General features: G+C 29.9%; 2 protein-coding genes and 1 pseudogene across 4 annotated transcripts; 2 read left to right on the top strand and 1 right to left on the bottom strand.

Annotated features, from left to right (window-relative positions):
- Nucleotides 1–4,562: 4,562 nt before the first annotated feature.
- On the top strand, nt 4,563–12,564 carry LOC135961273 (putative nuclease HARBI1; annotated as a pseudogene).
- A 4,734-nt stretch (nt 12,565–17,298) lies between these two features.
- LOC135961691 (uncharacterized) lies at nt 17,299–19,354 on the bottom strand. 2 transcript variants are annotated; one of them, XM_065513231.1, is made up of 6 exons: nt 19,132–19,354; nt 18,737–19,059; nt 18,497–18,584; nt 18,380–18,430; nt 17,828–18,312; nt 17,299–17,762 (listed from the first exon to the last, which is right to left on the bottom strand). In XM_065513231.1, the coding sequence occupies exons 1-6, from the start codon at nt 19,262–19,264 to the stop codon at nt 17,601–17,603; spliced, it is 1,242 nt and encodes a 413-aa protein (XP_065369303.1). In that variant the 5' UTR covers nt 19,265–19,354; the 3' UTR covers nt 17,299–17,600. The 2 variants fall into 2 exon arrangements, with proteins under 2 accessions (XP_065369303.1, XP_065369304.1); XM_065513232.1 differs by having other exon boundaries at nt 17,834–18,312; nt 19,132–19,353.
- A 1,171-nt stretch (nt 19,355–20,525) lies between these two features.
- On the top strand, nt 20,526–66,712 carry vimar (visceral mesodermal armadillo-repeats). 2 transcript variants are annotated; one of them, XM_065511786.1, is made up of 4 exons: nt 20,526–21,127; nt 46,862–47,831; nt 48,070–48,233; nt 48,301–48,638. In XM_065511786.1, exons 1-4 carry the CDS (start codon nt 21,121–21,123, stop codon nt 48,426–48,428), a joined length of 1,269 nt encoding a protein of 422 aa, XP_065367858.1. In that variant the 5' UTR covers nt 20,526–21,120; the 3' UTR covers nt 48,429–48,638. The 2 variants fall into 2 exon arrangements, with proteins under 2 accessions (XP_065367858.1, XP_065367857.1); XM_065511785.1 differs by lacking the exons at nt 46,862–47,831; nt 48,070–48,233; nt 48,301–48,638 and adding exons at nt 64,392–65,309; nt 65,377–65,763; nt 65,847–66,712 and having other exon boundaries at nt 20,542–21,127.
- The last annotated feature ends 5,377 nt before the right edge of the window (nt 66,713–72,089 follow it).

Raw genomic sequence — 72,089 nt, 5'->3', positions numbered from 1 at the left:
CCGCCAAATAAATTTTGTTAAAATTTTTTACCAAAAAATAGCTTTTTCGAGCACTTTTGTTGAAAAAATATAGGAAGAAAAATTTTTTTTTTTACTTTTTTTAGAATAACTTCCAGGGACTCCTAATTTTTCAATAACAATTGTAGCTACGGTAAAGTTGAACAACTCTTGTGAACATATCAATGCAATCCGAACATATCTAGGCATTCTAAATAGCTGTCAAAAATCACTTTGTAGCATACAAATTTTATTTTTTTTACTATTTTTGACTCTAAAACAAAAATTTTTTATTAAAAATCTATGTTCGAGTGTATACTTCTCTATTGTGCTGGAATAACGAAGAATGGGCAAATCATTATCGGTATGATCCGGGCGCATCACTTTATCCAAAGATATGAAAAAACAGTAAAAAGTGGGCATGGTATGTGAAGCTTCTGAAGAGTAAATATAAGCTTTTTATATAAGTTTTTGATATCGGTGGAAACCTTATGACTTGTAGATTGACATTTTAGTGAAATGAATTAATTTTGTGTTTTTTTCGGACGTATTTTACCTTAAAAACTAACAATATTATAAAATGGTGATTTTCCATCAAGAAAAATAAAAACTTTGAATTAATGTAAAATTTCAACAGTTACAGACATCACAATAAAATTTGGAAATAATATAGATCTAAATGTTCTTAAGTCAATGGCATCACTAATGTTGCCATTCTTTGTTCTCAAACATCGAAATTCCTAAAACGGAGAAAATGTGTTCCAAAAACTGAGTTTTTTTTTAGAAAATAGCCCACTTTGATGTTATTTACAGTATGATAGTAAAAACGCCGAGTAAATAATACAGCACAACATAGAAGTGTGGACTTGATCATACTATTTTAATAAAAAATCTTTGTTTTAGAGTCAAAAAATAGTAAAAACGAAAATTGTTAAGATACAAATTGATCTGTATGTGCTATTTAGAGTGACTAGACACGTTCAGAATGCATTGATATGTTCTCAAGAGTTGTTCAACTTTACCGTAACAACTTTGCTAAATATTGTTAGTGAAAAATTAGGAGACCCTGGAAGTTATTCTAAAAAAAGTAAAAAAAAAAATTTTCTTCCTATATTTTTTCAACATAAGTGCACGAAAAAGCATTTTTTTGGAAAAAAATTTAACAAAATTTATTTTGCGGACTCTTAGCTATATTATTGCCATATAAAGTTAAGCCGTATCACAAAGCCTGAATTAGCTGTTAACCGAAAACTGATGACACCTTTTTAGAGGCCCCACTGATTTACAGAAATTTTGGGGGCCCATACAAAAAAATCGGTCACCAAAATGGACAAACTGAGTACAGGGTTTACTACACTTTGGTAGTAGAGTCGAACCTATATAGTCATGATCTTGTGTTTTTTTCACTGTTGCATTGTGTAATTAGTCATAGCTCCCATATAGGCCCACTTCCGAAAATCCCTTTAACGTGCTTAAATCACTTAAAAATGTTGGTATATACACAAAATTCAACATAAATAACTTTCATATAGACATAAATCACACGACCTAATTTTATGGTGATCGGTCCATAATTGGTCATAGCTCCCATATAAGGCCCACTTCCGAAAATCAGTCACAAATATAAATTATTCATATTTTAAAAGAAAAATATTTTTACTCATTTACTGGTTTTCTGTACATTTGTGTCCAGTTTTTTTTTTGCTTGCTTATTTTGTAATTTGTTAGTGCATATGTAAACATACCCTGTCTATGTATTGTTAAAGTTCTAACGACGTGTTTTTCATTCGTTTTGTGACTTTTATTGAATAAATCTTTTTTCAAAAACGTTGCTTTTGTAAAATACATTTAGAAAATTTACATACATGTTACAAAACACGTGAAAGATCGGTCGTGTGAACGGACCATAAATACTAATAATATTTTCATTCCTCATTAAAATAATTGCATGATTATCTCTATCTGTAAATGCATCAGATATGGAAAATCCAAATCAATCCAACTACTTTTTTATTTAAATATTCTATATTTAACAAAGGAATTAAAAAAGGTATCCAAATTTGGGCCTAATTTAGTAAAGCAACAAATTTGGATGGAAATACTAAAAAGATATATGTACATACCGTCCAAAGGCCGAAATAGAGGCAAACATTATTTCCAAGATAGCATCATAAAACTTTGTGTAGAGACCCCTAGGCTCAACATATCCAACCCCACCCCACAACATATCCATAATTTTTAATTTGTTTTAGTTTTTCGCTAATTTTTTTTAATATCATCGGAAATATTATTTGAAATCTTGCTTTCAACATAGCTATATCTCTCTTCTTGATCCATAACTAAAAAATTTGGACAATTATCACTTTTTCTTTAATGCAATTTTTTTACTTTTTTCAGCTTTAAAAATGTAAACTTTCACAGCTATTTATATATAAACTAGTGGCCAATTGGAAAAAATGTTGGCATTAATGTCGTCGAAGTGTTAGGAATTGAACCGTGAAATTTTTTTTCATAAAGCGAACATTGAAAATTTAAATTTTTGCCGCAGAAATTGGAAATTGGCGCATATGTAGTACAATGATACCTCAAATTCTTCCTCGATATTCACATAGATGTTGTTAAGTTTTTACCTTTTAAAAACGGTGGTTTATTTCCTTTAAATAAACCAGATTCTTTTAAATTTCAAATAAAAGCGCCAAGTAGTTTTAAAATTATAACAATTCTTTATTTATTTTAATTTATACAACAATTTAAATAATCACTCTCCTTTAAATTGTTTATTTTGCAACTTAATTTTTACCTAATACTGTAATACTCGACCCATTTTTTTAATATTCTAAGGTTTCCCATTTTTTATTTAAGGATAAAAACTTTCGATTGTTATTAGTAATTGTTAGTAACTGTTACTAAAAAACTTACTGTTCTCAATAGTGTATAATTAATTATATTGAAAATTCACGTTACCGCGAGTTCACTGTACATGTATGTTGCGAAAAAATCTCTTGTAGGCATTGCTGTTGGGCAAAATAACTTAATATGATGTTAAAAATGTTCACATTCGAAAACATGAACGAATTCGATATGAACTCCTTCGACATTAATTAGTTCTCATTAGCGATTACATATTACTAGCAGTTTCCTATAATTGGATTCCAATAAGTCCAAATCGGGTTTATTCCAAGGCAAATGTTATTATTAAGGCAATTGTACTTAACAACGTTTCCATCCTTGCTATGCATGTATGAATCATTATTTTTCTCATTATTAATTTATGACATCATAAATAATACAATTAGTATCTTGATATTTTTCGAATATCTCTTTAGATGTAGGTACATCAGTATCTACAATATTATATTTTATCTAGCATAGTCTATATCGACATGCCCGCCTGTCCGTCTGTATGGAACATATGGGCAGTTCCATGTCATCGTACGTGACATTTGTAGGCCTTTAGAGTTGAATAGATTTTGCAAAAATAAGAGTATCTGAAAAATAATTTGGTCTTTATGTTCCATTCAGGGGGTACTATATTTGAAAAAAAAAATAAGTACTTCTTTCGAGACACTGTTTGTCCAAAACATCGAGCGATCGTACGAGTATATCGAGCGTGACATAAAACGGAAGTACTTTTGAGGTACATGTAGAAATATGCGAAAATTTGCGAATCGTGAGAGGCTTTAGTTATCTTTTAATTTCTTATACTAAACCAAATATTTTTCCTTTACAATCCGTCATATTTAAATAAAAATAAGTAAGAAAGTATGGTCGGTCAAGCCCGACCATATAATACCCTACACTAAGTAAAAGAACAAAAACATTTTTCTTTTAAAATTTAAATAATTTATATTTTTGAGTGATTTTCGGAAGTGGGCCTTATATGTGAGCTATGACCAATTATGGACCGATCACCATGAAATTTAAGCGATTTATGCACGTCTATATGGGAGCTATGACTAATTATGGACCGATCGTAACAAAATTTGGTGACATGAATTTTGTATATATAAAACTTATTTGGAGCGGAATTTGTGGAGATACATATATAAATTAAACATTTATGACCGATAAAGTCCAATTTCGGAAGGACATTTGTATGGGGGCTAGGTGAAATAATGGACCGATTTCAGCCAGTTTCAATATGCTTGGTCCTTGGGCCCAACAAATAATATGTACCAAATTTGATCGAAATATCTTCAAAATTGCGACATGTACTCTGCGCACAACGTTTTAATCGACTCAAAAAAGTGATTCTAAGTCGATCGTTATAAACATCAGCACAAACGCATTATACCCTCCCCACTATGGTGGTGTAAGGTATAATTAATATTTAGATTTAAGATTTGAACAAATTATTGATAGTTCACATTATTTTGTGAAGATACAATAAATAAAATATGGAAAAAAAATATTAAAACAATATATATTCTGTAGATATACAGTGGTCGACATAAGTCTACGTACGACCACAATTTTTACCATTTTATTAGAGAAAACCCGGTATATAAAAAAATAATAATGCAATTTTGTTTGAAATCTATTTGTATTGCTATGCACCAGAAAAAATGTTGTTGCAATGTAAACTTGCAGTTAAGCATGGTGGTGGCAGTGTGATGGTTTGGGGTACTGTCGCTGCTTCTGGAGTGGGAAAGTTAGTGATTATTGAGGGTAATATGGATGTTAGCAGTACAAATCGATTTTGGAACAAAATTTGAGAGCACCAGTTGATATTTTAACTCTTGGTTAAAGTTGGATAACGATAACGATCCGAAACATACGTCTCAAACTGTCAAAGATTGGCTATCTACCATGCCCCACAACAATTGTACACACCACCTCAAAGCCCAGACTTAAATGTTATTGAGCGCGTGTGGGAAATTCTACAACGGAAGATCCGAAAACATCTTATTACTTGCGAACCAATGTTAAAAAAACGTCCGCAGAACTGGAAAATTTAGTTACTTCGATGCCCAGACGTTTGTAATACAGTGTGCACGTCTTTAGTTTGTATATGCCCGTGGTGGCCCAACGAAATATTGAATTTAATGAAAATTTGTATTCGCTGAAAAATGTTTATTTAGTGTACAGATGTAGAATTTTTTCAACATTTTTTTTAATTTTTGTGAATAATATTTTATATTAATTATAAATTTAGCGATATTTTTTTGTTATATTAATAAATATGCATTTGAAATAAAACTGCATCATTACTTTTACTTATTATGGTTAGGAAGTCCGCGAGTTAAGAAAATAATGGTCGTACAAAAACTTAAAAAAATAAATAGAAAATACATATATCGCTCATTTGCTGCAACAACGTCATAACTCAAAATCCGTGTGTTTTGAACTGAGTAATACAAAATATGCGCCGTTCTTTAGTCTTTCATATAGTTTTATCCGTTTTAAAAAAAGTCAATTATTTTTTGTATAAGAGTGATTTTTCGATGTAAACGTCAAAATGAAAATTCATTGTTTCTCGTATATTTGACAAGTAAAAATTTGGGTTAAATATAGATTAGAAAGATATTAATATCTACTATTGAAATCAGGTTTTATTTCTAAAATCGCATGATTTGTTGAAAATTTATTGAAGAAATAGTAAAATGTCATGAAACATTCAAAGCCGTTTTTCTCGAAACGAATTTTTTTAATTATGACGTTATTGCAGCAAATGAGCGATATGTACATTCAGTTTCAATAACCCCCCTATACCTGATAAATTTTTATCATGATAAACGTCAAAATGTTTGTCAAGATACAAAATTATCAAGTATAGTCTCCATTTATTAGTATTTTTGCTGCATTATGACACAAAGTCTTGACAGCAAACGTCATTAATTGTTATGATAAATATTTAGCAAGTATAGACAGGGGGTAAACAATTCGATAATAGCAAAAAAACAATCATAGTCAAATTCATTTCATTCTACATGCTAATTGGGAGCATAGTTTTCGCCGCAATCTTAGCCTAAAATATACAAAAAAATTAAATGTAATAAGTTCTAAATATGTACTTTCATCTTGAAAAAAAGTTTCAAGGGTTTTTGTTTCTTCAATCGTGGATGTCATTCTCGTGGAATTGCCCACATATATGATTTACATATAATATATACGCTATAGTCCAATTTACCACTCTTACTTGTTTTTTCATAATTTGTAGCTAATTTATTTTTTATTGGTATGCATTAGGGTATTCAATCGATTAACCGTTAATCGGTTATCCGATTAATATGGGACGGTTAACTGTTCGAATAATTTAAAATTGCCGATTTTCAAATAACAAATAAACCGATTAATTAATGTCTATTAACCGATTAACCGAATTTTTTTTTTTGCACTTTAACATATTTTTTTGTATTTATTTTTCCGTTTCTATTCAAATACAAATTTCAAATTAAAATTAGATATTTTTTTTGAACATCCAATAAACATGTATAGTGAGTATAACAACTGACATATTTAATTTACATGTATTTAATGTGCTTTTTTTCGAACTAGAGCTTTGAGTTGACGTTTTACATGTATTTTGTTTTTGTTACAATAACAAAACACTTGTTAAATTTCCACTCAAAGTACTCGTTCGCTATAGAAAAACAGCACATAAAACTTTGCATTTACATGTGAAGAGCTGCAGAACAAAATGTACTTTTCCGCATCTTATCAAAAATTGGATTTTTGGTATTTTTATAATATTTGAGTGAAATCTTAAACAATCAAGTCAGCAACATTTTTTAATTTTTTTTACTAAGTAAAGGGGTTCTAAAACGAAAAAAAAATTTATTTAATTTCAATGTGTAGTTTGTTTATATATTAGATCACGATTAAAAACATTAATTTAAAATATTAATGTTAAAAAACGTACTTTTTAATTTTGTTTTTAACAAAACGTACTTTTTTCTTTATTTTTTAACAAAATGTTCTTTTTCCGATATTAAAATGGTTTTCTATCAAACATCCTTAACATTTAATGTGGTGTCTTATGGCAGTTAGATGTATCTATTGATAAATAAGAAACTTGTTACCATGCTGTTTTTTAAGGGGGCGAAATAAATAAAACTCATTTTCCCAAAAATTTTAAATGTGCGAAAAAGCACCTTTTGTTCTGCGTCTCCTCATGTATAGACTAATTTTTTTTTTTGAAATGAAATGAGTCTTTTGTTATCAGCAGAGATCGAAAATAACTCGTCCATATACCAAAAAACCCAAATTGTGATTTATATTTTTGTGATAAAAATAAATCACTGAAAATAACAGTTATAAAATGATTTTTATTTAAATGGTTTGGTATGACCTTTATTCGTTTTTGTTGTTATACCCTTCAGCTTCGTGAGAAGGGTATATATAAGTTTGTCATTCCGTTTGTAATTTCTACATTTTTCATTTCCGACCCTATAAAGTATATATATTCTGGATCCTTATAGATAGCGGAGTCGATTAAGCCATGTCCGTCTGTCTGTCTGTCTGTCTGTCTGTCTGTCTGTCTGTCTGTCTGTCTGTCTGTCTGTCTGTCTGTCCGTCTGTCTGTCTGTCTGTCTGTCTGTCTGTCTGTTGAAATCAGTTTTCTGAAGACCCCAGATATCTTCGGGATCCAAATCTTCAATAATTCGGTCAGACATGCTTTCGAGAATTTTGCTATTTAAAATCAGCAAAATCGGTCCACAAATGGCTGAGATATGAGGAAAAAACCAAGACAACCTCTATTTTTGACCTATTTTTTACCTATATCTGGATTACTAAGACATTAATATAGACAATATGGATATCTAATGATAGATATTTCAAAGACATTTGCAACGACGTATATAAGAATATAGTAAGTTGGACCTACAATGGGTCAAAATCGGGAAAAAAAATTTTGAACCCGAATTTTTTTTTTTTTTTAAAAAAAAATTAAAAAACAAAAAAAAAATTTTTAAAATTTAAAAAAAAAAAAATTTTTAAATTTAAAAAAAAAAAAATTTTAAATTTAAAAAAAAAAAATAATTAAATTTAAAATAACAATCGAAAAATTTTTTTTTTCAAATAATTCAAAAAACAACTGGAAAAAAAAATTAAATTTTGTTTACCTAAAAATATTTAAAATTTTGAAGTATAATTTGGTGAAGGGTATATAAGATTCGGCACAGCCGAATATAGCACTCTTACTTGTTTTTTAATAGTTTGGTGTGAGATAAACAATTCATTTGTTCTTGTTCTTAATAACTGTTACTTTCTCATTTATTTATATACAATGACATATTATTAGTAATTTTTTAACAAATTATGGAAATAATATGATAAGTATGAAGTAATGCAGTCTGAGTAACAGAAATGAGAAATTTTTTTTAAATTCTTATTAATCTTTTGATAATTTTTATATATTTAAGCGTTAATTTGCATCAAATGCATTTTTGCGATTTATTTTTCATGTTCGCAAATAAAAGTCACAAGTTGACCTTTCGAAAAAAATAAATTATAAATCACTCACCCAGATTATTTGTGTTTGTTTCTTTTCTGTTTCTCTCAACCCCAAACCTAATATGTTCTCGAATAAATCAGTCTCTCAGTGATATATCACAAAAAAATACTTTTAAATAGCTGCGAATGAGAATTTACCACTGGTTATCAGAACTAAACAATTAAAAGTATTCAAAATCTAAAACAATCCAAAAAGGACTCCAATGGTATAACTAAGGATTTTATTCGCCAACATATACAATCAGCGAGAGAGTCTTTTTCCAAGAAAAGTATTATTAAATCTAAAGAAAAAAAATCCTTTAAAAGGAAAACATTTAAATTATATTTTTTATTTAAAAGATTTTTTCAGAAGATCTCACTAAAACCCTAAAAAATACATATCGTTCATTTGCTGCAACAACGTCATAATTCAAAAAAAATTTACTATTTTTTAAATAAATTTTCAAGAAATAATGCGATTTTAGAAATAGTAGATAGTAGATGTTAATATTTTTCTAATTTGTATTTATCCAAAATTTTTACTTGTCAAATATCTCATACAAAAAATAAAAGACTTTTTTGAAAACTGGTAAAACTATATGAAAGATTATAGAACGGCGCATATTTTATATCACTCAGTTCAAAAAACACGGATTTTGAGTTATGACTAGAGTATCCAAAACAGAAACCGAAAACCGCCCAACCGGTTCTTTCATCTATGTAAACTCCACCGGTTTCTGTTTTTTGACAAACCGGTTTTTGTAAGACGGTTAACCGGTTTTAATGAAATATATTTTCTAAAGATCATTGAAACATAGTTATGAAAAACTTTGGTACAATTTTTAAAAATATTGATTTGTTTTATAGAAAATTATAGCATTTGACAATATTTCGTAAAAGATATAAAATAATTGCATAAAGATAGAGCTTTAAAAATTCAAAAATGCTAAATAAAAATTTAATATAATCCGGTTAACCGGTTTTTTAAAAAACAATAATAAAAACCGGTTTTTTCAAATACACTCTTTTTCGGTTAAACCGGAAACCGGTTTTTCAAATTTTCCGGTTTTTTGGACACTCTATTTATGCAAAACTGGTCTCAAATACCATATTTGCTGTTATGTTTTTGTACACAAAATTCGTTGTTGTATTTTCAATTTAAAATTAAAATAGAAATTATTCAGTTAATCAAATAATTTTAAATTAACCGATTATTAACCGAATAAATCTAAACACCGATTAATTATTTGCTCGATTAACCGATTAAACCAGAAACCCGATTAATTGAATACCCTAGTATGCATAGACAGACAGACTAACATATAGTGTATCACAAAACTTTATGCAAAAAAATACTTTGTGACCATCACATTTCGATTCAAAATAACAAAAAATGCAACAACTAAACAAAAATTAATATTTTGAAATATTTTTTTGGGTTTTCTTATTTACAGCTTTTTACAAAAATGCGTAAGCAAAATAGTTTTGAGATACACAGTATGTAAAACTGTACTTATTTACAAAGAGGCATGTGCATGAATTGTATATATAAATGTTCGAGAATATATTGATTTAATTTATTTAACAAATTTAGCACGTTTATTTATTTTCTGTTGTTGCTGTTGTTGATCTTTGTTTTATTTACATGCCATTTTTTTTAAACACTAACGGAAAAATGATCTGTTTGCACGAGTTTAATTTTAGAAAATTGAAGTCAAGTTCTTTGATGCAATTTAATTGCAATTGCACCACACATCTACATCACTTGAAATCGTAAATAAACAATAAATCCTTCAATTACATGGCGTATGAGTAATTTCGAATCGTTTTGTATTTAAATCAAGAATACGCTCATGGCTTTTGTAATAATTTTGGTGATTTTAAATTTAGAACATTCATACGTTACTGTTTGAATTACAGTGCAACTTCGACAATCCGGACACATATAGTTTTGGGCACGTTCGGATTATCGAGTTGTCCGGACTATAGAAGTGATACAAACGTATGTATGTATGTACTATGATTTATTATAAAACATTAAATTATTACATCGGCCTAATCATCATCAAGACTTTGTAAAACATCACACTTTACCTTTATAGTTAGTGTTTTATGTTTTCATGTATTATTTAAAGACATGGCACTTGGTATGAAATTAGATAAACACTCTTCCGAAAGAATGAACCGAAACCGAAGTAATGATAGTGCAAAATGTAAATAAAAGTATGAATTTAATTTTTTCTTACATAAAAAAAATTTGTCCGGATTGTAGAGGTAAAAATTTTAAGTTGTCCGAAATGTAGAAGCGTCCGAATTATTGGATTGTCCGGACTGGCGCATGTCCGGACTGTCGAAGTTGTACTGTATACGTATTTAATATAGTCGCTCGCTACGTATGCAAAGTTGAATTATTATGTATGTTTTATGAACTACTATGTATTTAAGTTAATTTTTTTCCCTGAAATAACGTTAAATATGACTAAAAATTTTGCAAATTTGCTCATATCCGTTGATTATATTAATTTTAATGGAAATTTAAATTTTAATAGAAATTAAAAAGTGGTCAGTACCGCAAATACATTGGTATGAATTCTTCGAAATATGGAAGATCCATTTGACTTAAGTGACAATGAATTTGTACTGCTCTACAGAACAAATAAAAATAAAGTGCATGACATTATTGATTCAATCCAACACTGCTTCAATATTAATAGAATTACTGGAACAGGTAGGAGTTTATCTTCAAGGTTATCAATAAGCAATGTTTAATTTTAGATTCTATCCACCATTCGCTTTTATGCAACGGAATGTTTTCAAAGGCCTGTGGGAGAAAAGTGGGGATTTCTCTAAGTCAGTCTTCTGTTAGCTGTTCTTACATTAAAGTTACTGATGGAATTAATGACCATTTTATTAAAGCAATGGTTGAGGTTTCCAAGAACAACGTACGAAAGAAACTGTGTTAAGGAACAATTTCGAAACAGTTCCTATCCATTTGAAGGCTGTATTGGAGCCATAGATTGCTCCCATGTTGCTATTCTTGCTCCTCCAAACAACAAAGGGGCTTACGTAAACCATCATGGTTATCATTCCTTAAATGTGCAAATGGTATGTTACAAATGAAAGTTGGTGCTCAGTATAATTAAACAAATTATAAGTTATTTTTAGATTTGTGATCCAAACTTAAAAATATTAAATGTGAATGCACAATACATAGGTTCCAGACATGATGCATATATATGGGGATCTAGCCCTGTATGAATTTTAATGGAAAGAATATTAAATCATGAAGAGAGAAGGACGTTTTTAATAGGCACGTACATTTATATTTTAATAGTTATAAAAGTATATAAATATACTAACAGTAATTAAAACATTACACAGAGGGCGTTTCTAGGCAACGACAGATGGCAGACCAGCTACAGCAGACCAATCATCTACTTAGTTGGAACAACAACCGATTATCGAAACTGACACAAGGCAAAAATAACAATAGGCTGGATCTTATGGCAACATCCTACATGTATCCTTGGACCCGCTACAGCAGACCAATCACCTACTTAGCAGGAACAACAACCGTTTAACTGATACAAAATTAACATCAGTCTGGTTCTAATGGCAAAATCGTACATGAAGACGCACGATACTCCAATAACAAGGAGTGCAATCTTACATGGGAAATATGCGAAAAACAACTGCAAACAAATCGTATAAGATGGAAGATGCTTTGTGGAAGCCAAGAGGGTTAATGGAGACAAAAAAAATTAAAACATTTTAGGTGATATTGGATATCCTCTGGAGCATTGGCTTATGACTCCTTTACCCGGGGAAACACCCGGCACACCAAGGTTTGCATATAATTAAGCCTTATGTAAAACTCGGAATTGCATTGAAAGAGCTTTTGGTGTTATAAAAGCCACATGGAGGTGCCTTTCAAGGCATAGAACATTGCAATACAATCCTGCATTTTCCGAGAAAATATTAAAGGCGTGTACAATACTTCATAACATTAAACGTCATAAGAACGATTTTATATCGAATGAATTTAATGATGAAATTCTTTTCCAAAGACAAATTGAACTTTTGGAACAAAACCAGAATCAGAATCGAATTATTGAACAATACTTTACTTAACTTTTTTAATGAATAGCTTCTAAATAAATATTTTATAAACACATATGTATAAGCATGTAAAATTTTATTTAAAATTAAAACTATGGGAAAATAACAGCAAAAATCTTATTTTTTTTAAAAAAATAACAGTAATAAATATTTTTGAATTCCACTATGGATCTAAAACAGCGTCATTTAACTTGACGCATTCTTCTATTTTTGAAAGAGCTTCTTCCATTCTCTTATGCGACGATAAAATCTCGGATAAAGTGGAAAAACTGTCCGCTATCTTATTTAGAGCCCTTGAAGTTTCTTTCTGTGAATTTGCCAAAACCTTAAAATAAAATGTATTAGTTTTTATATACTAAATATATGTAGGTATATGTATTAAAAGTTAGATCATTCATACTGAGATCAAAGTTGCTTTGATTTAAACACTTACCATCATAGCATCAGCCTGAATTTTTGCAATTTTTAAAAATCCTTTTTTTGGCGCTTAATTGGTATTTCTATTTTTTCGGGACATTCTACAAATTTGGTATTTTCTATTGATCTTTTGTTTCCGTTTCCGCAGTTTGATGTAGATACAATTTCTACATTATCTGTGCAATTCACTTCATTTTCTTCTAATCTATCTATTGAATTTATTGAATCATGCGCGGCGTTATTTTCCAGGTTGCTTACTTCATTTAACTGTTTATGAAAGTACTTAGATTCAATGAATACAATTATACTACTAATCTACTTACAGTATTAGCGATATCAAAACTGTCTGGACATTGTTCATTTCCCATCATATACTCCCATCCATTGTTCATTTCCCATCATATACTCCCATCCGACTATGCCAACAATTCGCTCCTCGAAGGGTGTTAGGTTTCCAGAGCGCACTAACTCTCTTTTTAAAATTTTAAATTTTAATGACGCTTTTTATTTCATATCCCCCCATACCTAGAATTTAAATAAAGAAATGTTTTTTCCCAAGACTAGTGCTACAATACTTACAATTTGCCATTGATCAGCATTTTTAACTGCTCCAGGAATTTTGTTGACGTCACGCCTAACTCTAGCCATTTCTTTCTGGCCATCTCCTTTCCATGCAAAGCAGCAAACTTGCCTTCAGCCAAACCTTTTTCAGTTCCTAAAAAAGTTAGTAGTGCTGCATGTTGCTTTACTGTGGCTCGGGGACCTCGTATTTTTCTCCTAAAAATAAATACTTATTATATACTAATTTAATATCAAATTATTTAATACTTACTATTTTTTTCCATATTTGTTAAGAAACAATTTTTAAAATAATTTAATTTTTGATACAAATATTTTAATTTTAAAACTTTGACGTTCTTATATTTCCACCGATATCCGTCGTTAAAATATTCTAACGAAAATATTCATTAACTTAAATTAGAGAATAGAACACTCGTTAAAACAACCGACATTTTTCGTTACTTTACGATATCGGTAGTTAAATTTTAAAAAATACAGAATTGCGGTACAGTTGTAAGATATTTGCTTTAATTCATACATCTTCTATATACATATGTATATAAAAATGGATGTGAGTTTGTATGTATGATCCGTATGGACTCAAAAACGGCTAGACCGATTTTGATGAAATCTTCAGAATAGAATAAAAATTGTATTGTCTTAAGAAAATTAACAATATTTTTCTAAATCGCGGTAAAATCTCATCTCTTAGTTACTCTATGCTAGTATTCATAGGGTAACATAGAGACAGACTTAAAAACCTAACTCTTGCAACAACAAAATACTTGTTTGATGTTGTTGTTATAGCAGCATGTACAATATTACAATAATCAATCTGGATGTTCTGGGGGTTTTGCATGTAGTTCAAGTCCAAGAAATTGTGCTACTTCAACAGGATGAGTCCATAAATCCATAGCAATGAGTGAAGGTAAATATGTGGAGGATGTCAGAGGACCCTGACCACATGCTAGGTATAAGTTATAGACGGCACGGTATATGCCGGACCAAAAGGCATTAAGTCTGTTGCTCCTACCTGATCTAAGTTGTGCCAGAACGACTCTTGTTTCACGCGGCAGAAACTTCTCGGCGTCTGCTATCGGTGGTGGGCGACCTCCAAATACGACATTCATACGGTATCCTGCGTTTTGACAGCTTTGAATATTTCTGCACTGGGTATCACTCAACGAAGGCGACCACACTGGAGCAGCATAGTTGACCACTGACAGACCAATCGTCTTGTAGGTAGCTAGCAAGGTTTTTTTGTCCATACTGCAAGTACTGCCGTGAGTGCTTTGAGGACCTTGTTCCTATTTCACAGTTTATGCGTGATTGCAGTGGTGTGTGCTGAGGAGGTAAAAATCAAAAGTGACACCCAAGATTTTCGGCTGGTTCACAATCGGAATTTGTACGCCATCGACCATGATGCCTAAGTTCAGTTTTATCTCCTTCGTCAAGGTGGTGAAGAGTAGTGCCGATGACTTCGTTGGTGATAACTGCAGGTTACGTGCAGTGAAGAAATTGAGGATTTCATTAAGATAACCATTTACCAAACAGCAAAGCTCATCAACTTTGTTACCTGTTGCCATCTCTTCTTGTTGTTGGGCATTGTGGACTGCAGAATGTCCTGGAAGAGTGTCGAAGGCTTTCGACAGGTCAAGTGCCACTAGGATAGTCCTTTCACAAAGCCTCTGCTGATTTAAGCTCTGTGAGATCTGAGTGACTACGGAATTCATGCTGGTGACGAGCTGCTGCATATATATATCCCGTCAGGTCCTATTGCCTTTGAAGGCTTAGCTGTGTTGATGGCTTCTGCAACTTCAGTTGGCGTGTAAAGTTGTGGTGTCTCCGAGACTGGAAGATCGTGTGGTTTGCGGACAATACTTCTTTTCGCCTTGTCTCTCTCGGGGTGCTCAATGAATTGTCGGTAAAAAGCAAGCGCGCAACATTTAGGGTCGGATATGATGGTATCTGCAAACTTAATCGCGACTCTATTATCCTTCTTTGTCGTATTGGAGAGAGACCGAACTGTTGACCACAACTAGCCAACTCCAGAACTTAAGTTGCAGTTCTTCAAATAATTCAACCATTTGTTTCGCTTGTCCTCATTTACCAACCTGCTGATATCACGGTTCAGCTGGGCGGTCCTAGGGTCGTCAGGGTTGGTACTTCGGATGTCATCACGCTCATCTGCGAGTCCCCCTGCTCTGTTTTGTGTACGTTAGAGGGAATCGGTATACCATTGAAGATGTTGAATATATATGTAAGTTATCTCTTTTAGTTAATGAGATATTTAGGTATATTTATTTTTTTTAATTCTGCTCGATCTTTTTTTTGTTTTTTATCTATGGAGGGTCGAAATTTTTTTTAACATATCAGCTATTTTTGCTATTAAATTCTGAATAAAATCAAAACAACTTGCTGACAGTTATCACGTACGTACAAAAAGTTACATGCATTAAAAGTTGGAACATCTAAAAATGGCGGTATTTTTTACGTTTTTTCCCAAAAAATTCCCTATATTTTTCCTTTTCTTGAAAAAAATTATATTCGGGACTATATAATAATGACCTAAAAAGAAATATATTACAAAAATATGGTTTATTAAATGAAAAAAAACCTTCGTCATAAGAAAATTATATCTCAACCCACACAATTTGTGTTCAGTAGTTCATAAGAATGACAGCAAAAAAAGCTTAAGCGCCAAAAATTTACTGTTATTCTGCTGATATGAGAAAGTAATTGGATTCATTTTATGCATTGGAACAAAATGTGTCTTCATACTAAATTTTTTTGCTTAATTAACTTTGTTAACTTAATTTAAACAAGAAATAAATAATAAAAACCTTCTCCTGTAAAATTTAGTTTTTGTCCCTTGAGCTTTTTTTTGAAGGAAGGGCTCGATCAAGGCGAATTTACTGTACAGGTGGCGTTAACAGCACAGCTGATCTACTTTTTTTTGTTCGCCTTGGGGGCAAACTTGTCAAAAATTGTTTACAAGACGAATTTATTTTATGTCAAAACTTGTTTTGTTTACCTTTTTAGCTTCAAAAAAAGTTTATAAGATCTGTTAAAAGTACAACAAAACGGGTAGCTCCGGAGTGCATTCGATCAATCACAACCATTTGCCACGTGCATACATTTGGAGCATTAGCGTTACCATTTTCACCGCAAACTGTGCCACCATTAAAGGAGCTTCCAGGAGGCACCCTTATTTTATCAGTTTTTTCATTTGCTTTATTATCTATGGATGGTTTTTCTGGACTACCCAATTGCTGATCGATGTCCCCGCAAATAAATTTAGCGTTGATGTAAAATTAACGTTATTTTTATTGACTTTATTACATTTTTATATTATTTTTTATTAAATTGATTTTATTTTTGTTTTTTTTCACAAATTTTTGTTTTGTTTTTTTGTTGTTATTGAAATGTTGTACTTGATGTAATATCAACGCCACCTGTACAGTAAATTCGCCTTGGGCTCGATATGTTTGAAAAAATTTTGAATCTTTTTTCAATTTAATTTTAATTTTCAATTCTATTTTAAAATAAAGTGTGACTTTAACAAAAAATAACTTTAAAATTTCTTTCATAGTTAGGGTGATTGTTTTAGATGATATTTTCCTGATGTTTTGCTTTATTCACCAATTTTTCTTTTCTGCTTATAACATCGACTTATTAATATAAAAACAAGATTTAAATTAAACACAGATTACGGGAAAGAAAAGACAATTCTTGATTACAGAAGAGACAATAAAAAATATAATGATATTTTGAATTATTTTAAAACAATTATTTTATTTGAAAAAAAAATTAAAAAATATTTGAATAAAATATGTCTGTCTGTTCAGTAACTAAACACTATTACGTATTACAACAAATGATCATCGAAAATGGTTCACGTTATACTTTGGCGTTCACGTTCTCCAAAACTTGTCAAATTTGGTAATAATTAGTAATAGTGTTTTGTTTCTGAACAGACTAAATATTTAATTACATTTTAATGCATTGACAATTTAAAGCTAACTTAATTCTCTAAGTTCTACAAGGTATGGTGACATTTTCAGGTTTAATTAAAACATACGACGAGGATAATGTAATGGTTGTTGTGGCTGTTGTCCAGGTTGTCCCGACATAACAGTGATTTGTTGGCGCGAAAGCTGTTGGGGATCATGACCAGCCGAACCTCGGCCTGGAACATAACCCTGAGCAATACTCGTGCCAGGTTTCGGATTCTAAAAGGTAAAAATAATGAATGAAATTAAAATAAAACCGAAAATTTTAATGTAAATGACGTTACATATACCTGTTGTGGGCCACCACTTATTTGCATAACATTGGGATGTAAAGGCATATTGGGTATTAGGGGAGTGTATACAACACCCTCGGGCAGTTGATGCGGTGGTGGTCCACCATGTGTTGGGGGTCCGTCGTGTTTCACTTCAACGTGATAACGATCAGATATTTTTTCCATAGTTATTTGTGGTTTCTGCGATTGCACACTTGATACGCCACCAACTCCGCTCCCACCAGACTGAGAAATTGGGGGCTGATCCAAGTTTATATGATACACTTGCGTGGGCTTCTGTCCTGGTACATCCGATTTCGGAACGGGCACTGAAGATGTAGGAGGTAACTCCAAATGATAACCCTGTCGAAGTGGTAAATTATAGTGTGCATATATAATTGCTGGGCCTCTGGCATCCGGCGGAGGTTGTGGTGGAGGCGCATTACTCGTCGTTTGATAAAATAATGTTCCCGGAGTCTGATATTGTGTATGCGGTTCTGCAATAACAAATTTAAATTGCTATACATATTTAAAACTAACTTTCGTTTGTCTAATAAAACTCACTATTCCATAAAACTCTCGCAGAGTCAGCACCGCGACGTACTTCTTCATGTTCTTAACATAATTATAATAAATTAATAATCGAAATCTTTATTAAAATTATGAGTTTTTAGGACTTACTTGGCTGTGAATAATTTGTTGTTTTGTAGTATCCCTGTTGGGTGGGTGAAGGGCTTCGTCCTCTTTTTACGGGAGCATTATTTGGAGGCTGTAAATTCAATTTTAAACATTTATTTATTCTAGTTTAATTTCGCTTATTCAAATATGTTGGTATTCATTGGCCAAATAATTTTATTCATTTGAATACATAATTTATTACGATAATTCGAATAACAAACCTAATGTTAATATTAAACAAACCTTTGTCAATATCGGCATTTGATGATGTTGTACTCTGACTGGTGGTAAAAATACCTGTGGTTGCGGTGCACTTGCCTGCTGTGCTTGTAAAGCCTGCATAGCATACATTTCATTGTCCTTTTGTTGTTTCTTACGATTTTCATCTTCATTTAGAACTTTTTTCAATTGCAAGAACAATTGCTGTTTCTGATTGTGCAACTCTTCCAACTTTTGCTCTAACTTGGAAATCTGGCCACGAGTCTCTTCTAATGTCATGTCATTCTGACGTTCTCGAGCCTCACGTTCTTTCCGCAAGCGATCTTCTTCTAATTTGGCTTCAAATTCTATTATTTAAAAGCGAATGATTTATTAAGTAAATATTTTATTTGAGCATATATCTCCAGTAATTAAATTACCCTCTTTTTTTCGCTGCCTTTCCTTGTGAATAAATGATTTTAGAGCTCCGCGAAGTTTTTCTTCGCGCTCTGCTTTCGCAGCAGCTTGTACCGCCGCATTCGTGGTGTTATTTGACCCCGATGCAGGCGGCATTTTAGAATTAAACTTTTTTTCCGTAATTTTGACGATTTTTTCAACCAACTTGAGCCAAGTAAAATATAAATTATATTATATTTCTTTTATAGAATTTGTAAACTTTTAGTAAACGCAGCAGCTGTTTCACACTGTCTATTTTGTGTTTTCTTATAGGGTATGTTCAGCGCAAGGTGTATTATTAACAGAGATGCCAACACTTTACCTTACAATTTTGAAATTGATTTCGAAACAGAATTGTAGTGTTCAGATATAGTAGCGAAAATTGGTAGAATTAGCTCCGAAGGAAGGTGTGGTAAATGTGAAGTTGAAAATTTTTGACGAAAGACACATTACGAGAATTACTAATTTATAAAGATCAATTATTCGAATAATTTTAAATATGTAATCATATTATTCGAATAACATTAATTAACTTATACAAATTATTCGAAAAGTAGGAAAATCGAATAATTTTGTTGAAAGAGGAGATCAAACTCTCCAGTCTAAAATACATTTCAAAACCAATGGATCATCCAAATCCCCTTGCCAGGGAGTTGCTGTCATTTGAAGGTCATAGACGACTGAGGCGATTGGAAACACTGGATCTGGCCAGATAATCATTTAACGTACACTCATGTTGGACATTGCAGCGGCAATAACAACTTTAGTTTTAGTTTAGGTTAAGATTTTAATACTTATTGTAAATTTCTCAAGAGAAAAATTCCACAAAAAATATACATTGGCAGCAGGTTTGAAAATACGCATTAATTCAAATACCTGATTTTAAAATTTCTCAAATCGACGCTATCAAGGTGTATTTAAAAAGGTGACAGCAGTACCGGCGTATATTTTTTATATATGTAGTTTGGCATTGTTGCCAGCTATTTCTATAATCAGCTGTGATCCCGATGACAATTAATTAAATGCACCTTTGACGCTATCTTGCCACAAGTGAAACATTTAATGTCGTTTATTTTGATATAACTTTAAACTGACTCCACCTTATATGAATTCGCTTTGATAAATGTATAATTTTTGTAGTAACATTTACAATGTTGTCGATGTCCATGTCGCTGAGTTGGAAGATTGAAGATCCAGAAATTTGGGTAACAACTCTAATTTTATTTTCTTGATGATGAATTAATTCATTTAAATGTGTCATTTAATAGTACGACGTATGTATCTTTCACTGAACATACCGCAGGCGTCAAATTTAAAAACTTTACAACACTGTTGTTTTGAGACAAATCAATGCAACCCTGCCATTTATCGGAGAAGAAGAAAAGATAACAAAACAGAATTGGAAAAACTGACATTACGTTTTTTGTTCTCGATCCTGTAAGAAGTTGAGCTCGCTTTTATTCGGATTTGTTTTTTCTTCTTTTCAAAGCCTTTTGTGTAGTTGTGCATAACTATTTGAATGGAAATTTATTTACTATTGATTACTAAACTTTGCTAATAAGTAATTAAAAAAATTCATTAATAATTCGTTTAGTGTGCAAAAAAGGGGTGTGTTGTGTTTATTATTATTTTCCATTTCAAGTGATAAAAGTGTACATACATACGTATATAATAAAATATTTTTTTATATTATACCGGAAAAATAATGTAATGCCTAAATAAACATAGAGAAAAGAAAACGAAATACAGAATTTTCATAAATAAAAATAGAGCTATAACAAATAAATACACATATAATACATACTAACAGCCAAGCACGAGTGCAACGAAGCGTTTCTTTAGTGCAGCAGCAGCAAATACATACAATTTTTCCATCATCAAACAAAAAGAGGAATAAAGACCAGACAGGCAACATACCAAATTAAGAAGAAAAAAACCCAACCAGCCAGCAAGTGAACCAAAGAACCTGAACAATGGCGAGTAAGTACAATTCCAGACATTCTTATTTCAAGAAGTGAAAAAAATCAGAAAACGTTCTCGTCTTTTTTATTTTTATTATTTGTTATTTTTATTAATTAACTCCACCGGTAATGATAAACATACACACAGATCAGATGAACTTACTCGCTACATTTTTATAGTTTTTGTTAGTTTAGTATTTTTTTTGTTTAAATGAGATTTACACTTTTACTACCTACCAATTGTGTTTATTTTACTTAATATAAACAACAATTATAATAACAATAAAAGAAGTAGGAAAGAATTTGTTATAGTTGAACAAATCTAATGTTTGTTTAGGGATGCAATACTACTATTTGTTTTTGTGCTCTTATACTGTTAACAATGTTGGCTGATCATAAAAATATATTGGAAATAACATTGTCAAGAATTTTTAATTTCCAATTGGATTGTTATTTGTTTTTGACATTTTACACCATATTTATAGAAACTGTTTTACAGTAACGTGAATCATAGGTTTGAAGTTTCACACAATTGAAAAATCAATATTTATTATATTGTTCTTGCTTCTGTTTCCATCATCGTAGAAAGTCAGCCAGGCATCCAGCCAGCCAACCATTCACTCAGTCATCATCTGGTAACAAATAAACAAATACTGTAACAAAGTACCTCCACCCACTTCCTGCCTATTTCCATCAACATTTATATGTATCACCCAGCCATTTTTAACCTTTTCTCGCATCGACGCCGCTCATCGCCTAACCCCTCCTCAAAACTCGTTTTATTCTATAATGATCCCATGTTTATCCAACGATTTACAGGATTCTCTCTTGTTTTTTATTGTATAATTTACATTCATAAAAGATTTTCTTATTTACATACAGTTGTGTTCAGTAAAATAGAAATATTTCGGAAATCGTGTAGATAAGAAACTACATATCGTCACCTAAAATGCAAAATAACGTAACATCACTTTTCATAAGTCTATAGGAGAAGCAAAAAACGATATAAAATGAAAACTACTTGAGATATTGAAACAAAATTTTCAAATTTGAATTACAATGACTCTAGAAATATATTTTATAAAAAAAAATAATTTTTTCAAAGCACACTTTAAGATATGTGGCTTACGTTTTTTTGAATTGTTATTTTCTGAAACAAAAAAACGTATCATCAATATAAATTTTTATTTTTTTTTTATTTTAAATAAAAGCATTTTTTTAATTTTATTATGTTTTTTTTTTATTTTTAATTACTAACGACTACTTTTTTAAACTAAAAAAGTTTCTTCATTAAATTTTCATTAAGAATGCAAAAAATATTCAATTGCAACAAATTTATTAAAAAAAATTAGGATACTACATAAAATAAGGTAAAAACGATTTATTAATTAATTACTCAAAGCGTATACCTACGTTATTTTGTTCAAGAAAATCATATACTTAATGATACTTTAGTTTCAATTTTGGTTATAACATGGTTATTTTTGATAGTAAAATTTTAAAATTTTGTACACATATGTAATATGTATGATGTAGTGAATCGTAATCAATAATAAAATCATTTTCGAATTTTTTGATGATACGTTGTTTTGCATTTTAGGTGACGATATGTATTTGTATGTTAGTTAAATTATTAAAGTTTATTGAAATTGTATCAATAATTTAAAAGAGTAAGCCCCATTTTCACGACTTCTAGTTATTTCTTAATTTAAAGTTATACTGTCTGTTAACATAAAAAACATTAGGTAATACAGAAGTAAAGCTACTTCTACTGTGCCGAATCTTATATACCCTTCACCAAATTATACTTTAAAATAAAAATTTTAAATATTTTTAGGTAAACAAAATTAAAATTTTTTCCAAAGTAGTTTTTTAAATTTTTTGGAAACTATTTTTTTTTCGAAATAGTTTTTTAAAATTTATATAGTTTTTTTTTAAATTTTTTTCATTATTATTTAGTGAAAACAATTTTTTTGGTGAAAACAAAATTCGAGTTAAAAAATATTTTTTTTTGGTTTTGACCCATTGTAGGTCCAACTTGCTATGGTCTTCTATACGTCGTTGCAAATGTCTTTGAAATATCTATCATTAGATATCCATATTGTCTATATTAATGACTTAGTAATTAAGATATAGATCAAAAATAGGTAAAAAATCGAGGTTATCCTGGTTTTTTCCTTATATCTCAGACATTTGTGGACCGATTTTACATAGCAACCGAGCCGGAAGAATTTCGGAGATATTGATGTATGAATCGTGTATGTAAGTTATTTGGGGGCTTCGGAAAGTTGATTTCAACACACAGACGGACATGGCTATATCGAATCCGCAATCTATAACGATCCAGAATATATATACTTTGTGGGGTCGCAAATGAAAAATGTAGAAATTACAAACGGAATAACAAACTTATATATGCCCTTGCCACTCATGGTGAAGGGTATAATAACTAACGTTGTGATAATGGGGGTTAGGAACTTTTTTATTTATTTTGAAATTGCAGTTTTAAAAAATGCAATTGCAAATCAAATTGAATAGATTATTTTCCAAATACATATTTAAGTAATAGGTCGAAATCGAATAAAATTCTTATGAAAATTTAATGTTTGAGTATTTTATTAAAGGTATTTACAGACGACCATCAAGGTTGCCAACTCTTCAGCTCAGAAAATGGCTAGATTTAGAATTAAAAATGGCTAGAAATGGCTAAAACCCAAAATACCTGAATACAAATTCATAAATATTGTCTTTTTATTTAGTGAGATCGACTTTACTAGTATGTAGAATATTACATTTCTTAGCAGATTAAAATATTGTAATATCAACAAAAATTGGTTCCTTTTTGATAAATTAAACAAATTTCTGGACACTTATAAACAAAATCGGATCCATTAAATAAATGCAAAATTGATTTTTGAATATGACTGATGTGTTTGCTTTGGAAACAATTTCGCAGCCTGTTCTCATCAAATCCTCTATATAATAATTTTTTTTAAAAAGACTGTTTCTTTGTCATTTGATGAAAAATATTGTTTTATTTTTAAAAAAAATTCAAGAAAAGTTTAAAATAAAAAAGGCTAGGACAAAATAAAATGGCTAGATCTTCCGGCTAGATTAAATCTAGCCATTTTTTATGGCTAAATGAAAATAAAATCGCTAGATCTAGCCGAAAAATGGCTAAATTGGCAACCTTGACGACCATACTGATTATTACAAATGTTGACAAATATTAGTCAAAAATTCACTGTCTAAACAAAAATTGTTTTAGACATGGTTTTAGATTTTCAAATACATTTTTATTAAAAAAATTAAAATACTCTTTTTTGTTTATTACTTATTATTTTTAATTAATTACATTTTTATTAAAATTGCAATCGAAGTTTTTGCAATAATCAAATAACAGACAAATCGACTTGACTACACTTGATATTAAATATTTTTCTATAATTTCATATAACTTGGTAATGGAAAAAACAATTTTTGCCATTGGTTGAACTTTAATAAAAATAGTAATTGAAATCCGATTCTCGTAATTGAATTTACATTTTAGATTTTTGCTGTATACAAGAGAACATACATTGTTTTTAAAGATTCTAACATGTAAAGATAAGGACATATTCGAATGAACTAGCCAATACCAAATTTAATTTCTTTTCGATATCTCCTAAACTGCGATAGCTAAATTAAAACTTTGGGAAATGGATTTAGTTATAATATATTGTATAGTTTAAAAAATTAGCCAAATGGTATTTCATTTGCAGGTGATAGAAGTTTAAAACCAGTTTTACATTTGACATGGTCAAAATATACTATATATCCTCTTCGATCTTTTAAGTTGCATAGGGCCTCATCGAACTCCCTTATAGTTGTTGTTGCTGGTTTGACAGCCCTTGGCCGAAGATCTTCGGGTCATTCCGGTACGTAGAACCGACTGTCGTGGGAATTCAAATTACCTCCGAACACCACCTTCACGAGGAAACCAAGGTACTACCGGTCAAGGAACACAACGTCATGTTGACGCAACAGTTCCTTCTGGGATGTCATCGGATGAGTCATTCAAACTTCAACATCACACAGTTGAAGTCTCCCCCGAGGCATGTCAGACAGGACCTACGGAAATACGAGGAGAGCATACAGAGGTATGTGCAGGATCCATTTGATCGCCGCTCGTATTTGACAGGTTTGAACGATATTCACAGAGACGTCATCAATTCCGCGGTGGCAGGATACCGTATGAATGTCATACTTGGAGGTCGCCCACCACCGATAGCAGACGCGGAGAAGATTCTGCCGCGTGGAACAAGAGTCATTCTGGCATAACTTTGATCAGGATGGGGCAACAGACTTATTGTCTTTTGGTCCCGCATATACCTTGCCGTCCTTAAGTTATGCCCAGCATGTGGTCAGGGTCCTCATGACACCCTCCACATATTTAACTGTTCAGCCAACCCTACTTCACTCAGTCCTATGGATTTATGGACTCATCCTGTTGAAGTAGCACAATTTCTTGGACTTGAACAACATGCTGAACCACCAGAAAATCCAGATTGATTATTGTAAAATTGTTCATGCTGCTACAACAACAACAAACTCCCTCCATTGAGAACTGTCCATGGCTATACTTTTTATCAACTTTTACGCATTCTACCACTCCACCGATAATTCTATCCAATTTAATATCGGGCGATATAGGACGGTGATTTTCGGTGTGTATATGCAATACAGTACCATTTTCTTGTCTATATTTATACATGCATAAGTATTATTACCAGTTTCAAACTTTATTTTACCTTATAGCTCAGATTTAAAAATCGGTTTTTATGAAATGAAATATCTTTATCTTTAAAATAAATTAAAAAATGGATGTTGTATAATTTAAATCTTAGGAGCAATTAAGTGTGAACTGTTGTAAAAATGTGCAGTTTTTTTAAACATCCACGACGTCATATTTCGGGACAATAAAGTGAGTACAGTCAAAATGAAAAAGTATTGTATTGTATTCAATTATTCTATAAAACATTTTACATTATTAGTAGTATATGGAATAAAAAATTCTATAATTCTACACAATATCTTACTTATGTAATATAATTAAAAAAATAAATCACGATTATATATTTGTTTGTAATTTTTATAATTTACATTGTAATTATATACATATGTAATTCGGGGATTCTCTTGGGAAATTTGAAAACCAAACATATCGCAGTTTGACTTAAATGAACAATTATTATTTTACTTAATCAAATTTTGGAATTATCAATTGAATTTCTGTTACTGTAACCGAAAAACTAAATTTATAATAAATGGAGATAAGCTAATTGTAAAACAATTCTGTTAAAAACTTGTGCATCGTTTCGAAACACATAAACAAAATTATTTGATTATAACTTCGAGAAAGAGCACTTCTATGATTTAAAAAACATCACGCAGATATCTGCCAAGTGGAAAATCTCCATAAAAACATCAAGTATTTCATAACTCATTCAAAAAATGTACAGTTTTTACTAAGAAGTTTTATGTTAAATCCATCCAAAAAATTAAACATGTACTATATTTCTAACCACAACTGTTCAGAACCATACCAGCCACACAATTATACATACACGTATGTATATAAATAAATAATTCTATTTATTATACGTTTTTTTCTAACTCTTTTAAAACCATTTGCTTTAATAAGTTTTAGCAACTTTTTTATAATCTTGTTATTTGCTTTTGTTGTTATTGGTTTGTTACGATACTTGTGATGGGTAAGTTTTCATTTTATTTTATGAACCATTTAACAATTGCATTACAAATTTTGGTTCTTAAATAAGGATTGCGCTTAGCATTTGTGTGACTGATGGGCATAAGAAATTCGAAAAACTTAAATTTTTCAATCAAAAGGGGAAGTCAAAGAAACATAATTGTGGTGGAACTACACTAACAAAAGTCGATTGAATTTTGGAATAGACTATTAAAAATTAGTAAACAAAAAATGTTCTAAAGTATTTAATTTTCTATTTGTTCTCTTTTATTCAGCATTAAAAATTATTTGCTGATGTCCCAGCATTTCAAAGAAACATATATTGCTTTTTTGCTATGGTTGAGTTCCCTAGTGTAGTCTAGATAAAGGCTTTAAATTTTATGTGAAATCTCTAGGTTTCGTTATGACGACGCTCAGTGGGTTTGAATCAAAATATACTGGCTGATCCACATGTAATTAAATATCAATAAATATGAACGTCAGGTCAAAGTAGGACACCTAAAACATTAAAAATTATGATTTTTGAATTTAAATTAATGATCTTTGTAAAATATTGGTTCAATATCAATATTTGTTAAGGTATTTATGAAGGTTAATGTATTTATCGAGTGTGGTTTATATATGGGACCTATGACCAATTATGGGCCGATCTTCGTAAAATTCTGTACACACATTTTGTTCCTGATGCCGGCATTTTTAAAAGATTCAATCGTATTTAAGTGATTTTCTGACCTATGGTAAAATATTTTTTATGGATAATAATCTATAGGCATTTAAGTACCATTAATCAATATTCCGGGAAGAAATTTTTATGGTGGCTGGGATAAATTAACGACCGAATCTTTGTGTACTTTTATCATACTGCATTGTATTCACAGAAATGTATTTTATCAAAGTATTTTGTCCATAACTCTGGTTCTTCTATTTCGATTTCGCTGATTTTTTATAATTATTTAATAGTATTTTAAATACTTTATCATAAAACTATATAACAATTTGATCATATTATTTTAAACGCTCTGATTTACATTATTTTTCACGTATTTTGCAACCACCAACAATTGCAGCCATCAGCGAGTCCAGCCTTTTGCCTTTATATTGCGTTTCCATAGGCATTGCGAGTTGATGGAATGTGGCGCTCGCCATGTTCATTCGAATCTGAGGCTAGCTGCTAGGTGAAGTATTCGTGATGCTGATGCAAGAAGTGAATTTTGAGAAACATGTTCACTTCAATTTTGTGGAATTATTGCATCATTTTGGTAACAAGTGCGGTGTAATTGTGTAACTTTTTACAGATATAACTTTTCTCGGTAAGCAGCACCCGCCTTTTTTTAAAAAAAATCGTTCTTCCGTGAGAATGATTTTTAATATAGAAATCGTTTGTTGATCTACAGCATTATGGATTTGAATTTGTAAATTTCATTAGTTTACAGAATTTATAAATATTATTAAAGACGTATGAAACTGTTGACTTAATTCAGGCATATTGTTGCAGAGTGGCGCGTTTAAGAAACTCTCAGTAGCAGTACAATATTGTTAAACTAAGACAAGTGGTTATAAATATAAATTAACACTTAAATTAGCCAAAAGCTAAAAGGTTTGTCCCTTTTAAATTGTGTTTCTAAAGTACAACAAATGTGGCTCAATTGCATGTGGGTCATAAATTTATTCAATGTAATCTGCGTGAAATGAATAAAACCCAAATTTACAATGGTTATTTAAATAAAAAAAATCGACTAGAAGACACATAAATAAAGACTGTGTAAAAAAATCTTTGTCGTTTTAACAAAACAAAAACAAACAAATAAATAAGGGAAGCTTATAAATTGTTTTCCTAATACAATGGGTGGTTAGATATTGGTAAAGTGAACGACGATCCTTATCTGTATAAAAGCAAAACTAATATGTATTTGTATTAGGTAAAGGAAGGTATATATTCTTGTAAGTTGCCTTTTCTTAATGAGTGGTTGGCCCAACATTATTTCTTATGCTTAATTTTTTGAATTATTTTTAATTTTACTACCTGAATTTTCCATTTTAACACTATTTTCAAATATCTTTGGATATTTATGATACTTGTTTGTAATTTTATGGGTTTTTTTTCGCTCTCCTGAAAAATTATTAAAAAATGATGCTTTGACAACAACTTTAAAGATTGTAAATAAATTTGTTGATTATTAGGTTTTGTTTCAAAGGGATAATACGAAATGTTGATGTCATAATGAAAATCAACAAATGCTTACCCGTTTTTCTTATCTTGATATGAAAAGTTAATTTCTGAACAATCTCATATTTAAAATCAAATATGAATTAAAAAACCTTTGAAATATAGTAGTTTCTCAATTTGATATCTTCTATTAATTTCTATCATTCTCAAACTTTTTATATAACATTTTTTAAAACTTGTTAATTTATAACTATTTTAGAGCTATCTAATATATAAACATCTCGTGTCACGATGTTTGTGTTGGAACTCCTCCAATTTTTATGAAAATTTGTATGTAGGTAGGTATGAGAATAAGTCGTAAAGTATATTTCATACCTCTAGGTCATTAGGGTTTCCCCATACAGAAATGTTTTTCTAAAAACTTTTTTGCTTTTTTATTTGACATCAAAAAGTACTATCAGCCCAATTATGAATACAAATTCCCCAGGAGTTTTTCCCTTTTTTTAATTTTTCCTATTCAAATTCAATGGGAAAAAAACTCCCGGGGAACAAACTCCCGCTGAATTTTTTATTCATAATTGGGCTCTATATACCCAAATACTCCCCCTTGCAATTTTTGTATGGTGATTTTGGTATGGTTATTTTAGTATTTTTGTATGAGCAATATTTGAATATAGTATATATTTCATATCTCTAGAACCAAAATTATTCACTAGAAATAATGCTTTTTAAATTTACACAAATTATACAACGAAAATTTAAATTAAAACTAAAAAAAAACACATTTGTAAAATTTCGGTTTGAAAATTAATAAAAAAAATAGAAATAAATTTAATTTTTGCAGAAATTATGGAATAAAAAGTTTATTTATATAAAGGTATAATTATAATATATTTTAGTCCAAAGCCTTAAAAAATCATTGAAAGATTAATTTGAAAAAACTTTGGAGAGACTTTTAACGATACTTTATATAATTTATTATTATTTACATTTTCTTTCGAATAATCGACAAAATTTTAAAAATTAATCGATCACTTGAAGGACTTGTTGTATATCACGTGGGTTTCGGTTTTGGCATAGTTTATTAAATCTTAGCGGTATTCACAATATAGAGTACTTGGGCTGGTAATGTAGTACAATAGCACAATATCAAATGTTTTTCAATAAAAAGCATTTCTGCTTTTTTACTAGGACAAGTACTAGGGTATTCAAACTATTCGATTTTTCTCTTGTTCGAATAAAACGAATAATTCGAATAAGAGATTTTAACTTGTTCGAATAATTCGATCACACGTTTAAAATTAATCGAATTATTCGAATAATTTAATTTTTTTTTAAAAAGTAAAGAATGATGTTTTGTTTTAAGTTTTTTAATATTTTATTCTTAAAGAAAAGTAAAAACTAACATTAAAGTTAACAATTAAAGTATTGATAATTTTAAAAAACATTCGAAAACAAAGTCCATCTTTAAATTTTCATCAGAAATATTCTGATCAGATTCCCTCCAGAACAATCTACAAAACAATTAAATATCAAACATTTTAGTTTCCGTTTTGGAGCTATGCTTTAAAAAATTTGAGCTACATAATAATGTATTATGTATTGAGTACAATAATAATGTATTAAAATTTTTTTTATGTCGTTCAATTCTTTAGTAAATGAATTAATTATTCACTTTTTCTAAATTATTTATAACAAATTGTATTATACCCTCAAGCTCTATCAATTGTTTAATCAAGTGGTCTTAGGGAGTTACACAAATATGTCCAAAGTTTGATATCATTGTCAACGTAATCATTATAAATGTCATCCTCAATATCACTTTCGACGACCGTTTCAAAATCACATTCGCCATCACTTTCAATACCACTTTAATCTAAGTTAATATTTTGATTATTAATTGCGATTCTGCTAATATTTCGCCAACATATGTTCATGTTTAGACGTTAATATTTCAGTTTCGAAATCAATTATAAAATCATTTAGCCTTTTTTATTAAATAACAAATATTGTATTCCGCACCTTTTATTTTCATTGGATCAAGTCCTAAAGTAATTTATTCGTTTTATTCGATTATTCTTCATAAAATTGTTCGCATTATTCGTTATTCGAAAATGGTAATTTTTATATTGTTCTAATAATTATTCGTAACAAATTATTCGATTAATCGAACGATCATTGCTCGAATGAATACCCTACCAAGAAAATTCTATTTTTTTTATTAATTGACAAATCATATTTCTGTCAGTCAGGAGATATGATTAATATTTGTGAATGCATTGATAGCATTCCTTTTTGGGTGGTTTACAAATATGATTAAAAGGTTTCTTCCTCGCATACAAGATATAGTACATTACTTCAACTTAATGTAATTAATGTCATACGAAAGGAATCCATCAAATTATAATTTCCAATCAGAATTCCTAAGATATTCCAGGTTTGACATGGTGTCCTTGTAATAGTTTATTAAATGTAGGACATGTATGACACAGGTAATGTACTAGTATTTAGCCCTCTTCCTCACACGCTCTGCAGATTGTATTGGTCTATTCGACAATACAATCTGCAGAGCGTGTGAGGAAGAGGGCTAAACATGAGATGAGACTTCAAGTCTGTGTATCCTAAAAAATGGGAAGGTGAGGTTAGAATGATGAAAATTTGGGTTTATATGTATTTTTTGATGCCAAATAAACCAAATGCAAAAAAAGTTTTTGGCAAAAAAAATGGAAAAAATTTTTCTGGATAGGGACACCAAATTAATAATATAGCGGTATGAAATAAACTTTACGAACTATTCAATACATACAAAATTTCATAAAAATCGGTTGAACCCGTTTCGGAGGACTTCAGACACAAATATTGTGACACGAGATTTTTATATATTAGATTTGATTCTAAAGCTAAGAAGATCAGTAGTTTAAAAAATGTATATATGTATATGTTTACCACTAAATCAAACATTTTGTATAAAAACACCAACAAATATTAAAAAATACTGCGTGATTTAACCCTGTAACAATTTTAATATTTTTTTCCATACACATGGTTAAATCGTTATATATACATTTTGTATATACATATGGGGCATTTCACGTCAAGTGAACCAACTTTTGAAATCGATGTCTTCCGATCGCATCGGAATGTTAGTTCTATTGGATAGTAATTCGGACACCATTTTTCAACAACATCGGTCAAGAACTCTCTGAGTTATAGGAGGTCAAAATTTGACATTTTGGCCAAACAGGTGTTTTTTTTATCCATATAACTTATTACCTATTGTTCTTAGCAAAATGTGTCCCAAATAGTTTAGATAGCTATTTATGCAATCTTTCGAAAAAAAAAATTAAAAAAATTTAATAAAATATTTTTGATTTTTTTTTAAATCAAAAATATTTTTGACTTTTTTTTTCAAAATGGGCCCTTTATATTTTTTTTTTATTTTTTTAAGAAAGCTTAGGTCTTTTCCTAAGCGACCTATATGGTCGCTTAGTGGGATGCGAGTGGGATATCTATCAAAAAAAATATTTTGTAACTCAAGATTTAAAATTTTTGAATTTTTTTGCAAAATCAAAAACTTTGTTGACTTTTTTTAAAAAAATGGACCCATTTTTTAATTTTTTTTTTTTGCTCAGAAGAAAGCTTATGTATTTTCCTTTAACACCCTTTTTGTCGCTTAGTGGGATGCGAGTGGGATATCTATAAAAAAAATGTTTTGTAACTCAAGACATACAATTTTTTACTTTTTTTTAAAAAATCAAAAACCTTTTTGACTTTTTTTTTCCAAAATGGACTCTTTTTTTATTATTTTTTTTTTCTCAAAAGAAAGCTTAGGTCTTTTCCTTTAAAACCTTTTTGGTCGCTTAGTGGGATGCGAGTGGGATATCTATCAAAATAAATGTTTTGTAACTCAAGACAAAGATTTTTAAATTTGCACTATTTTAATTTTTTTCATATTTGTGTGTAAACCTTAAAAATTAAACTTACGCATAGAAACTAGACACATTAGCCTTTCCGATGGTATGTAACATACCCAACTAAAATTTCATAGCCTCGATACTGTAATACCCATAATATGTTAACCTCAGGAATGAAACCAAAATTCAAATTTTAACTCCTCAATACATTCTCGATCAAAAGAGTTGATTAAATTTTCTTTGATGGATGTGGTTTCCGGGCAATTCGAACATTCACCTAAGTGGCAAGAAGTTGTAGCATTAGGGCACATAGTCAATTTAAGGCAATCGCGGTAATGGTGTAAATCTTCTGATGAATCATCTTTTAAGTAATTTAAGTTGATTTCCTTCAACATCAATTTAACATTTTCATGGTAAATACAAACACATACTGTGTGAGTTCCGCTGCTTCCTGCCAAAACGCAATGTTTTGGCCTCAGTTGTGTAAATTTTGTGAATCCAATTTTGACATCCTCGTATTCAGATTGAAATGTTGCGAATAATTCATTCAGGTTACAGAGAACCATTCTCTTCTGCATTTGAACTTTCTTGCCATCGATTCGTACAGACATCCAGTCTTTCATCCCTGGCATCAGGCGACTCATATCATCTCGCTGATAAAACTGAGTTATTAGAGATTTAGTATCGCACTCCAAAGTTTTTCCCTTCTTTTTGTTTGGGAGTGTGAGAATCCCATGCTCAGCAACCAATTGTTTAGCAATTCTTGCTTTTCGTTGAGACGTTCCAAACTCAGTCATTGTTTTTGCAGAACTCCATGTTCTTGGAGCAAGCGTGAGAAGTTGAATTCTTTCAGCTTCACTCTGTGACGTTTTGTATTTCTCTTTTATTTGTTCAAAAACTTCTACTGCATCCTTATGGTATTGGTTTCGACACTCATTCGTCGAATGAGAATAATGACAATAAATAGTTTTTTAAGATCATATAGGTAGTACGTTTTAATGAATGAGTCTAAAATCTTTTATTACGGTCAAGAAGGGCTTACATACTAAAGTACCTAGTTTAACCAAATGTTACAAATAATAATAAAAATAAACCACCATATAAATAACCTACCTGTCAACTTCTACCTCTCCACCCACTTCTTAAAGTCAAATGTCATAAAATAATAAATAAACTGGTACTTCGGAGAAGGGCCATAAAATATTTCCACTTGATTCCAAAAATTTGTTTCTGGGGCACCTGATATTTCAACAATGAAAATCACGTGCGCTGAAAACTACCTCTAGGATTGACAAAAAAGCCGCAAGATACAAAACTCAGACAAATTTTGGGGGTGAAAAATTAATAGCGGTCGGCCTCATATTGCACCCCTCCAGTGGCTATTATCGGTCAGTTGTTGTGGTTTTATTTTTAAGGTTTTAGAAACACTTACACACAAATATGAATAAAATCAATTTAAAAACATTTGTCTTGAGTTACAAAACATTTATTTTGATAGATAAAAAATTAAAAAAATGGGTCCATTTTTTTAAAAAAAGTCAACAAAGTTTTTGATTTTGCAAAAAAATTCAAAAATTTTAAATCTTGAGTTACAAAATATTTTTTTTGATAGATATCCCACTCGCATCCCACTAAGCGACCATATAGGTCGCTTAGGAAAAGACCTAAGCTTTCTTAAAAAAAAATAAAAAAAAAAATAAAAAGGGCCCATTTTGAAAAAAAAGTCAAAAATATTTTTGATTTAAAAAAAAAATCAAAAATATTTTATTAAATTTTTTTTTCGAAAGATTGCATAAATAGCTATCTAAACTATTTGGGACACATTTTGCTAAGAACAATAGGTAATAAGTTATATGGATAAAAAAAAAACACCTGTTTGGCCAAAATGTCAAATTTTGACCTCCTATAACTCAGAGAGTTCTTGGCCGATCTTGTTGAAAAATGGTGTCCGAATTAGTATCCAATAGAACTAACATTGGTGCAAATTTCATCGATCGGAAGACATCGATTTCAAAAGTTGGTTCACTTGACGTGAAATGCCCCATATATGTATAAAATATAATATACATATCTAGTAGGGTATTCGAATTATTCGATTTTTCTCTTGTTCGAATAAAACGAATAATTCGAATAAGAGATTTTAACTTGATCGAATAATTCGATCACAAGTTTAAAATTAATCGAATTATTCAAATAATTTAAATTTTTTAAAAAAGTAAAATATGAAGTTTATATGTCGGTTTTTAATACTTTATTGTTACGTAAAAGTTAACAATTCAAGTATTGATAATGTTAAAGAACATTCTAAAACAAAGTTCATTATTAAATTTTCAACAGAAATATTCTGATCAGATTAAGTCCCGAACAATCCACAAAACAATTGACTAGCAAACCCATTAGTTTCCCTTTTGGAGCTATGCTTTAAAAAAAATTGAGCTAGTTGGACCTGATCCTGAATTCAAATACAATATAAACGTATTAAGAACTTTTTTATGTCGTTCATTAATTCGGGTTTTAAATTGAGTAACTAATTCTTTAGTAAATTAATTACATATTCACTATTTCTAAATTATTTATAACAAATTGTATTATACAACAAGCTCTATCAACGTTGCCGAATCATTGCTTAATAAAGTGGTCTTGGGGAATTACATAATAAAGGGAATCTGTCCAAAGTTTGAAGTCAGGCAGTGCATGATTGACACATTTATAAATACGCAAAAAGTTTATTACCATGTTAGACAAATATGTTCAACGATGTTCAAAATCATGTATAAGACGAACTCCATGCTTTTCTTGCAACAAAACGTTAGTTTGCAATATGTATTTGTGTTTATCATTCGATTTATTAAATATTTTGCACACTTACATACGCGGTTAATAACATCACTTATATACATATATTTTAAGATCATGGCCTTCATCTATTTCAACGTAATCATTATAAATGTCATCTTCAATATCACTTTCGACGACTGTTTCAAAATCACATTCTCCGTCACATTCAACTCCACTTTAATCTAAGTTAATATTTTGATTATTAATTGCTATTCTTTTAATATTTCGCCAGCTAAATAACAAATATTTTATTCCGTACCTTTTATTTTCATTGCTTCAAGTCCTAAGTTAAAAATTTTGAAATATTTGTTTTTAGAATTGTAACTTCTTGCAGTAATATTTATATATTTATAGAAGGAGCTATCGGAACACTCATCTACAGTGATCGAAAGTCCCTTTGTCTTTAGTTATTTGTCGAATTTCAGAAACAATACAATTTTTGTGAGTAATTATTACTTATTTAAATTTAAAATTATGAAAAATTTTAAGCAATTTTATAGAATTAAATATATATGAACATTTATTCGTTTTATTCGATTATTCTACATAAAATTGTTCGAATTATTCGTTATTCGAAAATGGCCATTTTTAAATTGTTCGAATAATTATTCGTAAGAAATTATTCGATTAATCGAACGATGATTAGTCGAATTAATACCCTAATATCTAGTCTAATATTACAATTAAGAATTCCAAGTTTGATTCATTTAAAATTTTTTTGTTGGTAGACTGTTTCTGGGACTTGCCCATATATATATTTTATATATTTTTCTGAAAACTATTCATCCTTTGAAATTTTAAAGGACATCTGTCCCGATAAAAAAAATCTGAGCACACAAGTGACATTATTAGTCCTTGAATTGGAGACCGATTACATTTTTCAGGATATAAAGTGGTTCTTGTAAAATTGTATTTTATGTTGGTGGCTATTTGAAATTATATTTTTTCTCAGCCAATATTTATGATTACCGTTTAAACGAGAAGGAAAAATACTTAAAAGCTTTAATGGAAATTGTTGCCAACTGCACATAGTGACTATGCGAACATGTGAGTCTCTTATTGTACTCCCAACCCCCAAACATCTACACACAAACTGTAAAGGAATCATACACAAAGGACCAATTAAAGTAAAGCAACAAACATAAAATCATTTCAATAGGAGGGTGGGTTGTTGGTGATGCCGGCGATTCCGATAAAGGAGTGGTGGTAAAGTGGCAGTGTTGTATTGTGTTGAGCTATGTATGTTTGGTAAGGTGTTGAAGATATTACATCTCATAAAAATAACAACAAAAACAACAGCAATAACAGTCTCAGTCATTTGGTTAGATAACAAAACAGCAAAAATGAAAATATAAACTTATAGAAAAAAAAAGTATAAAACAAAATAGGGAAAACGAACGAAACATTACGACCCTTGAAATGCGTCAAACACGCGTCTGTATTATGACAAGAAATTCTAAATGTTGCTAAACATTCTACATACATATATACTATGTATGTACATTAAAAGAAAGAAAAAACATTGAATTACAATCTCTGCTTGTCTGATGGTATGTGCTCATATTAGGGTTTTTTCCGGTCGATTTTAAAGCGGGAACAAATTCAAATATTCCAAAATTTCCGCGTCATATTATATTAATTTAAGAAAAAGTTGGAACTGTGAAAATACTTTATTAAATATTCGCGCTCGATTTAGATAACGCAGTTACGAACTAAATTATGATTATGATATTGTACTTTAAGGTCGATTTAAAGGCCGTATTGTAAAGATTTTTTAAAAAAACATAAAATAGATTTACCAGATAGATTGATGAATTTCCTACAAAATATAACCAACTTCATTTCAACAATTTAATATCATTATTAATTAATAACAAAATAACTTCATTAAAAGCTAAAAAAACATTTGATTTAGGAAGCAATATTGCAAAACTTAATATTTAGTTGCAAGTGATTTTTGCTTTATAACTGCCTTTTTGTATTATAGTTTAGGCATGAATACATCAACTTGTTTGTGATATCTGACCCAATACTTTGCCATTCTTCAACTAATGCCTTTTTCACTCGCTTATCAAGCTCTTCCCACATATGCTCTATTGGGTTGAGATCCGGAGATTGTGGAGTGTGTAGTAGGACATGCGAAACATTATATGAAAGCTACATATGTCCAGTATAGGCCTAATGTTTAGGGTCAATGTCATGTTGAAAAGTGAAAGAAAATGGTAAATTTAACTTTTCTGTACTTTTCCTGAGGTGTATTCATATATTTCATTTTGTCCATTATTTCGTCAATGAACACCAGCTCACCAACCCCTGCAGCGTACATACAACCCCACACAATTACCTATCCACCACCTTGTTTTACTGTTGAAGCAATATATTGTTTTTCCAGCTCTTTATTGGGTTTTCTCCATACCGTTTGACGGCCATCAGAGCGAAAAATATTAAATTGGTTTTCATCAGAGAATAGCACTTGGTGCTAAAAATCATGTGGCTTACTTGAACTTCAAAATGCATATTCTAAACGCTTCTTTTGGTTCACAGATGAAATAAATGGTTTACGTCTAGCAATACGATAGTATGTCTTCTGAAGCACACTTCTGACTATTGCTGCGTGATCATCTTTCCCAAACTCTTATTTAATCTCTGCAGCAACATGCGTTGAAGTTTATTTTTTACATAACTTGACCTTAAGTATCTAGGACGACCTGTATGTTTAGCACTTTCAAGTGTTGATGCTCCCTTAAAATGTTGCACGATACTCCGAATTGTAAAACGGCTCCTCTCCATAATCTCTATAATCTCAGAATATGATTTTCCTTGATTGTGGAAGTGAAGGATGATTTTGCGCAAAATTGATAATTATTGTGAAAATTTTTTACAAATTGACATTAACAGTTTCAGAAACGAAATCTGTTAAATAAAAGAAGATTAAATGGCATTTTCTAAGACAAAAAGTAAATAAATCGAGTTTTGTTCGACGGAATTGGGTAATTTTTCGTTTTTTTTATTATGAGTAAATAATAATGCAAAATTGTTAAAATGAATTAGGTGGTATTTTGAAGGAAATTCATCAATCTATCTGATAAATATATTGAAAAGTGTTAATTCTGTTTTTATAAATATTTTCCTCCCCCACTACACTCCAACTATAATCTTCGGTCATATGCTGGACACATAAACCTTAATAATTCCGCTAAAATGCGGAATGTAATAGTTGTCAAAAATTTTTTCTAAAACATATTTTTATATCAAATAAACTCCAAACAAACACATAAAACCTTTTTAACAAATTCTCAATTCGCTAACACAGAAAACACTATTTCAATTAAAATATTTATCACATATTGAACTGGTTTCAATTATTTCGTGATTGTTCTCAAAAACATTATTTAAAATTAAATTTTCGTAATTGAATCACATTTTAGTTTTTTTTTAGAGTCTTCAATAACTTTTCTTATATAACGAACATTTTAAATTCAATTATCAAAATGATCAAATTTAATAGTAAAACTTCAGTAGAAAATATTGTTTTTGAGCACATTAATACTTCATAATTCAATCAATTAATAATGTGCTCAAAATCAAACTAAATTTATAATAGCGGTATTCACAATGTGGCCTAGTAAAAATGCAGAACAGCTATTTATTGACAAAAATTTCAATTTCAAATGTATTTTGTTTTTTTATATTGTGCTTTTTTACTATATTATTTTCTACTGAATTTTGAGTTTTGAATTTGATAATTGAATATACAATTTTCGTTATTGGTTGAACCATAGAGAAATATACATAGAGCGGAAAATCTCTTCTCAAAGACCTAACTCATTTGTCAAAAACCTAAGTGGATTTTGAATTTGAACCATAGAGAAATACACATAGAGTAGAAACTAGATAAAAAACTCAAAATGTGTATGAAAAATGCATACATTTTGACAACAATTTAGCTTAATTGTTTTAAATCTTTCTCAAAGGGTACATGAAAAATAAAAACCTATTTTTTTTGAAAATTGTGACATATATTTGGGAAACAAAAAATATTTTGAGAGTTGGACTATTATACATATAATGTGTCATAGCAATCCGAATCTTACTTCTCTTACTTTTCCCTAAAAAAATGTAAAGCATAAAAACCTTAATGTGTAAATTGTAATTTTTAATTGTTGTTTAAAAAACCTTAGAATTCCCAAAAATTTTACCGTAAGCAGGAGTTCACCGGGAATCCTGTGAAAAAACCCTAATTGTTATCCATACACATACCCTCATTCATGTTTGTTTATTTTTTTTTAGTTGTATGCTGTAAAATGTGTTTGGAAGGGAAAGATTATAATAACATCGGTTTAAGCTACTATTTTGCAACTGCCATTGCTTCGAGTGTTTTTAAATGCGAATGCCGGTGATTTGCTCTGCTACGTGTTTTCCTTTTTGAAAACGTTGCTTGATATTTTTCTATTCCAAATATTATTTCTTTTCTATACATCCAACCATACGTCCGACCACATTTTCCATTGCGTTTTATTTACTCATAAATATAAACAACACACACAAGTGGATGTTGGCAATGATTGCATTGCTTTGCCGATGATGAGGAAGGTGGCGGCTAGGCCAAAATATATATATAAAAAAATACTTATGGCAACAACGCCAGGAGTTGTTGAAACGTTAAAGTAGCAAAAGAGTATAATAATGTCTACAACTACGGCAGTGGTCGTACAGAAAATAATAAAATGAGTAACAAAATAGGAATATATTGTCGCAACTTGGAGTAAAATGTCTCTTGGTAACACACACTTGATAATTTGTATGGGACTGTCAATGAATGACTACATTTTTATTCTCTCTGTAACTAGTAACAGATGTTAACAATTGCATTCGTTTAAACAATTTTTTTTCTGGCAATACAATATGTTGGTATCTCAAGTTAAATTATCAACAGGATTGGTTTCATAAATCTGCGAATAAAATTATTTTGATGTAAAACTATTGTTTATCGAATCACTTTTATGTTTTAGTCTAAAATTAAATAGTTTCAAGTAGAATTGGCTGCGGTGTTGAATAGTGTTGGGCGTATTTTTGGGACGGCATGGTCTATGCGGGACCAGTAAAGGTATTTATAGACGGCAATACTGAGTATTAACACTTTTCAAATTTAAAATATTATTGAAATCAGTCGGTATTTCAAAAAATCGTTTCGAAAAAACATTTATTGTTTACACGATAGTATTACAAATATTTTATTTCTTTGTTGATTGATATTTTTCTGAAAATTTTATTTTATATTTTCTTGACATTTTTATTTGCCTTATTTGTTTTTATAAATACATACCCGATACATATGAAAATAAAATGTTTTTGAATTGTTTTAAACAAATTTTCAATACCGACCGTAAATCAAAAAAATCATTTGTATTTTTTTAAAATCTAATACAAATTTTTTCCTGACGATGAAATTGTATTATGATACTTGAGTTTTTGACAAATATTAATACTCAGTATTGCCGTCTATAAATACCTTAAGCCATAGAGAAAGCACATAGAGCGGAAACTCTCCTGTCAAAGACCTAATTCAGTTGTCAAAAACCTAAGTGGTGAGAATGTATTAGTAAAAAAAAACTATGTGAAAACAAAAACAACACTCGTATGTGTAACTTTTTTGAGTAATTTTATTGTTTGAGTTTTTTTCGAGTTTCCGCTCTATGTTCTCTATGCCTTAAGCATTGAGCCTGTTTCTCCATCCCGACCTCAGTTGTGGCCAGTGTTGCCATATATTTTTTGAAGAAAACTTTTTATTTCTAAAAAAAAAACTTTTTTTCAACAAAAAAACTTTTTTTAAGTACATACAGAAATTACAAAACCCAATTCGTACATATATGTAATCAGACTGAGATTATTTATCTGAATTTAGTGCTGTAGACACTTTAAATATTTTCAAATCAATTTCCCCATTTAGTAAATGAATTTGGGGTCTATAATTTTGAAATTAACGGTTCAACTTACTGATATCATAAATTCACAATTTTCCAAAAAACTTTTTTTTTTAAAATAAAACTTTTTGCATATCAAAAACCTTGCAAAAAAAGGGAAAACTTGTCATATGGTAACACTGGTTGTGGCATAAGAGCTCTTATTTACCGTGGCATGTTTTTCTCCGAGTCTGCTGTGGGCGTCTCTGTGAATGCAGTTCAAAGCTGCCGTATACGAATTTCGATCCAATGGATCCTGCACATACCTTTGCATGTTCTCCTCGTATACACGAATGTCCTTCCAAACCTGCCTCGAGGAAGGCTCCAGCTGTGTGATGTTAAATCTAGAATGATTACTCCGATGATATCCCAGAAAGAACTACATATTTCGATAACATGACTTTGTGTTCCTTTAATCCTCGTGTAGATGGTTTTCCGATGTAATATTCATGCAGCCTATGACATATTTCTCACTTTGCGAACATTGTTTCTACTTCGCAATTTGTGCTTGATTACAGTAGCATGAGCTGAGGAGGTAAATAGGCTGTCAAAGGTAACCTTCATCCAGGTGATATAGCTGCAAGTTACGTGCCGTGAAGATATGGTGTATTTCTCCGAGAAATCCTTGTTTAACTCTAAACTCTACGAAAGACTGACTGGAAGTTATTGGATATTGGAGAATAGCAATAGATCGTCCTTTCACAAGGAGTTCCTCATAGTTTAAGACTTGTGAGATCTGGGTGGCAATAGGGGTTAATGCTGTTTTGCTGAGTATTTTATGAAATCCATGCTGGTAACGAGCTGCTAGTAGGTGGCTTGTCAGCTGGGCATATGTATGGGGGCAAGGTGAAATCATGGACGGATATTGTCCTTATAAATATATTGTATTTGTAGATCGTTTGAGCTTATCGTGTTTTCAAAAGATGGACGGACATAGCTAGATCGTCTTAGAATCTTATAATGTGGGTCTGCGGCAAATATTTTTTTATGGTGGATATAAAAAGTGATAATTGCCAATTTGTATGAAAATCTCGGTGTGATGAGCCGCATGGAGCTTTGGGGAAAGTTTATTAAACAATTGTTCATCATTCATAATAAGAAATAGCGAAATTAAAACAGTTTTGGGCGCCTTGTATATAACCACACCTTGCAAAAATTACATTCTTATTGGTCAAATCAAGAATCACTGGGACGTGCGATGATAAAACAATGTATTTCAAAAGACAGATTCAAACTGATCAAACAATGTTTACATGATTGTGATAACTCAGAGTTGGATCCGAACAACAAATTTGCTAAAGTTGCACCATTGAATAATTTAATAAACAAATTAAATAAATAAAATATATAAATTCGATTTTTATTCGAAATTTATTTTTCTTGATATGGAAAACATAGTTATATTTGAAACTCATTACCAGGGCAACCAAAAATATGCTCTAAAAAAAACTTTCTGAATTGGTCAGTAAATAGGTAGAGGATTTTCTGCATAACTTTCTCTAAATGTTTCTATTATACATGAAGCTTTAAAAAACTATTTTTTGTCATTTGAATTATGCTTCAGAAACTCGATGAAGAGCGTGTGTAATTTGTTGGTGAAAAATTGTAATGAACTTTACATTCATCAGTTTTATCATTGGGGCTCAAAATACCATGCATGACATTTCCTATGTTTCATCCTTTCTCGAAACGATTTCTTGACATACAGAAAGATTTCAATAATATTTTAAATTTGAAAAGTGTTAATACTCAGTATTGCCGTCTATAAATACCTTTATCGATATCCATGTATATTGTTTTTATTTTTTTTTTAATAGTAAAATATAGAAATGCAATGAGAAAATATGCAGTTATGAGTTTAATATGCAAAAATATGCTATAAAAGGCAAAATATGCTGTAAAGAGCAAAATATGCAAAATTATGCACAAACAAATCGATTGTCTGAAATGGATAAATAACTAACTCATATGTTTATATGACGCACAGCAAAAAATATGATATTGCATATTTTTGGTTGCCCTGCTCATTACATTATACACCGTGTGGCCAGTTAGTGTGTTTACATACCACTTTTAACTTTTTTACATTATAGGGGGGATGTCTAAAGCAATCTAAAACGGATGGGTGCTTTTGACTTTTCGCATTGTCCTTTATTGAAAAAATATCCAATTTACCTATATGGAAGATAAAGATTTTTTACTGTCATAATTTTGTTTGGGTATTTGAATACAAACATAGAGAAATTTACATAGAACGGAAACAAAAAAAAAACACATTCCATTCACTTCTCTCCATTTTTTGTCTAAATTATATAACAAAGAATGCTTTTCAATCTGATCAGAGGCATCAGATTTAATTTTACCATATCCATGTGTTGTGCATATTTACATGATTTATTTCATTTATGTAAAAAAAATAATTTTTAAATTTCACTCTTACGAGTGACCCCGAGGTCGCACGGGACCAACTTTATATGAGTACTAAAATCATAAATGTTCTTATTTTTCAGTAAAGTTTCTTTTATTTTAATTGTATAAAAAATCTCTGTTTGGACTTAATATTTGAAATCTTTCTGCATATACTTTCGACGCACTGATACCAAATGTTGTTATTCAATGTCGCACGGGACATCGATAATGCAATATATGATAATGCAAAGCAAAAACTTACAGTTTTTGCTTTGCATTTTCATAAATTAGATTTTATGAAAATATGCTGAAATAAAAAAATGGTTTTGCACCATTGTTCTTTGTTAGTGAATTAAATGTAATGCGATTAAAATAAAAACATGTATATATTTACAATTAGCTTTTCTTTTTTTATTTTGTTGGATTTTTAAATTGGAGATGTTGGCTGTATTATAGATTTAATAATCCCCTCAGTAAGCGGTAGAAAATGTCTTTCAGAAAATCATTCTAAGTATTAAAATCCATAGTAGAAAAATAGAAGGTAGTTTCATTCTCTCTTAAGGATTTTGACGTTTTCGTTAAAATAGTAATACCATATTAATTAAAAATTTTCCCATATATTCTTTGAAGTTTGTGAAAAAATTAATACATAATTTTCATTAATTTGAAGAATATTAAAAAAAAAATATAAAAAATATTTACTATCAAATTGGGATCAAAGGTATGATTTTCATTTTCAAATATTTCAAAGCTAATTTGTGAACATTATTTTAAGATTTAACAAACATGAGTTGCATTTTCCCCAACTGCGAAAATAACAAATATTTTTGCAAAAATTCAAATGTAAATTTTTTTAAAGTCCCTACCATGATGTAATAAGGAAGGTGAGAGCGTTTCGACAACAAACACAAAATTTCTTGCAGACAAGAGCATAATTTTGTCAAAATTGAATTTGTCAAATAAAACATAAACAAATTTTATTTTTGCATATTAACTAAAAAACGGCCGTTAAATTTAAATTATTTTTAAAAAAGAACAACGGTTTAATAGTACTTTATAAAAAATGCATTATATGAAATCTTTTTATTCACATTTTCATTCATGTTTTTTGATTTAAAATTTTTTTCTTTGAAAATAAAATTTATTATTTTTTCAAAATAAATTCAGTTTGACAAAACACAAGCACTTTCAAAATAGATAAATAAAAATCAGCTGTGTTGTTGATTTCACCTTACTTAGTGCATCCTGGTCCCTACATTACCTAACAAACGACAGTGGCTGGATGTATGTAAAACTTGTCAGAGGGTGGATTATACGTTTTGGAACGTTTAAATTAAATTTGTTTAAAATTTAATGAAAATTCTTTGTCAGGTAGCCCAAATTATCTAGCGAATGTTAGGAATTGAATCATTAACTTCCAACAGAACATACTTAGTACATTTTTATTTAAATACTAAATTATAAATTACACATTTTTTGTAAAAAATTTCTCTAAAATAAAAATCATTTTTAGGAATGTGGCAACGCTTTTTATAATGCTCACAAAATAAGGAAACTTCAAAAAACCTTATTTGAAAAAAAAATTTTGATTGAAACTACCAAGGCGAATTTACTGTACAGGTGGCGTTAACAGCACAGCTGATCTACTTTTTTTTGTTCGCCTTGGGGACAAACTTGTCAAAAATTGTTTACAAAACGAATTTATTTTATGTCAAAACTTGTTTTGTTTACCTTTATAGCTTCAAAAAAAGTTTATAAGATCTGATAAAAGTACAACAAAACGGGTAGCTCCGGAGTGCATTCGATCAATCACAACCATTTGCCATGTGCATACATTTGGAGCATTAGCGCTACCATTTGCACCGCAAACTGTGCCACCATTAAAGGAGCTTCCCGGAGGCACTCTTATTTTATAAGTTTTTTCATTTGCTTTATTATCTTTGGATGCTTTTTCTGGACTACCCAATTGCTGATCGATGTCCTCGCAAATAAATTTAGCGTTGATGTAAAATTAACATTATTTTTATTGACTTTATTACATTTTTATTTTATTTTTTATTAAATTGATTTTATTTTTGTTTTTTTTTTCACAAATTTTTGTTTTGTTTTTTGACACTTTTGTCCCCCGAGCAACAATAAAACACAATGTTGTTATTGCAATGTTGTACTTGTTGTAATATCAACGCCACCTGTACAGTTAATTCGCCTTGGAAACTACCTTCTATATTTTTATCATGTTAAAATCTATATAAATGTTGAAATCCCAGATAAAACTTCTGCTTATAGGTAGTCCCATTTTGCAAAAAATACATGTATTTTTAGAAGTATTACTTTTTCAAAATGAATACCATAGATAGTCCTGATTGAATATAAATAAGTCTTCGATATACATACATTTATTTGTTTATTATTTTTTTTATTGGTATCTGACATATAGAATCATTTTAAAAATAAATATTTTTCAATCAAAACTAAAAAATCAGTTGAAATGTGTTAATATGTATGCTAAATCGATTGATTATCACAAATAATTTGTTAATTTTAGTTGTGCTTGTTGTGATAATTGTAATGTTTTATAAGATTTTAAAAAATTGTTGAGTAGCAAAAAATATTATTGGTTTATAATTCAATTAAAATCATCTTGTATATAAAATATATTTGCAAAATAAAGAAAGATAAAAAAAATATTTGTGTTATTCTTCAATGAAACAAGCTGCTTATAAAGGAATGCATGCGGAAGAAAATGATACATCATCTACAAACACAAATCATAATAATTCCAACCGAAAACTAAACAACTACGATGATGATGATGAAAAAGAACAACAGATTATTGACATAGCATTGATAGAAATGAACAATGGAAACTATGATAAAGCTATCTCGCTATTGGACAAGGCTAAACAGCTGTATTCAAGTTCGAGGGCAGAGGAATTGCAAGAATTAATAATAAAATTGCAAAGTAATGCTTTCAAATCGAGTGAGCCCAAAACAACAAACAACTCGAAGCCAACATCGGTACATCAACGTAAACAATCTAATCCGGACGCTAGGAATTCCGCAGATGAATACAAATCCCAATCGGACTTTACTAATGATCAATTAAATTTAGTAAAGAAAATAAACAATTGCAAAAATTATTACCAAGTTTTGTCGGTAACTCGTGAGGCCTCCGATAGTGAGATTAAAAAGGCTTATAAGAAATTGGCCTTGCACTTACATCCTGATAAAAACCATGCACCCGGTGCCGTTGAGGCATTCAAAACCCTGGGCAATGCTATGACTATTTTAACAGATGGCAAAAAACGCAAAGAATATGATTTATCTGGTGGTGATTACATAACACCAACTGGCAAATCATCCAATTTCAGTAAGAGCACTTCATCTTTTCAACAGTATTACAGTCACAGTCATCAACATCATCGCAATAGCCCATCGGAGGGAGCGTTTAGTGCTGGCGAAGAGTTTACGGCAGAAGAATTATTCCACATGTTCTTTGGCAATTATCCCTCATCTCAGGGTCAATATCGTCGTCGCCCATATCAGGCTGCTAATCAACGTCAACCTCAGGAGCAGGGCCAACAACCAAGTTTGGCTTTCGTCCTATTACTTTTAATGATACTGATATCAATGTTTATGTCTCTAGCTTCAACGGATCCATTATATAGTTTATCACATTCAAGGTAAGATCTAACTACATAATAACAAATAAACTCCTAAATTATGTATGCATATGTTAGATATTTTCACGTTTCTCGGAAGGAAAAATATACATATATCATATTTTTAATTTCTAAACTGCGTTTGTAGATGGAAATAAACAAAATATGGATTAGCTGATACATAAAATTATCTACTTATTGCATAAAACAACAGGTTATTTTCTTCCCACAATATAAATAACTTTTGTTATCTTTTTAGCAAATACAATGTGCGTCGTCAAACACAACATTTATCTATTCCTTATTATGTTAAAGATAATTTCGATAGTGATTATCACGGTTCATTGCCACGTTTAGAACATTCAGTTGAAGAGGATTATGTCTACACTATGAAGCAACATTGTTTTCGTGAACGCACTTATCGTAAGTTAAACAACACAGTAAATATATTTGTATAATCACATGTTACATATTTAATTTTCATTTACAGGTGAAGCAATGATGACACGTGCTCGCGGTTTTGGAAGTCGTGCACAATTTGCTCAAGCTCAAGATTTAAAAATGCCATCCTGTGATAACCTATCGAAAATTGGCATAACTCGTTATTCGCTGTATTGAATTAACGATGATGCATTCAAAATGATCATATACATACATATGCACCCACATACGCTATTTAAAGGGCCGCAATATCCTGTCACACTAAATGTTTTTAGTATATTCTTAGTATTTTAATAAATGGTATAAAAATATTAATACATATATCTAAAAACACTAATTACTTGATACATGTTACAGTATTATGTTTCAGAAATGAATAAATAAATAAATAAATAAATAAATAAACATAACTATGAATACAATTTTATTTATTTTTTTTATTAAAATTGTCCCTTGTTCGAAAAAAATCCCAAAGGGCGAAAAGAAAGGCTGACTTCATAAACGCATTTTGCAAAGCAACACTGCAATGTATAGTATTCATGAACGCAATAGATTTTGTTTTAGCAATGTCGCAATTTCATTATTGTATGGCAATGCTTGTCCATGCGCAGCAGCTGTCAAATTTGTGAACTGTTTTTATTTATGATTCTTTACAAAACATTTATGCGTTCATGAAAGTCAGAAAATATTGCTTTGCCTTGTAATTGCTTTGCATTACTGCGTTTATGAAGTCGGCCAAAATTATCGATAATAGTCAGTCATTTCCAAATTAATTTCACCCTATAAAAATTTTTATAATTTTTCCATACACATGGTTAAAACTAGGGTATTCAATCGATTAACCGTTAATCGGTTGACCGATTAATTTTGGACGGTTAACTGTTCGAATAATTTAAAATTGCCGATTTTCAAATAACAAATAAACTGATTAATTTGTGTCGATTAACCGATTAACCGAAATTCTTTTTTTTTTGCACTTTAACATATTTTTTTTTTGTATTTATTTTTCCGTTTCAATTCAATACAAATTTAAAATTAAAATTAGATATTTATTGAACATGAGTCTTTTATCAGAACTAAACGAAACTATTAAAAGTATTCAAAATCTAAAAGAATCCAAAAAGGACTCCAATGGTATAAATAAGGACTTTATATGCTTAGAAAAAACTAAAAAAAAGAACTAAGATATTGAATATTCTTTATCGTGCTTTTGATTTCTCCAACATCTCCAACAATCCGCGAGAGGGTTTTTCTCTAAGAAAAGTTTTATTAAATCTAAAGAAAAAAATCGTTTAAAATGAAAACATTTAAATTATATTCTTTTTTTAAAAGATTATTTCAGAAAATCTCAATAAAACCCTAAAAAACTCACATATCGTTCATTTGCTGCATCTACGTCATAAATCAAAAAAATCAATTTCGAGAAAAACGTCTTTAAATGTTTTATGACAAATCATGCGATTTCAGAAATAAAAAATTTTTACTTGTCAAATATACGAGAAAACATGAATTTTAATTTTGATGTTTACAAGATTATAGAACGGCGTATATTTTTTATTACTCAGTTCAAAAAGCACGGATTTTGAGTTATGACATTGTTGCAGCAAATGAGCGATATGTATACAAAAATGATCTCAAATACCATATTTGATGTTGTTTATGTTTTTGTACACAAAATTCGTGGTTGTATTTTCAATTTAAAAATAAAATAGAAATTATTCGGTTAATCGAATAATTTTAAATTAACCGATTATTAACCGAATAAATCTAAACCCCGATTAATTATTTGCTCGATTAACCTATTAAACCATAAACCCGATTAATTGAATACCCTAGTTAAAACTCTGTACGCAGTTTTACTAAGTCTCAACTTTCACGTATATTTCGATTTTTCCAAGTGTATGCAAACAAATATTAAAATATTAAGACGTCGACATTCAGGATTGGGGATAGGAGGCAGTTATTGCCACTGTACTACCACTGTACTACCGGCCGTATGAAGACAGGACTCTGGACATAGACACTAGGGAGAAGATGGCCTGAGCGGTGAACACATTCTGTGTATATGTCAAATTAGTGGAGGGAGGTGAGGGTAATCTTTATACCTAAGGTATAACGAAGGATTGAAAACACTAGTATGAACTTGTAGAACACCTACAAGTTGACGTTGGGGCTTGCCATTACTCTAAGCAGCTTAATATTACTCTATGAGGAACCAATTTGGGATAGGTAGAGGTACTTGGATATCATATAGAACGAAGCAGCGTCGTCCAGGCTGAGAAATTCGACTGTAAAATATTAGGAAGTGCTTCGATCTGTCACTAGTATATGGCAATATCGGACCAAAGCTCAAGGACTAGAATTAGTAAATGTGACAATGCACGTTATTGGATATCTTCTTATACTTTTTATTAAAGAATGCACATGATTATTATTCTAGAAATTCAAAAAAAGGTGGTACATAAATTCGCATTGCACTACTGATACATGCAGACAGATATTGAGATTAACAAGACTTTTATTAATGAAACATAATGTAAAAAAGATAAAAAAATCACACGACAAAACATGACGGAATATATTTGTTGCATAACCGCATTTCTTCAAAACTGCCGCACATCTTTTGGGCATAGAATTAATCAGATTTTCTACATTGTACTATGGCCGAATTTCCAAATTTTGCGGCAAAAAGTAGATTTTCAACATCATATTTTTAAAATTTTTTTATGGCGTTCGATAGCCGAAATTTTGGAAAGAAAAAATAGATACAAATAATGAAAGTTGACAACCCATAAGTAAAAATAATGTTGATAATGTGTAAATTTATTCTGATCGTGTTATCAATTGTGAAGCAATAATATTTTTATTAAATTAAACGTTGTTTTCCATAATATTCTTTCAATTAAATAAATCTTTGTATATGTATTCTATTACTCGATGTACATATGTATTTTAAACTGTTGTAAAGATATTTTGTAAATGTTTGTATTTGGCATTTATTTTGATATTTTTACTGAGTCATCTTTTTGGGACATTTTGAATAGTGTTATGGTCTTTTGTGGAGTAGAACTCCAGTGGATAACAACCTTTAAAGGAGTAGTAAGGGTTAATGCCATGTACAATTTTGTTTGCAAATATTTGCAAACTCACAACTTAATGCTGCTTTTGCAAAAGGTAAGATCATATGGGAGCCCCACGAAAAAACTGACACGACTTTCATAATTTTGTCTAAAGTTTATAGAAATGTATCAATCAAATTATAAAGGGGGAGTGTTATAGAGTAAGCATTAATTTTTTTTGAAAATCTCCCTTATAGGCGGCCTACTACAAAAAAGGGGACGTGGACCGCCCATTTTTACACAAATCGAATATTTTGACAGTAGAAGAATTAATACCAGATTTGATGAGTCTAGCTTGTCGGAAAATATTTTTTGCCGCTACTTTGGGTTTTTCGGTCATAGTGCGTTGTCTAATTTATAGATACAGTTTGTTTCGATCCTGATTTACCTTTCTATTTACTATTGTATTTCCCATAAATTTTCTATAGAGATAATGTGGGGGCTTCTGTTACAAAACCACCTTCGCCAATTTGAATGTGTGTTTAGGGTCATTGTGATGTTGAAATATTCTTTTTTGAATATGCAATTTTCGTTATTGGTTGACTTTTAATAAAAAAAAGTAATTGAAAATTAATTTTTCAATTACTTTTGAAAAATTTAAAATTTTCTACTGTTCAGTAGAAGCAAAAAACTATTTTTTTTGTTCATTACATTACAATGAAACAACTGTACGGATACAACTGTATTTTTTGGCTAAAGAGTAGAGAAAATGATAGCAGACTTTTACAGTGGGTAGATATGACCACTGCACATCGATTTCTTACAAAAAGTGCAAATTGAAAAATTTTGAGTTGACACTCTTTAGAGGAACCAGTGCGATATATTCAATTATCAAAATTAACAAATTCAATGTTCAAAATTCAGTAGCATGAATCCTTGATTCAATTATGAAATAACTGGAACCAATTCAATATGTGATAAATATTTGAATTTAAACTGTTTAGGAAATTGATTTTTCTGTGTTCATTTTCTTACTTTTTAGGATCAAAAATAATTATCTTTTTGTTTTTTTTTTACTTAAATCAGGGTTGGAAGTTTTCGTACATCTAATTTTTAAAAAATAAGCAAACTTGTTTTCCCAATAGAATTAGTATAGAAGCAATTTTGTCCAATGAGTTTTGGCCGACACTGTATATGTAAGTTAAATGTATAATTTGTTCATATGTCATCATCACGTAAACACCAGTACAATTCATTTTATACATCTGTATGTTTATGTACCTACGAGTATGTATATAATAAAATCCTGTTAAGGACATTTGCTTAGGATTTCTTTGCAATAGTATGTTTTTTGTCTGTGAGTTTGTTTACATTAACACAATTTTTAAAGAGAATAAAGAAAATGATATCAAATACAAAAGTACTTGTATACATATGTAACTATACAAAATATTTAGTTCTTTTAGATGTAATCATAGAATATACATATTTATACTTGAATATACTATCGATGGCTTAATATAGAAAGGTAGTATCTCAACTTTTAGTTACTTTACAGGAGAAGGAAAAAACTCAATAATAACAAAAAGAGAAATTGATAAAAAACAACGAAAAATTTATTATAAACCAAAAAAATATGCGTTCAACTTTAAATGATTTGGGGTTTTTTTTCAAACGATATTTTAAATGAGTTAGGGCTTTTTTATAATTACTGTAAATCTGTTATTCGTCTACATAGGAAACTGAATTTTTAAGGGAGGTATATTTGAGTGTTGTCTACCAGAATCATAGATGGGGGTACTGCACTAATTTTGCAGTTTGCACACTTAGTGATAGTGCAAAATTATTGCAATCATTTTGTTCATATTTAGTGCTGAGTTGAAAATTAGCAGCCTCACTAAACATTAGTGATAGTGAGTTAAAAAATTTTGCACTCAAAATTAAATTAAAAAATGCAATCATCAGTTTATTGCAACTTTTTTGTATGCACTAATTTGAGTGCAACTAAATTTTTAAGTTAAAAATGGTTTAAGTTTATTTCTGTATACTAATTTAAAACTTAACCCCCTGTCTATACCGGATAAATTTGTATCATGATAAACGTCAAAATGGTTGTGAAGATACAAAATTATCAGGTATAGTCCCCATTTATTAATATTATTGCTTCGTTATGACAAAATTGTTAGTGATTTTGCTCAGACAACTTTGTCTTGACAACAAACGTCATTGATAAATATTTGTCAAGTATAGACTGGGGGTAAGACTAATATTTCATTAAAAATAACAAAAAATATTTAAAATTTTTATTTTTCAAATTTGGATTCAACAATTTCATGACTTTTCATTTTTGAAAATTTAGTGATAGTGTTTAATGCATTGCACTAATTAATTGTAGTGCAGATTTTTGCACTAAATCTTCGTTTAGTGATAGTTAAAAATTATCACTATCACTATTTTTTTTAGTGCTAGTTAAGAAATAAGCATTATCACTAAAGCTGATAAAAAATAGTGCAAACTAAAGTTTTTGCAATTATAGTGAGTGATAGTGCAATGCTGATTTCAATCAACATTTAGTGCACTACCCCCAACTATGACCAGAATATGAAAAAACGAGATACGACCTTTCTATATTAAGCCATCGATATAGATATTTACATTAGGGTGTTTATTCTTTGGAATTTCAAGGAGTGCTGTGCTGTATTTTGCAGTACTTTTTTGTTTTAATGAAAAATCAGAATTTGAAATTTGGCCCCGGTGGTAAAATGTTTAATGTTTCCCGATTTCACTAAAATATTGAGTATATAGAGGGACTATATTGAATACCCTCTATCTTAGATTTTCATGTAAATTGCCGATAAGTTCTTATAAAAACTCATTTCTGTAGTGTTTCCAGTTACGTTTATTATTATGTTCTCATCCGACAAATACATGTCGATAGCTTAATATAGAAAGGTTTTTTTTTCTAAATCGGGATTTTTACATATTCTGGTAGACAAAACTCAAGTATACCTCCCTTAAAAAATTCAGTTTCCTATGTTGAAAAATAAGAGATTTACAGTAATTTAAAAAAAAACCCTAACTCATTTCATAAATTGTTTAAAATAAAAACCCCTAACTCATTTAATGTTGAATGCATATTTTGTGGTTTATATTAAGAAAAACAACTACTCTAAAGGTAATTTTTGATATATTACAATTTTTTAGTTGTTAGTTTTTGGCTTTCAATTTCAGATTTTATTGAGTTTTTCCTTCTCCTGTAAAGTAACTAAAAGTTGAGATACGACCTTTCTATATTAAGCCATCGATGTAAATTAAATATGTCAGTTGTTATACTCACTGAACATGTTTATTGAATGTTAAAAAAATATGTAATGTTGTATTTAAATTAAAATGGAAAAATAAATACAAAAAAATGTGTTAAAGTGCAAAAAAAAGAATTTTAATCGACACAAATTATTCGGTTTATTTGTTAGTCGAAAATCGGCAATTTTGAATTATTAGAACAATTAACCGACCAAAATTAATAGGTTAACCGATTAACAATTAACCGATTAAATACCCTAGTATATATTCATATATGTGAGGGACTATATTCAGTCCCTCGATATACAGTAATAATGATTGAGCAATAATATTCAGAATTTGTTGTGTTAAATCTGAGAAACAGTTTATACAAATTAAAACCAAAATTTTCGTTTTTCCGAAATCCTTAAAGATCAAATCACAGGAAAGGTAAATGAGTAAAAACAAATAAGTACTGAGATCGACAAATTTTTAATTAAAACTTTTAACCCAAGTATTATTTGATTTTTTTTTTTTTGGTCAAGTTACCTTAGTAAAACTGTCAGTTATTATGTTTGATGTCAATCTGATTAAAATGAGTGACCAGAAAAAAGTGCGTACTAAAATTATTAAATATTTTCAACAAAACCCAACTTGGTCCTACAAAAAGTTGGCCAAACAATCAAAGGTCTGCCTTCAAGCTGATTCCAATGTTATTAAACAGTAGCGGGAGAACTTGTACGTTGATAGAGAACCTGGTGCAGGTAGAAGGAATGGTCTACATGATGTTTCTATAGCCAATAAATAGAAAGCTTTTTCAAAAGAGCTCCCAACACATCCGGTAGGAAAGCAATCCGGTTAGCTTAATTTCGGTTAATCGGTTAACCGACACAAATTAATCGGTTTATTCGTTATTTGAAAATCGGCAATTTTGAATTATTCGAACAGTTAACCGACCAAAATTAATCGGTTAACCGATTAACGGTTAACCGATTGAATACCCTAGTATATACCCAACACCTTAGTATAAACAAAAACCACAAAAAATCGCAGGGAGGGAATAGAATAACTTTGTTCTAGAAACCATATGTGTAAAATGGATTTTAAACTTGTTGAAATTAAAAAATATCGTGGGACTATATTCAAAACCATCAATCTTTGATTTTCACGAAAATGACTTTTTGATGGTAAAATGTTCAGTAAAACAGCCCTCATCTATGGTGTGAATTTCATAACGAACATTTTTTTGTTGTTTTATTTGAATTTTTGTTATTTCTCTATCTTATACAATTAATTTGTTCCATAACACTGTACAACATTTTTCAGTTCATTGCTTTGGGACTCAATTCTGACAATTGCACGTGAAAGTAGCCCCAAAAATAAGAACTTCTGCATCATTAGTTTTGTCAAGTTGGCTGCCGTATTAATTTAATGGACATACGAATTTTTTTTCCTCAAGGTGGATTTTTATCACTTTTTCTATATTTTAGCACGGTTATATCTCGTATACCGTACGGAATATCTCTTTTGTGGCTGAAGCAAAGTTGTAGATATTGAGAAGAAAAAAAGTACGGAACGTACCCACCCGAAAAAGATGCATCCAGTGCCTTAAAAATCGCAATAATGCCCATTTTTTTTTAATTTTTTACCAATTTTTCACCTTTTTTGCTCAATAACTGGATTACAAATCCAATTATGGACTGATCACCATGAAATTAGGTCGTGTGATTTGTGTCTATATAAAAGTTATTTATCATGAATTTTGTATGTATACCATAATTTTTAACAGATTTATTCACTTTAAAGTGATTTTCGGAAGCTGGTCTTATATGGGAGCTATGAATAATTATGGACCGATCATAATAAAATTTTTTGACATGAATTTTGTATATATAAAACCTATTTGCAGCGAAATTTGTGTATATACATATATAAATTAAACATTTATGACCGATAAAGTCCAATTTCGGGAGGACATTTGTATGGGGCTAGGTGAAATAATGAACCGATTTCAGCCAATTTCGACAGTTTTCGTCCTTGGGCCGAACAAATTATATGTACCGAATTTGTTCATGATCGGTCCATAATTAGTCATAGCTTACATATAACACATGCTTCCGAAAATCACTTTAAAGTGCATAAATCTGTAAAAAATTATGGTATACATACAAAATTCATGATACATAACTTTTATATAGACACAAATCACACGATCTAATTTCATGGTGATCAGTCCATAATTGGATTTGTAATCCAGTTATTGAGCAAAAAACATGAAAAATTGGTTAAAAAATTTAAAAAAATGGGCATTTTTGCGATTTTTAAGGCACTGGATGCATCTTTTTCGGGTAGGTATGTTCCGTACTTTTTTTCTACTATTCAATATCTACAACTTTGCTTCAGCCACAAAAGAGATATTCCGTACGGTATACGAGATATAACCGTGCTAAAAAATGATAAAAATCCACCTTGAGGGAAAAAAATTCGTATGGCCATTAAACTAATACGGCAGCCAACTTGACAAAACTAATGATGCAGAAGTTCTTATTTTTGGGGCTACTTTCACGTGCAATTGTCAGAATTGAGTCCCAAAATCATGTGTTGTACTGTGTAATATTAATATTGAAACAGCAAACACATCAAATTATAAAAATGAAATTCAAAAAATCAAAACGTTTTTCTTCTGAAGTGTTAATAAAGTTGATAGGAATTTGAAGCCAAATTCATAAATGAAAGAAAAAAGTCCAGAACTATTATACTGAATCATAATATTTAAATTTTACACAAAGTTTGCAGTGAATCACTACTTACAACATTTTTTTTTAATTTCCGCTAGGTCAAAATCCACATTCGACATATGGTATCTAGGGAAAAGTTGCTTAGAATTCTTTTTAGAATCATTATCCCTACGATTTTTAATATTTTTTTTGCATTCATACAAATCGACCACCCTAATATGTATATTTGAATACAATTTCCTATACGAGTATACATATATACAAGTACAAATGTAGATACATCAATGTTTGTGCTATTTCCGGTTAATGTACTTATTTTAGGTTGAATGCAACAAAAATAATGTCGTTTTACAATAATAAAAAACTTTACAAGTTATAAGTTTACCATTCTGTACCAGTTCAACATTTAAGTCATGCAACATAATGTAATGAAATTCTTATTACGAAATTAGATCACACAAGTACGTTCAAACGTCTTACATACATACGAACATTTTAATAAAGTTTTAAATTAAAATTTCTAAATACATATAAATAAATTTGTTGTAAGCATATCGCTCATTTGCTGCAATACCGCCATAACTCTAAGGGGATTATTGTGTAATTCGATTCGAAACGAAACACTTTCGAAATACAATGTATAAATCATACAAATTCGAAAGAATTTCTTTTCAAAATTTTCAATTTTGAACTGAATGCTACAAAAAACATTTGTCTCAATATGCTCTTTCAGATAATTAATCTACAAAAAACCTTTTTTTATTTTCTGCTAAAATTCTGGTTAAGAGAGTTTTGTCGCTATCAGTGTGTCTAGTTTTCCATTTTCCATTTTCGATTTTAGACTTCGACTTTTGTTTGGAAAAGTTCTAAAATTCTTTTATTTTAATAACACCTACATAGTTTTTGTTTCCAAGTTTTTGCAGAAAAACGTTTTATTTTTCTTCGGGTTTTTTTTTATCATGTAATTTCAAGATTTTATGGTAAATGTTATTCAGAAAAATTAGTTTTTAAAATGTTACTCTTGTATTTATTATTTCATATTTCTTTTCGATATTTTCAAATACTATCTAAATTTCTTGTTATTCCAATGTTGTTCCAAATTCAAATTGATATTGATTTGGGGTCTGTTAAGCCAAAAATTACGTACATACAGTAGGGTCTAGATAAAAACAACTTCTCAACAAATCTATGTTTTGGAACGTCTTTGTATCTTTTTGCTAATAAGGACTGAGATCGTAAAGTTCTTAACACACGTTTTGCATTAAAATTTTTAACACAAGTATTATTTGATTTTTGTTTTGATCAAGTTACCTTTGTAAAGCATGTCAGTTACTATGTTTAATATCAATTATGTTCATTTGTTGTTAATCTGATTAAAATGAGTGACCAGAAAAAAGTGCGTACTAAAATTTTTAAATATTTTCAACAAAACCTAACTTGGTCCTACAAAAAGTTGGCCAAACAATCAAAGGCCTGCTATCAAACTGTTTCCAATGTTATTAAACAGTACCGGGAGAACTTGTCCGTTAATATAAAACCTGGTTCAGGTGGAAGGAATGGTCAACATGATGTTTCTAAAGCCAAAAAAAAAATAGAAAGCATTTTCAAAAACTCTCATCACCTCCGGTAGGAAAGTATTCCGGTTAGGTCAGTACTCGGACTATTTGGTACGAAAAGTTAAAGGCAATACAGGTTTAAAAGCATACAAGGCTCAAAAAGTTCCGGACAGGAATTCTGCTAACAATTTAGAGGTCAAAGACAGAGCACGGAAATTGAAGACAAATTTTATAAAAAAAAATATACCTGCTGTATAATGGATGACGAAATGTGCGTATGGAAAATTTTTCGCAGTTTCTGAGTAAAGAAAAGTTTAGGACCCAAAGGCAGACAAAATTTCCCAAAAAGTTCTTGGTATGGCAAGCAATATGCAGTTGCGGTAAAAAAGCCAAACATTTGTTAGAAAGGGCTCTTTAAATACCGAAATTTACATCAAGGAATGTTTACAAAAGAGGATGTTTCCACTCATAAGACTTCTTAATGTGTCCACTTATTTTTGGATTGATTTGGCATTTGTCACTATTGTAAGAATGTTCTTTAGTGGTACAAGAACAATAATGTTGTATTTGTACCAAGAGAGGCAATTCCTCCAAACTGTCTGGAGCTGAGGCCAGTGGAGAGATATTGAAGAGCACAAAAAAGGTGTCCAAAAATGTGGTAGATTTTAAACGGAGATGGACAACGTGTTCGAACAAATTGACATAAAGCACTATAAAAACCATAATGGCAGGGATTTCGAAAAAGTTTCAAAATTTCATCATTAGTGATTAGAACTATAAAAATATTTTTTTTTGTAAATTGTAACAATAATTTCAATCAAATAAAAAAAGATTCAAAACTGTAAGTTTAGTGGTTTCATTTTTATTAAAATAGTATATGTACACTGATGGACAAAATTCACCGCCATTTCCCTTTAGAATGTTTAAAGGACTACCACGTTATAAATATAATTGAAACACAAAATTTTATTTTTTCAACAAAAACAATAATTAATTTTAATTATACTTCAGTTAAAACATGTCTTTTTAACTTAACCTAATTTACAAATACGTAACGTGGCGGTCCTTTACACATTCTAAAGGGGAAATGGCGGTGAATTTTGTTCATCAGTGTATGTTAAAAATGTTTCGAACTCACTCCATAAAAATATAAAAAAAAATTAAATCGTATTATTTACTTTCACAGAAAAAAGAAATTCATAATTGGAATGAATTTTGTAATAAATATTATTAATCGAACTTGACTTTTTTTTCCCAAACTTATTTCATTCAAAATAAGAACATGTTCATAAATATTATAAAATTTTACATGACGGAAATTTTTGCTTTTTTTACTTAATTTTTTTAATAAATTGCATTATAATTGTATTATATAATGAATTAGTGCAAGAATATTTGCATAATAGCCATATATTGGCCAATATTTTAAGATAAAAAGGAGAATATCTGAAACTTAAAAATTATCATTAAACATAATAAAACATTCATAAATATAAAAGCATTTCATCCTCTTAAATCAATTTAATCATTTTCGCGCTTTTTATATCATTTTGTAGCTGAAAATCATAAAAAAAATAAAAATTTTCCATGAAAAATTTCAAATATTTTTGAACAACATAAAAATAAAAATGAAATTGAAATTATATTTTTCAAGCCTTCTAGATTTTATTTCAAAACATAAAATATAAAAAAATCATACTATTTAAGAAATTATTTATAAATGTTATGAATTGAAATCAATGAATTCGAATCATAATATTTATGTTGAAACTTTTTTCTGTGTTACTAAAAAATACCAAATATACATTGGTACTTTTTGGAAATTCTAACACTTTAGGGGTAATAACGGGAAAAAGCTTAATTGGCTTAATCCAATTTTGATAAAATTTTAAACTTTTGTTCCTATAGTCATAAAAAAATTACTAACTAAACCAATGCGTTTAATTAAAGAGGAGTAAATTGGAATTGCTTCTGAAAAAAATCAAATAAGAAAATATTCAAATAATAAAAGAACAAAATAATTTTCAAAGAGTTCACAACTAATTAGATAGTAATATAACAAAACTGAGAAGTTTTCGAAAAGTGGAGTTAGGTCTTTTAGATCCGGAATTTTTCTAGGATCAGTTCGCCAATAAGTTGGGTGTCCAACTACCTCTGGGATTCACCAATTGCGAACCCCAATTTGTATATTTGGCGTTGTAGTCCCCACATGCCAGAAACCGATCTCCTAGTGTTATAAAGAATTCTTAAAATTTCTCCTTGGACATCTAAAAACGTTGTGGGCAATATATAGAGCTCAGAGTCTAATTCTAGCGTAATAAAATGAGTAACCTGATGTATAATGGTTATATCTAATTGTAAGATGTGTCTCACATCGATGTTTTATTTAACATAATTTCCGATTTGTGCGGGCTTAAACCATTTGCATTCCAGAAACATATCTTTAAAAAATTAATTTGAATCACTTGGTTCTGTGCTCTCAGAATCTCTTATATTGTTTTTTGCATGGATGGCATATTTTGATTAAGAGAGGAAACATTCTGACATGGGGGACATTAGGCTTTTGATAACCCATTCTGTAAATACTGGCATATGATCTGGCTCCAGTATTAATTGCAGTTTCTTGCATATTTTGTTGTGATATTGGATGAGCCGCATTTATTTTTTCATTTTAAAAAAACTACTCCAGAGCTTAGTGAATCTAGATGTAGATTTCGAGTTTGTAGGTGTTAATTCAACTATTTCACCTCTGAAAGTAAGAACAACTAGTACTTTTTCGTTCTTCAAATGATACTTTTTGAATATTCTGTAATGACACTCTGCTACAAAATAACACTTTTTGACAGAACTTGAAAAGGGACCTAATGGAGGTTGTAGACCTAGGTGAGGACATACTAAAACCGTTTTCAAAGATTTTGAAACACACTCGACCGCTAGCAGATTAGCTCGGCCCGGTGTCGCCACCGAACTAACCTGTATTGTGATTCACTAACTTTTAACGAACCGACAATCGTAATGTTTATCGACATAAATAATCGCTTGCAGTAACGATAGTGTGATTCAGTAATTTATTTTTAACGATTGTTTAAGATATGACATCTCTGTCTACAAAATATCAAAATAAGCGAAAAGCAGAAAACCATTATTTGACGCACAATGAAATAATTAACCAGTGGTGTAGTGAGTACAACGTTGACTAGCAGTCGGAAGGTTGTTGGCTGCGACTTACTTTTTTTTATTTATTATTTTTGTTAATACATAATTTTATAAATAACTCTACTAACAAAACAAATTATTTGCATCCAAAATGTAAAGAATTACTTTTGGGACATCGGGAACAAAAATAAGTACTTCTTCCAGTTGAATAATTAGTAGTATAATCGCCAAATTCCCTTACTTTTCAGCATTTTTTTATATTTTGTTGTAAATATTCATAAGTTAAGTAAACAAAATTGTGTTTCCATTATTTTTACCTTAGTTCCAGCTACAAAAAGTGAAGATGGCGAAGAAAAAATTGTAAATACACTTTATCGATTAAATAAACACAACTTAAATTATTGTCGCTAACATAACGAAAGAAAAACTTCTTAAAATAACAGCTGACTTCAACCGACAGCAAATGTCGTTAAAAATGTTACTGAATAGCAAATTCGATAAATTTTCGTTATATTTATTTTAACAATACGATAATCGTTATAAGAGTTAGGGAATCGCTCTATTGGATCTCAGTAGCACTCGATTCACCGCGACCTGAAATCGCCGCCGCGGGATTAGGGTCTCCGGAGATTATGAGCCCCCGACCGGATACATGGGGCTCTGTTCGTTGTCATTCATTATCGGATGGACCGACATAAAAATTGCATTTTATACTTAGCTGCCAGGTGAAAGAACTGCCGCCCAATTTGGGAACAGACGCTGGATTTCGGACTCTGAATGGGAAAGGGACAGAGGACCCAGGGGATCAAGAAAACGGACATGTTCTGTCAAGAAGGCCCAAATCTCAGTGAAAGGGAAAACCTTCTGACAGAAACGTCAAGTAGCCGCCCAATAGGAGATATACAGACGCTACTTGACAAGGAGAAGGGTAGTTCTTAGTACGTGCTCACCATGAGCTCCTCTGGTATGGTTGTACCTGCCAGCACGGCCTGGTTCCTTGCACTTAAGCCTCTGCATCGCGTCCAGATGACTACCCATGAAAATATTTACAGAAAATACGCTTATCTCTATTAGTTGAAGGGATATTCAGGTTTATAGATTTATTTTTTTTTAATTTTGCTCGATCTTAGATACGGCGGACCTACGGAGGGTCGAAATTTATTTTTAAAATATCAGCTATATTGGCGATAAAATTCTAAATAAAAAAAACCTTTTAACAGTTATCTTTTCCCTATAAAATGTTATACGCATCCAAAGTTGGAATTTGTTAAAACACATGATCCTGAATGAGTTGGAATCCTCAAATGGAACTTAGTGACCTTTTGAACATTAGAGGCATTTTATCCTAAATAAGTGAGAATTCACAAAGGAAGACTTATTAGTACTTTTTCTTCATCCGTCATTGGTACTTTGTACTAAGCTTATATGGTAATGTGTGAGAGATAAAATACAAAATGTAAAATCACGCACACAAATTCCAATATTAATTTTTCATTTAATTAAGATTGGGGTGTTGAAGCGAACTGGGTCAACAAGTGTTTTTTTATTATTAAATTTCATTAAGATATCTCTAATCGTTCTCGAGCTACCGAATTATTTCTATTATAAAATGATTTTAAAGCACTGTGCGTTGGACTTTTATGTTGAAATGCCCAAATACAGAACTAAATTCTTCTGAGATTTATATTCATTTTGACATATCGCCAGTATATTATTGGTTTGACCCATACTCAGCACTTGTTATTGAGAAAAACGACAAAGAAGGTTTAGATAAACTTTTCTCAAAATTTACGTGATAGAATTTTTTTAAATTTTCACACTTGAATTCGACATAGGTTTTGAACAAAATTATAGATTTATACACCGTTATGTAAAATTGAAAAAAAAAAGTTATTAAGATTTTAATGTAACATTTCTGATCGTAAAGGCAATTTCCTGGGATTACATTGGTATAGCATCTAGAACCGAATCTAACGAGTTTTAATAAGCTATGTCATTGTCGCATCATAAAATAATATAATATGTATCTTCATAATTCTTTATGGTATTAAAACTGAGTAGCAGCGAAAATATGGGCACCGATTTTTATACATTTTGCATACAATTTGTTTAGGTCCAACCGATTTTGTCCCATTCCCTATTCCTAAGTTCACCAAGTTAAGTCCACTCGTTTCAAAGTTACCGCATTTAAAATGAGTACCTTTCAACCTATTTTAGTATTTTTGCATCACCCAGAAATATTTTGCGTTCCGTCTATCATTATTTTATTATTTTAACAGTAAGAATACACAACTAATTTGTGATTGTAAAAATACAAATAATTTCAACATTTTACTTTTACATTTACAGGTGAAATGGATGAACTAATTGAAAAGCTTAGAGCTACAAATGTTAGCCCCACCAACACTTCAGACAACACAACAACAATTCTAACCGAAATATCCGCCACAAAAGATCCAAAACTATTTGATAAACATGATTTGGCCGAATTCTTTCTGAATTTGACTCAATCGAACAATGTAAACGTGCGCAAAGAAGCTGCCAAATGCATAGCGGAGATAACAAAATCCGAAGTACAACGTAAGAAATTTACAAAACTTGAAATTATAAAAGTTTTCATTGATTGTCTGCGTAATGTTAACAACGAAACGGAAACAATGGAATTACCCATACAGATCTGTAGAGCACTTGGTAATATTTGCTATTTGAACGATGAAGCGCGAGATATCATACTCGATCTCAATGGAGACGTTGTTCTTATCAAACTGTTGGACATCACAGACGTTAGGGACAAAACGAATGCTTTGCAATTTATCAAAGTACGTGGTGGCCTTTTATCAAATTATTTACTTGGAGGCGAGGGTTTAGCAAAACGTGCCATGGAATTAGAAATAATGCAGAAAATTCAGAACATTATTGCCATTGGTGTGGAGAACGTTGAAGAAAATGAGGATTTATTGTTAAATACTCTACCCCTAATGAGTATACTCACGGAAAATGTGCCAGATTTGAATTTCGATGCCAGCCTAAACATACAACTGTCGCGTATACTGGCCGCATCTACAAATCCCGACTTAGCAGAAATGTGCCTTGAACTTTTACATTATCAGGCAGAGAATGATGATGTTAAATTATTGTTAGCAAAAGATGGCCTTTGTGAAACAATTTATCAATTGCTTGAAAAATATAAAACATTGGCGAGTACAAGCGAAGCAAGAGCGCTAATGAAATTGGCCTGTGAACTAATTGTGTTAATTCTCACTGGTGGTAAGATAATCTAATCTTCTCAAATTGTTGTTATTGTTATGAAATATTAATATTGATTCCCTAACAGATGAATCGATGCACTATTTGTATTCTACGTCGCTGCTTAAAAATATGCAAGATTGGCTGGATTCAGATGATGTTGATCTCCTAACTACGGGCGTTTTGGCATTGGGAAATTTCGCACGCACAGATAGTCATTGCATTCATATGGTCGAGAATAAGACCATGAATAAGCTATTGGAAGTCTTGGCGAAAAATAATGGCGTCAAGGACGATGTGCGTCTACAGCATGCTCTGCTGAGTACTTTACGCAACCTTGTGATACCGAAACCAAATAAAGGTGCTGTCATACAAGCCGGTCTTGTGGAGACTATACTGCCAATGTTGGAAATACACCAGCCGCCGGTCGTTTTCAAACTTCTAGGAACACTCCGAATGACTGTAGATGGTCAAGGTAAGTAAAATTGATTTCGAGTTCACATATGCTTAAAATATGTTTACATAAATTTCCAATTAATCTTTTAAATGAATTTACAGAAAAACTTGCTCTAGAGCTATTGAAAAATAAAAATTTAATTGAGCAATTGGTGCATTGGAGTAAATCATCCGATTATGCTGGTGTGACGGGAGAATCATTACGACTAATGGCTTGGCTTATTAAGCACGCATATCTTAGTAAAATCGCATATGCGTTGCCACGCAAAGGAGATGCACCCGCCGAACAGCTGGCCGATAAAATACCACCCATGGAATATGATCGCACCAGCCTAAATGAGTTCATAAGCAATGATTGCACCATTGAAGCTATGGTCAATATGTTAACCTCTCAGCATTTGGTAATGCAAAATGAAGCTCTCATTGCCTTGTGTATACTATGCGTTGTCTATCTAAGTTCATCCACGTCCCCGCCATCAGATGAACATGCCCAGCTGTTGCAAGATGCCTTTATAAAATATGAAGTGGGTAAAAAACTAGCTGAACTAATAAATAAATCATCAGACACAATGACAAAGGAAATCGTGGAAAATCTAGAGAACTTTACAAATCTGTTACGTACCTCTGACAAACTAGTTGCACACTTGGAACAGCATAATATAAGTGAACTACTAAAGTCTATACCAATTCTAACAGAATATTGCACAATATAAATTACATGCATGCAAAACCACTACAAAAGAATCAATCATTCAGTCAGTCAATCGATCGAGTGTTGCTGAATTTTTGAGTGAAACCAATTAATATTAGGACGCAATTTCATTTAATTTTTTTTATGTAGATTTGTTAATTTTTATACTTAAATTATTACGGGCTGAGACAGCAGTGGATTAGAAATGTTTCGATTTTCCAATTTTTAATATACATATGTTTTTATTTTTACGTTTAACATTAAGCTGAGATTAAATCACACCATATAAAACACTACATTTTCTAAGTATTTTTAAATTTTTTATATTTTAGAGTTTGAAAATGTTTTTTTGGTTTTTTTTATTAAAAAAGGTTAAAAATTTTATGTATTTAAAAAAAATCCTGTCAATAATGTTATTTTAATTGTGTGAAATAATATGTATTGCACTTCGTTTTTTTCACAAAAAAAATATAAATACTTTTGCACATAACACATACTTAATTTTGACTGCCAGAACTACTTTTTAAACTTAATTGAAAATAATAATTACACTTCGCAAGTTACAGGTCGTAATATGTAACAGTTAAATATTAAGTTATTCATAAAAGTCATACCATAACGATACACCAAAGTACTCGTTTTTGAACTTATTGCAAACAATTTTTAAAAATTCCTTATTATAACACTTGTAATCAATTGGAGCACTATGTGGTGAAATTTATACAAAACCTTTTGACAAATTCACCTTGGGTCGTCACCTTAAATACAAACGGACATAACTACACTTTTATTTTTACAGGAGAAGCAAAAAAACTTTATAAAATCAATAATAATAAAGTATTCTTGGCAATTTTTAACGTTGGAATTTCTTTAATAAAGTTGTAATTTTTGATCGCAGGTGTATAAATTGTAGCTACGTCCATTTGCATTTAAGGTGACGAAATACTATTTAGAGTCATTTAGACATTTCCATTTGTATTTCTTTTAATTTCGAAAAACTCACTACATATTTTAATTTTTGAATATTAAAATAATTGTATCTTTAAATATTCGTATCTTGTGAAGCTGAATTCTGTTTTTATTGATTTAAGGTGCATTTGAAAAATTAAATCATGGTCCAAATAAATATTTAAAATAATTTTAAAAAGTGTTTAATTTTGGTTTTTCTCTTAAAACTAGAAAAAGCATGTGTCACAATAAACATTACATTGAACAAATTAGTGAAAATTACAAATTTTAATCTATATATATCCAGGCGAAATTTAAAAAATGCATTTAAAAAATTTAAAAATTCAAATTTTATGAAAAATGCATTCAGAATGGCATTATTAATAAAATATGCTTTTGTTAATTATTTAGTTTAATGTGGATATACATACCTTTATAAGGTTTTGTAAATAAAGAAAATCCGACTTCCCGATAATGGTTTGTGTAGATTTAAAGCTTTACTCTATTTGTCTGAAAACATACAAAATACTAATTTTCTTTTTTTGTACGGTTAGAATAAAAATTTGTAAACATAGTAGGACTCGCCACAAAAAAAATAAAATAACAAATATTTTTTTAATGATGATTCTATAGACTAAAGAGGACATAATTATTTTTAAAATGCATCTTAAATCAATCAAATCCGATGTCATCTTCATAAGATAAGATTATTTAAAATCCCAAGTAAATGTACTTGATTTTAAAAAAAAATCGTAAAAAACCGTTTAACGTATATGATCTAAATCGAAAAAACATGTGTTTTTTATCTTTATATAACTATTGCTACAGATAAAACTGTTCATTTGGGTAATTTTCAAACAAAAACCTTCTGCAGATACTGCAGTTTCTAAAACTATCCATATAAAAATAGTTTTTGTTAATTTGCAAAACATTTTCCCCCTTATTCATAATTAATTTTTAATTTTATATAAGGTTTATAAAACAAAATTAGTTTCATGTACTATTTAATTTAAAATCATTCACCCTTATCGCGTTTGGCGTATGTGTGTTGTGCTACGACAGTTTCGTACTAGATTAAGGAAACAGGTTACATTTTATCTGAATGAAATCTAGTACAAAACTGTCGTCGTCGTAAAACACATAAGCCAACAGCGATAAGGGTGATTGTTTAGAATGTTTATACCAATCTGTATTTAACTTGTTTAACGTTCGCATTTTCGAAAATGTAAAATATGGTGACGTAGTATATAATAATTTTTCTTCGAACTCTATTATGCGGTATCGGTAGCAATTTTCTTACTAATGCATTCAAAAACATAGGTTTTACCACTTTAGTTATAAATCTATGGTTTTATACCTAAAGTTCACACGGGTATGATTTTTTTTTTATTAAATCGTTTTAAAACAACTGTTATTTTTGGTACATGTGATTAATTTCAACTACTTGTTATTTTTTTATTTGTTCACGGTGGTAAGATAATTAAATTATTCATGAAATAATTTAATAACTGATAAACCAAAAACAAAATTTGTACAATATAATTATCTAATTTGTATAACATTAATTCTGAAAACATAAATATTTAAGATATATAATTTACGTTTTTCTATTAAGCTGATAAATTTCATAAAGTACTTCCAATTCAAATCGATCAAGAGGTAAAAAATTAAAAAAAACAAATTGTTTATTCTTTCTCTGAATGTTGTATAAGTTCTACAAATTAACGCATTTATATTGTAAATTATACAATCTATTTATTTAAATATGTATTATTTGCAAAAACCAGTGGTAGTAACAATCTTAGGACAACGATTAAAACATTAGACTTGTAGTTTTAAGCATAAATATACATAAATACAATAAAAAAAATAAAAACACATGTAAATCCCTCGAATCATAACACAAAAAATCCAGAAATTTATTTAAAATTATCAGTTGCCAGAAGAAGAAAAAACAAAAGAATAATAAAAAAACAAAGACACATGTAAATCCCTCGAATCATAACAAAAAAAATCCAAAAATTTATTTAAAATTATCAGTTGCCAGAAGAAGAAAAAACAAAAGAATAATTTTTGTAAAATACTATACATACATCGTACTTTCAATTTAAACTTATTGTGCAAAATTTCACAAGAGTAAAAAACGATGGCGTTAATTATTTATTCTATTGATTTTCTAAATAGTTTTCAAAACTAGAAATTGAAGTATTTGTTTACTCATTGAAGTATTTGTTTACTCGTTTGATTATAATGAAATTGTAATCTACTTTATATGGAATGAAATATGAAAAGGGGTAAAATTTTTAAAATTGAGACATTTATTTACTAGCGAATAATTCGTTAAGGAAAGTTGTAGCAGTCAATAGATAGGTATTTTTGACTTGAGACCTTAAAGTTCCAAATATAATGTCAATCATTACCTTTACTTATAAGGTTTTAATAATGGTTGTATTTACATTTTTTCGATGGAACAGTATAGTTTCCTTAAATAAATGCTTTCTGTGTACACATAATTTTTACTTTAAAAGTTAATGTATATGAAATCGAGTTCCGATTTTGAAACAATTGAAAGTACAATAAATTGCACAACATCCAATAACATTTGGAAATTTTGTTCGGATCGAATCAAGTTCCAGTCGGTCAAACGTTGTTAGCTCGGTCACCGCTGTATCAAACGGGACTATTACAATAACAATTATTATAATCTGAGTCCGAAACATATAAAAAAGGTCGAATAAATTTAATGGTACATTGATAATTTCAAAAAAATGGCCTTTATAAATAAAAATATGATAAATACCAATTTGAATCCTATTTAATATATATATAATATATTATATATATATACATACATCCATACAAACATACAATATATTTCAAAATGCAAATTAACAATGCAAAGTAAGATTTTTAATTTAAGTATTATTGATTAAATTACAAATTATATACATACATATAACATTTTCTTTTATTATAAGATTAAGCACAAATTCCAGCACAATATAAAAAATAATAATTATTATTGTTAGCATACTTGCATCATAAAGTTTAAAAATAAATTTAAAAGAAAAATATTAAAAAATATGTAATAACAATCAATAACCAAAAATTGTATTTAAATTTATTTAAAATTGTGCAGTTTAAATATTATTTTAAATATACATATATATATATATTTATTTGCATTTATATAATATATAAAATAAATAATAATTTATATATACATACATATTTATATGAATACAAAAACACACATAAATAAATAAATACATGTAAGTAAATTGATAAAATGAAAATAAAATTTATACACACCAATCTACTACTTTAGTAATTCAAATAAAATTTGAACATAACATAACATTTTATTTTCTCTATAGTTATACACATCATACATTTACTTATATTTACAAATACATATATGTATGTAAGTACATATATAATTTGGGTTGTAATTCACTTAATTAGCATGCTTAATCACTTTGTTATTCCAAAAATTGGTTAGAAGAAAATGTTTTGTTATTTATACACATTTCGATTTTAAAAACAGTAAAAATATAGTCTTATAAATATTTCTGGGCAAGCAAAGTGATTTATTATTTATTAAAAGAAGAAAAATTATAGTACCCATAAATATTAAACAGAAACCTAGTTATGAGGCACAAAATAATTTAATGAGAAATGCTATTTATTAAATTAATAAAAGTTTAAAATTACACAAAACCATGTCGTTTAAATTTTAAAGCAATTAATAAGCTAGCTAACTCGGTTATGTACTTTTTTCTTCACGGATTAATTTTAAATTCATAAAACTTTCAAATTCTGGATCCAACATTTTTTAAAATTTTTATTTTTATTAATGTAGTAATATTTCATATAAGGACTGAGATCGAGAAATTTTTAACATACATACATATCTATATATAAAAAACGGCTGGACCGATTTTGTTGAAATTTTCAGGGAATCTTCAGAATAGCCTAGCGGGTAACACTGTATAGTCAGATTTTTAATATTCGGTCTGTGGGCGGAGGGGCGTGTAAAAATCCAATTTTTACATTATACCGCTAATGCCATATATTTCATAAAAATGGATGTGTGTATGTATGTTCCGTATGGACTCAAAAATGGTTGGACCGATTTTGATAAAATTTTCACGGAATCCTCAGAAAAGTCTTTTGGGTAACAGTGTATAGTCAGATTTTTGATTTTCGGTCTGTGATAAACAATTTTGTTTACACTTGCATATTACGTGCATGAATAAGAAATTTCCATATGAAATCTACTTTTAATAAAAAAAATATGATGTTAACAAGCTCGATGACCAAATACGATTGACACAGTAATGAACGCAGAACAAGTCGTCAATTGTCCTGACTTTTTCAATTCATTGGGACCAGCCGAAATGCCACCACATGTATTAACATTGAAGGTTGGAACCTAATGTAGTTCCAACACTGTATATTAAAATCGAGATCGTGATGCAATATAAAACAGATGTTTTCTAAAGGCCAGCAACGCGGACCGGGTTCAGCTAGTATGTTAATAAAAATGAAACCAATAAACATAGAATAAACGCATAGAACGGAAGGAGAGAGTAAAATATTACTCTCTTTTCACACATACGGGTGATACAAAAACAAAATACATGCAATACATTCTCATGAATTAGGTTTCTGACAAAAGACTTAGGTTTTTGGCTCTCAGTTAC

Source organism: Calliphora vicina, chromosome 5 (assembly GCF_958450345.1).
Source record: "Calliphora vicina chromosome 5, idCalVici1.1, whole genome shotgun sequence".
NCBI lineage: Eukaryota > Metazoa > Arthropoda > Insecta > Diptera > Calliphoridae > Calliphora > Calliphora vicina.
The sequence above is the reverse complement of the archived record's forward strand: the minus strand, read 5'-3'. Positions and strand labels throughout refer to the sequence as shown.

Coding starts and splice junctions, on each gene's coding strand:
- LOC135961691 (XM_065513231.1), bottom strand. CDS start 19,264: ATGCCGCCTGCATCGGGGTCAAATAACACCACGAATGCGGCGGTACAA. Junction 18,585..18,736: donor AAATGCCGATATTGACAAAG/GTTTGTTTAATA, acceptor TTGAATTTACAG/CCTCCAAATAATGCTCCCGT. Junction 18,431..18,496: donor AACAAATTATTCACAGCCAA/GTAAGTCCTAAA, acceptor AATTATGTTAAG/AACATGAAGAAGTACGTCGC.
- vimar (XM_065511785.1), top strand. Junction 65,310..65,376: donor TGTGTTAATTCTCACTGGTG/GTAAGATAATCT, acceptor ATTCCCTAACAG/ATGAATCGATGCACTATTTG. Junction 65,764..65,846: donor AATGACTGTAGATGGTCAAG/GTAAGTAAAATT, acceptor ATGAATTTACAG/AAAAACTTGCTCTAGAGCTA.